This window comes from Marmota marmota, unplaced genomic scaffold, assembly GCF_001458135.2.
Source record: "Marmota marmota marmota unplaced genomic scaffold, marMar, whole genome shotgun sequence".
Taxonomy (NCBI): domain Eukaryota; kingdom Metazoa; phylum Chordata; class Mammalia; order Rodentia; family Sciuridae; genus Marmota; species Marmota marmota.
This window is the reverse complement of record NW_026000164.1, coordinates 15614144-15685426: the sequence shown is the minus strand read 5'-3', so window position 1 is coordinate 15685426 and position 71283 is coordinate 15614144. Positions and strand designations below refer to the sequence as shown.

Below are 71283 nucleotides of genomic sequence, written 5' to 3'. Positions count from 1 at the left end.
TGCCAGATTAAGAAGTCCATTGGTTCTAAAATCAGCCTCACAGAAAGTCTTTGGACACGGGCAAAATGAAGACAACTTCTCAGCCAGAACATAGCACTAATGGTCTCTACTGCAAGTTCCAATAGAGTCATCCTCTGAACCCTCTTGAGCCCTGTCTTCATTGTCCCTGGTTCTGTTGGCATTCTGGTCTTTTGAGCTCCCACCAGAACTGGCCATTAAGTTTTGCATATAACAATCTAAAGCATTTCCAGCTTGCACTTTTAAACATCTCAAAATTCCTCCCACTAATTCCAAAAAGCTCAAAAATCTTCTGAACCACATGGTCAGGTTAGGCACAGCAATGACCCCACTTCTCAGTATCAATTTCTGTTTTAGTCATCTTTTTCACTGCTGTGAATAAATGACCCAACCAGTGCAACTGTAGAGGAGGAAGAATTTATTTGAGGGCTCATAGTTTCAGAGATCTCAATCCACAGATAGTGGCTCCATTCTTCAGGGCTCCAGGTGAGATAGGAACATAATGGCGATAGAGTGTGGCAGAGGCTTACATGGTGATCAGAAAGCAGAAAGTTCACTCACCAGATATAAATATATATCCAAAGCCATGCCCCAATCCCCACCTCCTCCAGCCACACCCTACCACTTTAGTGGTAAATCACTTATTGGGTTAAGACTCTCACAACACAATCATTTCTCCTCTGAACCTTCTTGCACTGTCTCACCAGGAGCTTTGGGGGGGGGATATGTTAGATTTTTCTAAGATTTTTTTAAAGTCATGATAAAAATGGTTTAACATACACAGTTGAAACAAATGGGAAAAAAATTAAGAATATTAGCAGAATAGAGATGGAGAGAAAAGGATAAAGAGAATATTAAAAAGAACCAAATTTCAAAATTTTAACTGAAAAGTACAATAACTGAAATAAAAAGTTAGTAGATGAGCACAATAGCATAAGTGAGGTGGTGGAGTAAAGGAAAGAGTCAGTGAACAAAGAAAGAGAAAAATAGAAATTATCTAATATCAGAGATAAAATAGAGTAAAAATAAAATGATCAGAGCCTAGGAGGCTATAAAATAAAATTTTTTATTCATATTATCCGAGTTTCAGAAGGAGAGGTGAAATAAGATAGGGACGCCAGTGAACTCAAAGAAATAATGCCTGAAAAGTTTGTAAATTTGGCAAGAGACATAAACCTGCAATCAAAAGCTGAGCAATAATTCAAAGGACCAAGGCATTAGACCAGAGACACTGTGCCTACTAGAAGAAAATGTAGGCCCAAATCTCCATTATGTCAGATTAGGAACTGACTTCCTCAACAAGACTCCAAAAGCACAACAAATAAAATCAAGAATCATTAAATGGGATGATATCAAACAAAAAAGCTTCTTCGCAGCAAAGGAAACAATCAAGAACTTGAAGAGAGAGCCTACAGAGTGGGAGAAAATCTTTGCCACATGCACCTCAGATAGAGCATTAATCTCCAGGATATATAAAGAACTCAAAAACAAACTTAACACCATAAAAAAAACCAAGTAACCCAGTCAATAATGGGCAAAGGAACTGGACAGACACTTCACAGAAGAAGAGATACAAATGGTGAACAAATATATGAAAAAAAAATGTTCATCTCTGTCAATTAGAAAAATGCAAATTAAAGCTATATTGAGATTTCATCTTACTCTAGTCAGAATAGCAATTATCAAGAATACAAGTAACAATAAATGTTGGTGAGGATGTGGGGGAAAAAGTACATTTATACATTGCTGGTGGGACTAAAATTGGTGCAACTACTAGGAAAAGCAGTATTGAGATTCTTCAGAAAACTTGGAATGGAATCACTGTTTGGCCTAGTTATTCCACTCCTTGATCTATATCCAAAGGGCTTAAGAATCAGCATACTACAGTGATGCAACCATATCAATGTTTATGGCAGCTCAATTCACAATAGCTAAGCTATGGAACCAAACTAGGTGCCCTTCAACAGATGAATGGTTAAATAAAATGTGATGTGTGTAGATACACAATGGAATATTACTCAGCCTTTTAAGGCTGCTTCTTTAGAAGAATGAAATTATGGCATTTGCTGGTAAATGAATGGAACTGGAGACTATCATTCTCAATGAAATAAGCCAATCCCCCCCCGCAAAAAACAAAGGCTGAATGTTCTCCCTGATATGTGGAAGCTAACACACACTAAGATGGGGTAGGTGAAAGGAAAGTGGTGCAGGACTAATCACACACACACCTGGGATAAGAAGTGGGTTTATTATCAGGAGCCTGACAAGGCTGCTTGGCACAGAGAGGGACAGAAGCAGCAAGTGAGGGAGAACAGCAGCAACTCCCCCTCAAATGATACCTTTTGTAGGCTAGAATCATGGCTGGGCACTAGGGGCAGGTTTAGTCTTGACTGACACAGTAAGTATCTCCTGATCTTTGTGGAAGGCAAGCTTGTTTCTTGGGAACAGAGATAGGCAGTTTTCCTCTCAGAGGGGGAACAGGGAAACCTGCATGTCCCTTTATCTTCTCAAGGAGAGAACAGGGAAACCAGTATGTCCCCATCTCAGGAGCCGGTAAGTTGTCTTCTATCTCTCAATGAGAGAACAGGGCAAGACCAGCACATCTCCAGGACGGTAAGTTTATCTCGGGCTACTTTCTATTTCTTGGGAATAAAAACAGTATTCATAAAGTGGAGGTGAAGGAAAGGAATATGGCTGCAATTATGCTAACATCAGGGAAGATTAGAAGTTCATTGGATTAAATAAAGGGGAATGGAGGGAAGAGTGGGGCCGGGAATGGGAAAGACAGCAGAATGTTTTGGACATAACTTTACCATGTTAACATATGAATACATGACCAATGTAACTCCCCATCATGTACAAACACAAGAATGGGATCCTAATTAGAATACGTTATACTCAATGTGTGTATAATATATCAAAATACACTTTACTGTCATGTATATCTAAAAGAACACATTTTTAAAAGTGAAAAAAAATGTTTTTCTGCATCTGTTGATGTGATCGTGTGCTTTTGTCTTTTACTTGATTAACCTGATGAATTACATTCGAAATAAACATAGTCATGATGTTTCCAAAAAATCATCAACTGAAACTGCCAAAGACACATTAAGTGCCCAGCGAAAAAAGCAATCTTTAGCATTTGACCTACAATTTCATACTCAGTGAGACTATTTCCCAAGAATGATAATAAAATAAAAACATTTTCAGGTAAAATGAGTTTTCATGAAAACATATTAAGACAAAATCTAAAGCATGTAATTCATAGTAAGAAAATCAACCCATAAGTAAGTTCTGATAAATAAAAGAGAATTGTGAATAAATAAAATAGTAAACATGTGAATTAATTTAAATAATTATCAATACAAATAATTGATAATAACAAACATGAAAAAAAAAGCTAAGCAAGCAACTAACAGGACACACCCAAAGAAATTCATACCAATTTACCAAAATTTAACTTCTGAAAACTAAATAAAAAGACAAAATCTTGAAAGGCATCAGAGAAGAATAACACCTTTCCTACAGGGAAAAATAACTTGAATGACAGTGGAGGCCAGAAGAAGTGCACAATAGTTGAAAGGAAATATTGAACTAAAATTCTATACCCAGTGAAAATAAAGGTGGACCCATGAGATGTTCACATGAAGTAAAACTTAAGAGAGTCTTTGACCAATATTAATTAATATTCTAAAAGAATGGCTAAAGGTTTTCTCTAAACAAAAAGAAAACAACAAAAGAAAGACTACCAGGAAAAAAATATGGTAAGCAAAAATACAGGTCAGAATAATGGGTTTTCTAAATTATGTTTGTTGAAGTAAAAGTTATAACACTAATATTGTTCTACATGTATGTAAATGAAATATTAAGGCAATTATAAATGTGAGAAGGTAAAGACACACAAAGGAAGGTAGTTTCCATGTCCAAACTAGTAACACAACACCACCTTTAGATTTTGATGTTGTGCATATGTAATATAATGTGTAGAGCAGTCTCTCAAAAAGCTATTTGAAGTGATACACTCAAAAGCACTACAAATAAATCAAAGTGGAATTCTCAGTTCACATCATCCATAGTAAGGCAGAAAAAAGATAGAAACAAAAAACAGTGAACACACAGAAACAATGTCAATGCTTGAAATAAAACCAGCAAAGATAGATGGGCAGAATAGATCTAAAAACATTACTCAATGATACATAGTTCACTTGAAACTCATTTCAAGTATGACAATGTAGACAAAATTTTAAAAAGATGGAAAAAGACATATCATGCAAACATTAATAAATGAAAGGAGTGACTATATTCAATAAAGCAGATCTCAAAAGAAAATTATCAGAGACAGGCACATTATATAATGAGTAACAATTCACTAAGAACACACAGCAATCTTAAATGTGTTTGCTTAAAACTACAAAACTGATTACAAAATATGTAAAGCAAAAACTGGAAGGAGACATAGGCAAATCCACTATTTATTCAACAAGTAAATGGCAAATAAGGATATTAAGGAATTCAACAAAAAAAATACTTAATTGGTAATTAGCATTCCACCCAACAACAGCATAATACACATTCTTTTCAAGTGTACATACAGATTATACCAAGATAGACCAAAACTGGTCATAAAACAAATTTCAAAAAATTGAAGATAATTTAAACAATACAAAGTATAATCTGTGACCACAATGGAATCAAACTAGAAATCAATATCAAACAGAACACAGACAAGACACCCAAATATTTGAAAAATGAACAACACACTTCTGAATAATTCATGATATGAAGACAGCCTCAAAAGGAATAAAAGTATATATTGAAATGCATGAAAATGAAACCTCAATATATCAAAACTTGTGGGATATAACTAAAGCAGTACTGAAATGGAAATTTATAGAAATAAATGCATATGCAAAATAGAAGAAAAATTTCAAATCAATAATCTAAGCTCCCCACCTCAAGAACTTTTTTTTTTAAAAAAAGATCAAATAAAAAGAAAGGTAATAATAAAAATAAGAGCAAAAATCAAAAACAGAAAAATGACAGAATATCAGTGAAATAACTAGTTCTTTAAAAGATAGGTAAAATTAACAACCTTCTATCAAGACTGTCAAATAAGGAAAAAACAAATTACTAAGTAAGAATGAAACAAGGGATATCACTAAAGATCAAAAGATAGTTGAAAACAATACAGATACAAATTTAACAATTTACAGAAAATAGATCAACTCCTTAATACACTCTTTCCCTCCCTTCCTCTCTCCCCCACCTCACAACTCACTCAATATGGAATAGAATATTTGAATGCCTTTTAACTATTACAGAAATTGAATTCATAATTTTAAACTCCTAAAAATAAGAATCTCCTGGCCCATATGGTTTCACAAGAAAATTTCATCAAGTACTTAAAGAAGAATTAATACCAATTTTACAAAAATTTTTTCCAGAAAATAGAGAAGTAAGTCTCTGTTCATTTCATGAAGCTACCCAATGGCCTGATACCAAAACCAAAGACAGTAAAAATAAAGAAAGATATTGAATGAGGTCACTCATAGATGTATATTAGAAAATATTTAACAAAAAAATCAGTAAATAGAATACAGTGTTAAATTTAAAAAAGAATTATACACACCTTGGTAGTGTGATCCACTTCAGGAATTCAAGGATGGTTCAATATTTTTAAAAATCAAGTACACATCTGTAATGCCAATTACTCAGGAAGCTGAGATAAAGTGATTGCAAGTTCAAGGCCAGCCTGGGAAACTAAGCAAGATCATGTCTCAAAATAAAATTAAAAGGGCTGGGGATATAGCTCAGTAGTGAAATGCTTGCCTAGCAGACGAAAGGGCCTCAGTACCAACCACACACACACACACACACACACACACACACACAATCAAGGTAATCTTCCATATTAGCAGGCTGACGATCAAAACCCACATGATCATGTTAATTGGCACAGAAAAAAATTGACAAAATGACAAAAAAAAGATAAAAATTCTCAGGAAAAAAATAGGAATAGAGAACTTGTCATAGTCCATTTTCACCATTCTTATCCAACAATGTACTAGATGTTCTATCCATTGTAAAAGAAACAAAGCATACAGATCAAAATAAAAGGAAGAACATGGTCCCTTTTTAATTATGTTATTCTCTAAAAACAAGTCTCAAGAAGTCTATTGCAAAACAAAACTCCTGGAACTAATAAAAAGCAAGTTCTTCTAGACTTCAGAATATAAGATAAACATACAAAACATGTATTTCTATATGTAAGAAATGAACTTGTGTACATCAAAATTACAAATATTATACAATTTTCAATATCTCATAAAAATGAAATACATAGTTGAAAATTTACTAAATAAGTGTAAGACTTGTATGTTGAAAACTACACAACATGAATAGGAGAAATCAAAGATCTAAGAGAATGGGGAAAAAAAAAACAGCATGTTCCTGGATTGAATGTCTCAATGAGTAAAGATGTCAGCTCTTCCCACATTGATATCCATGTTTTACACAATTCTTTTCAAAATCCCAACATGACTTTTTCACAAAGGCATTAAAATAGCAAAAACGATTTTGACAAAGGGTAAGTGGGAGGAATCAGTCTGATTTCAAGATCTTTTATATAGCTACAGTAATACAATGTACTATTGGAGGATGAATAGATATATACATCAATAGAACAGGGTAGAGAACCTAGAAATAAGCCTATAACCGATTTTATAAAAATGCCAAAGTCAGAAGGCTGAGACAGAAGGATCACAAGTTCAAAGCCAGCCTCAGCAAAAGCAAGGCCCTGAAGCAACTCAGCAAGACCCTCTTTCTAAATAAAATATAAAAAGGGATGGGAATGTGACTCAGTGATTAAGTGCCCCTGGGTTCAATCCCTGGTACCAAAAAAAAAGAAAGAAAGAAAAAACAATTCAACAGAGGCAGAAGGTCTTTTCAAAAAACAATATTGAGATAATTGGACTTCAATAGGTCAAAAAGTGAAACTTAAGTTCATAGTGTATACAAAGATTAATTCAAAATAGATTATGACCTTAAGTGTACAACATAGGACTACAAAACTTTTAGGAAAAAAATAGAAAATCTTCAGGAACTAAGGTTGAGCAGAGTTCTTAGACTTGACACCAAAAACATGATTCATAAAATGAAATATCAGTAAATTGGGCTTTATCAAAATAAAATGTTCTGTAAAAGACCATGTTGAAAGTATAAAAAGACAGGCTATAAAGATATGGCAAACCATGTGATCAAAATACTTCTCTCTGGATTAAAGAATTTTCAAAATTTCAAAATTAAAGCATTTTCTAAGTATTAAAATAAACTTTTCATTTAGAAAAAGGAAAAAGACATGAATAGACATTTCACCATACAAAATATACAGGTGACACGTAACCACATGAAAAGATGTTCAACTAGCCATTAAAAATGCAAATTAAATACATAATGAGCTAGCACTGCACATCTTTGAAATAAACAAAAACAACAGGGCAGGGAATGCTCAGTGTCACAGCGCTTGCCTAACATGTATGAGGCCGAGGCCCTGTATGGGTTCACTCCCCAGCACCCCTGCTCCTGCCCCCCCAAAAAGCACCATACCAAATGCAGAGAAATTGGATTACTCATATATTGCTGGTGGGAACATAAAATGGGCAACCACTCTGGAAAACAGTTTGGCAGTTTCTTTAAAAATTAAATATATAACTACCATTTTACCCAGCAATTACTCTCCTGGAAATTAACCCCAGTGAAACAAAGACTTAAATTCACACAAAAACCTGTACACAAATGTTTATGCAGCTTTATTTGTAACAGCCATAAATTGGAAATAATCCACATGTTCTTCAATGATGAATCATTAAGCTGTAGTACATCTGTGCCATGGACAACTACTCAGTAGTAACAAGGAATAAACTAATGATGTGCAGGGTAACCTGGATGGATAACCAAAGAGAACTACACAAACTAAAGCTAATTCCAGAAGGTTGCATACATTGTGATTCCATTTATATAACATTCTTGAAATAAGACTAGATAATTGGGATGATAGATTAACGGCTGCCAGGAGTTAAGGAGGGGATGGGCAAGGAGGGAAGTCAGCACTAAACACAGCAATGTGAGGCCACAGTTTTGTATCTTGACCACAACAATGTCAATATCCAGGCTATGGTATTGTACTATGGTTTTGCAAAATGTTACGTTTAGAGGAAACTGGGTGAAGAGTACGTGGAATCTTTATTATTTCTCCCAAATGCATATTAGTATACAATTACTCAAAATTAAAAAGTTTAGGAGCTGAGATTATAGCTCAGTGGTAGAGTGCTTACCTACCATGTATAAGGCCCTGGGTTCAATCCCCGGCACTACCAAAACAAATTAGAAAGTTTAAGTAAAATGTAGTTAAAAGTTTGTGGTTAGAAAACCTGAGAGAAATGACATGGCTACCATGAATAATTTACAAGATCTCCCTCTCTCGAAAAAAAATTTCCCTCTTGCAATATGAGGATCTCTACCTTGATTTTGTAGTCTATAAAGTGGGTACATGTCCAGCAAAAATTCACATATTTAATTTCTTTTCTAGACCAAAGCCAGCTACTTGCATAAATATAAAGAAATACAACTCATCTTGGACACCACCCAGAAACCCTCCTTTTGTAACTCAAAGGAATCTTAGGACAGATGCCTCAGAATGGTTCCAGTCTGTGCCCCAAAGGTCACTTGAAAGTTTGACACCTCTCAAAGGCACCAAGAAGAGGAAAAAACATGTTCTCTGGGCCACAAAGACTGAAGACATGAACCTTCTAAGCAGCAAATGGGAGACTGCTCCCTCAAGCTTTGAAGTGGTTGCAAACATAAAAGATAAGAGTCTTCAAGATGAAGAGTCCAAACTGCAGAGCTCTAAGCAGATAGTTCCTCATCTCCCCAAAACCAAGAAGGAGCAACCACATCAGAATGACAGACAACTCACCTTCCACCTGAGGTTCCAAAGGGACAATTAATCTCGCTGTTTTCTTGCTCTGAAAACTGGATGAAAGATGACATTGCTGACATAGTAAAAAGAAAACAAGACAAGCCTTCCTTCACTATACCTCCCTCTTTACAGGCATATGCAGATGCTAAACTACAAATTCAAGATATCCCATATTATTTAATGGAAACATCTACCAGATATTTAAAAAAATCTAGAGAAAATATAGAAAATTTAAAAACACTAAAGATATTTATATTTAATTTTTGTCAGCATGAAAAAACAAAATTCTGAACTTTTGATTTCTTCCAGAATTACTTATGCATACAGCACCAAATAACTAAGAATTCAAGGGAGAAATGACATGTGCTATCACTAATTTTAACCTCCCTATTAGGCACTTTAATGAACCAGTCAACATCATTTCCTGAATTTATTTTTTTTTTATTTTTTATTTTTTTAATTTTTTATTGTTGGTTGTTCAAAACATTACAAATTTCTTNTCTATTTCTACAAGAAATGCCTTTGGGATTTTGATTGGCATTGCATTAAACCTATAGAAAACTTTTGGTAATATCGCCATTTTGATGATGTTAGTTCTGCCTATCCATGAACAGGGTATATTTTTCCATCTTCTAAGATCTTCTTCTATTTCTCTCTTTAGGGTTCTGTAGTTTTCATTGTATAAGTCTTTTACCTCTTTTGTTAGGTTGATTCTCAAGTATTTTATTTTTTTTGAAGATATTGTGAATGGAGTGGTTGTCCTCATTTCCATCTGAATTTATTTCTGTTATGTGATTGGTATACTTGGAATCACTGATGACATAAAAGACATTTCTCCCCACCAGAAGAATATCATATAATTGTCCACATAAGACATACATGACTTAAAATGATTACAGATAAGTGCATATATTATATGTTGCTATGTCATAAAGAAAATACCAGGTATTACAAGGTGATAGAGTGGCACAAAATGGCACTGAAATGTATATATTATAGTTTAAAAGACATTTTACTTATCAAAGTTAAGCAAAGATGTAAAATATTAAAAGCACAATTTTTCTTATAACTGATGAGTACATCCATTCTAGAGCTGTACATCTCTAGCTATTTATTCATATGGACACTGTGGAACAAATTCAGCACCTCACATTCTGTTATGCATAAGGCAGCAAGCACTGGGAGAGATTCCTTTAAGACAATGCAGAGAAACAGATCAAGCAGGTAAGTCAGGATGGATGTAGCAAATGAGAAAAGAGTCGATTAGTCCTGGGTCAACAATGGCATCCCGTACAGGATGAGACTAAGTGGAATGAAAGTTAAATAAATTAGGTACATGAAAGGTGAAGGCCACAAGCCTAATTAGGGTTGAGTATAACCAGGAAGATCCAAAGTTGGTGATCTGTTCTCAACAATATTTCCAGTAGCTGAAGAAGATTTTAAGAGTCTGTTATAATATTTAGAGTAAATATTGTGTTTTAAAAGAGTCTTGACAATAGATTTCTTGAGATTTCTTCGACGAACGATCCAGTTATCTTCTGGATAAAATAGATTGTTGGGGCTGGGGATGTGGCTCAAGCAGTAGCGCGCTCGCCTGGCATGCGTGCGGCCCAGGTTCGATCCTCAGCACCACATCCAAACAAAGATGTTGTGTCCGCCGAAAACTGAAAAATAAATATTTTTTAAAAATTCTCTCTCTCTCTCTCTCTCTCTCTCTCTAAAAAAAAAATTTTTAAAAAGATAAAATAGATTGTGCTTTGGGGGTAAGTATTCTATCCCCCAGGGGCCCCTACTTTTCACCCCAAAATTCTTATTCTTACTGACTGGGGTAAGAGCAGAGGTCTGCTCCTCCAAGATGCCTTCTGCAAGGTAAGTGCTCCAGCTTGGTAAAGTGAGGATAATGTTCTGAACCATAGCATTTATTGTAGCTGACATCAGGATGAGTAAGAGCTCTCAAAATTCAATTTTGCTCTTATTCTCAAAGATGGGGTGGGTGGTAAGTAAGCTATGGGAAAATCTTGATTTATTTTTTTATTCAGTGAAATATCTATCACTTGAACCTTCAATTGTCTTCAGGGTTTAAGATTATAAATTATGGAGTTGAGTACCTTTGTGAATAATACAATAATAAACCAGTTTCTCAGAACATAGAAGTATACGGATATTTCCTTAACAATTTTACCGTGGTCCTCACCCATAATTGTTCTTCTAATAATCTTATTATTTTATACAAATACTTGATATGATGCTCTCCCTAGGAGAATATGTAGGTTCACTTTTCCACTCTGCCCTTTAACTTTCAGTTTTCTGAGTATGCCACTCTCTTTCTTAAAGGCTATTCATTTTCTCTGCTTGGTATACTCTTCACCCTAGTAGTTTACTGGAAAACCTCTACTTCTTTAAGATTAAATTTAATCACTATAAACCTCAGATACCCCCAGGAATTTTAAACAGATATAATTAATAGGCTGAGAGTTCTAATTGGATTCATAGATAGCATGCAAGAACAGATGGGTAATATAAGAAGAGAGATGTAAACTCTAAAAAATAAAAAGAGATGTAGAAATTTTAAAAAAAACAGTAGTAGAATGAATGAATTTTCCATAAATAATGACAACAAACCATGGATCCAGAAAACTTACAGAACCCAAATGCCAAAAATTCTACATGTTATACTCAAACTCAAGAAAATCAAAGACCTAGTAAAATCTTGAAAGAAGACAGAGGAAAAAATAACACCTATCATATATAGATGAGAAAGATGATAATTACTTTAGAGTTTTCTTCAGAATCTGTGTAAGCAAGTGAAATATTTATAGTGTTAAAGAATAACTCCTTAGTTCAGGCTTCTGTAACAAAACACCATGGAGTGAATTGCTTAAATAGCAGGAACTTATCTCTCACAGTTCCAAGGTGGGAGTTCTAAGATCAAGATGCTAAGAGATTCAGTGTCTGGCAAGGGTGCAGGCAGTGGCCATCTTGTGGCCATCATGACTTTTTTTTATAACAGCACTAATTTATGAGGATTCCATCCTCATGACCTAATTACAATTATCTTCCAGAGGCCCCACCTCCTAACACCATCACATTGGGGGTGAGCTTTTCAACATATATATCATGGGAGACACATAACAACCATCAACCTAGAAATCTCTATCCAGTGAAATTGTCTTTGGAAAGTGTAGAAAGATGCTTTCTTAGGTAGAAATCAAGGGAATTTTTCACCACTAGACTTAAGAGAAAATGTTGAAAGTTCTTCAGAGGAAGGAAAATTATACAACTCAGAAACTCTGATATACATAAAGGAAGAGCAATAGAGAGAAAATAAAAGTAAACTATTTTTTCTTAATTGATAAAAGATAACAGTGTTTTAAAGATAATGAGAGTGGGCTGGGTATGTGGTTCATCAGTAGGACACTTGCCTAGCATGCATTAGCCCCAGATTCAATCACCATGACCAGAAAAAAAAAACATGAAAATAGTAACAATAAGTTCAGAAATTATAGCTTGTATATAAATGAAACAAATACCAGCAATTGAGTAGGAACGAGAGTACTCTGCTAAAAAGAACTTGCATTATCCAGGAAGTGATTGGAATAGTATTATTTGAAAGAGGATTTGGTTTTGATGTAAATTTGATGCACTGTACAAAGGTGAAAAAACTATACTTGATATAATAAAAGGAAAAAAAGTGATGAAAACAAGAAGAGGTACAAAAAGAATGGAAGACAAGAAGCAACAAAAGCAGCAGATAGAAAACAGTAACAAATATGGTAGATACTAATCCAATCACTTTTTAAAGGCAATGGCCTAAATATAGCAATTATAAGATAGGACACTGTCAGAGTGAATAAAAAGAGAAGTATTTTCTTGATATATCACTTTAATATAAAGATTCACTTTAATAGAAAGACACGGGTTTAAAGGGATGAAGAAAGATATGCCCTGTTAACCCTAACTGAAAGAAAGTTGGAGTAGCTATGTTAATTTTTGGCAATGAGTTCTCAAGAAATTTTGTTAAATACTCCAAACCACATGAAAATGGAAACATAACAATAAAATGGAATACAATGAAAGCAAAGCTTTTACTGGGAAATTTATAGCCTGTAATGCATTTATAAGAATAGATTGTCTAATGAATCTAGGCTTCTACCTTGGAAAATTATTAAAAAGAAAAATTAAGCCCGAAGTATGAAGAAAAATAAAAATTAGAGCAGAAATTAATGAAATTGAAAATAGGAAGTTAACTGAGAAAATTAATGAAATGCCAACATTTTCTTTGAAAAGATCAAAAAATATGTAAGCCTCTAGGAATATTCTTTAATAAGAAAAAGGAGAAAACCACAAATTACTAAGGTCAGAAATGAAGAGACTGCTAGTCCCCTGGACATTAAAAGGATATAATATTATGAAAAATTCCTTGCCCACAAATTTGATAATCTAGATGAAATGGCTTAGTTCCTCAAAAGATGTAACCTGCCAAAACACACACAAAGAGAAAGACAATCTGAATAGGGAGGGCTATTAAAGAAATTGAAATAATAAAACCTTCTAAAAGAGATGACACCAGGCCTCCATGAATTCACTAATGAATTCTAACTAACAAGAAAGAAATTATACCTTTTCTCTACAATATCTTTCGGAAGATAGAAACTGAGGGAATACTCCCTAACTCATTCTATGGTATTGCCCTATTACCAAAACCAAAGATATTGCAAAAAATGAAAACTAGAATATCTCTCATAAATAATAGATGCAAATTCTCAAAAAATATTAGAAATAGGATTCAATAATGTATAAAAATAATTATACACCATAACTAAGATTTATTCAAGTTATGCAAAGTTAGCTCAACATTTATATCAATATAATATCAATATAATCCATCACATCAACAGAATAAAGAAGAAATATCATATGATCATATCAATAATGCAGAAACAATATTTGGGAAACTCCTATCCCATTCGTAAGAAAACAAACTCTCAGCAAACTAGGAATGGAGAGAAACTTTCTCAAGTTGATAAAGAACATCTTTAAAAAAAAAAAAAAAACAGATGCTTTCTTGCTAAGATAAGGGAATGCCCATTTTAAGACTAGAAATCTTAATTCAGCAAGACAAGGAAATAAAAGATATACAGCTGGAAAGGAAAATAAAAAAAAAACCTGTATTTGTTCACAGATGATATGACTGTAGAAAAGCCCAAAGAATCAATAAAAATAAAACATCCTGGAATTAATGTGATAATAGCAAGTGTAAGATACAAAGCTATGTTTAGATCTTAAATATCCCCCAAAAGCCATATGTTAAAAAAGTTTGATCCCAGGGTGGTGTCAATGGGGTCTGATGGAAAGCTTAGGAAGTGGAGTTGTGCAGGAGGAAGTTAGATCAGTGAGGAGCCTGGTCTTGAAAGGGATAATTGGAACTTCAGCCCATTCCTCTCTTTTGCTTCCTAGCAGTCTTAAGGTAAGAAGTTTTGCTCTACCACGCACTCTCTGCCATAACATCAGCTTTGCCACAGTCCCAAAGGTAAAAAGGCTAAACAATCATGGACTAAAGTCTCTGAAATCATGAGCTAACAAATCTTTCCTCCTTATGTGTTGATTTTCTCAGGCATTTCATCACAGCACCAGAAAGCTGATGAATAGTTGAAATACCAAAGTAAATTGCTGTCTTACATATAAGCAAAGAACAATTAGAGTTTGAAATTAAAAACACAAGACTACTGACGTTAGCACCAAAAACTAAAATACTGAGGCATAAATCTAACAAAATATGTCAAGATCTATATGAAGAAAACTATAAAACTCTGCTGAAAGACACTAAAGAACCACATAAAATTAGACATATTTCATGTTCATGGATAAGAGGGTTCAATATTGTCAAGATGTCAGCTCTTCCCAACTTGATCTATAGATAAATTCCAATCCAAATCCCAGCAAATTACTTTGTAGATATCAAAAAAGTGATTTTAAAGTGTATATGGAAAGGCAACATGCTCAGAATAGGCAATACAATATTGAAAAAGAAGAACAAAGTTGGAGAACTGACACTACCCAACTTTAAGACTTACTATATAAAGTTACAGTAATATAGTGTGATGTTGGCAAAAGAATAGAGAAATTGATCAACAAAACAGAAGAGAGCACCCAGAAAAAGAATCACATAAATAAAATCAACAGATCCCTGACAATGCAGCAAAGAGAGGCCCTTCAACAAATGGTGCTGAAACAAGTGACATCCATATACAAAAGAACAAGAATCCAGATAAAGAACTTGTACACTTCACAGAAATTGCCTCAGAATGGATCATAGACCTAAATGTAAAGTACAAAACTATAAAATTCCTAGAAGATAAACATAGGAGAAAACCTAGATGACCCTGAGTATGGGTAGGGGTCGTATGGAAAAATCTCTGGACTTTTCTCTTCATTTCACGGTGAAACTAAAACTGCTCTAAAACATGAAGTCTTTAATTTTAAATATATTTTTTAAAATATCAGGAAGATGGGGCTGGAGGTGTAGCTCAGTGGTAGAACACTTGCCTAGCATGTGTGAGGCCCTAGGTTTGTTCCCCAGCACCACATAAAACTAAACAAATAAAATAAAGGTATTGTGTCCATCTGCAACTAAAAATATTTGAAGAAAAAAAATAAAATAATGGGAAGAGATCCAATTCTAGAATGGAAGCTTGAGGAGATCCTCACCCACTCCCCCATGAAAAATACAAAACTAGGCTGGGGATACAGCTCAGTTGGTGGAGTGCTTGCCTTGCATGTACAAGGCCCTGGGTTCAATCCCTAATCCCCACAGCACCACAAAAAAAAAAAAAAGGTAAACATATTTTTTAGAAAAAAATATTTAAATTAGGAAGTTTTCCTAAAATCATACCAAATGAAGAGACATTCACTCAAAAAAAATAAAATAAAATAAAATGGCTAAATACCTGCAAGAACAGTGAGGGTTTGTGACATTTTGCCATGACTCACTCCTTTTTTTTACTCCAGCTCAACAGGAGGGGGAAGCTCCACTCTCAGAGTGACCAGGAACACTAGGACAGCACTCTCCCCAGCTCCCAGTCAGGGCCAATGGTGTCTCCCTGGGAAGGGCAGGTTACTAGCATTTCTCACCCTCTGGTGTGGTAGAGGCTGAATTCCAAGCAAGAACAACCAAGAGGTCAGGAATATCCTTCCTCCACCCAGCCATAGGCTGTCCCTCAGGTCAGCAGGCTGGGATTACTGGAGCCTGGTCACCTTTGCCCCAGCTCCTTCATAGAATGGAGGTTCCCTGTGGAATCTAAAAAGACCAAAGGCTACTTACTGTCCCACCCAGCACACTACTCAAAAAGCAGACTTGTCATTCTAAAAGAAGTAAGCCACTGTCACCAATCTCACCTCTAGAGCAGTAGCTCAGATATTTTGCCTGGGGAGGGAGAAGTGTGCCCTAAGAGCAGAGAACTCTGAGGCCCTCCCCAATAGATTTGTTTGGAATAGAGTGTGGGAAAGTTCAAGGATAAAGGTATCTTCCAAACAATGGAGATTTGGTTGGTAAGTAAATAAGAGGAGTTTAGTGATTTGATAAAAGCAACAAGCCCAACCAGAGACCAGCTACATTGCCAGAGATAACCAGTGTGAGTGTGTGGGGTGGGGGAATCCAAAAAGAACCCTCCTGGGGTGGAAACACAGGAGGAAGAAAAGGAAAGATAAAGAATAAGAAAGAAATATTTTACATTTTCAATTAAAAATGGCAAATTGAATACACATTTAGTTTTGTTTCCTCCCAAAACCTCACTTGAATAACTTCTTTTTTTTTTAAGCAAAAACTGAAGGGATACAATAGGAGAGGAGGCCATCTTGGAAGCAGAATGACTTTAAACTTTTCAACAGTAACAAGAAAGCTAGATGGAATGGAACAAAATCTTCAAAATTATTTTTTTTAGTTATATTTAACCCCAAATGCTCTATATATCAGTCCAACTTTGATCAAGTTTGAGAGTAGAATAAAAATAGTGTCAGTTTTGCAAGTTCTCAAAAAAATGTTTGGTGCACCCATTTCTCAGGAAGTTACTGGAGACTTCCTCCACCCAAACTGAATAAATCAAGAAAGAGAAAAAACTTTGATGCAGGAAATAGGAGATCAACACAGCATAAAGGCAAAGAGAGTCTGTAAGATGTACCAGTTGGACATAGCGTGTGAAGGGAACAGGAAGAGGAGCCCTAAGGAGTCAGCAGTACTGGGTCAGTCTACTGACTTAACCCAGCATAACCCCCATTTGAAAGTTCCATAGTGTTGTGAGCAGCAGAAGCAATCTTTAAACTCTGGCCAGGAGTTCCTGTGGTTTCAAAAATAAAAGCTTTGTTCTGCTCTTATTTTGAAATCAAATAGATGTTCCTAACTGCTTCAACATGGGCCTAAACATACCCAGTGAGAACACAAAGTTTTGTGTCCAGAGAAGTCAATCATTATAAAGCTGATTTCTGAAAAGGGGACCAGATGACACACCAATATCCAAAGGAATGAGTAGGAGATGACCTGGGCCCCAACAAGCTGAGAGCTTGCACTAGGTCATCTTGAAGGCCCTTCTAGGTTGTTTATCTTGGAGTTTAAATCACAGAGTTCTAAGAGTCATGATCGCCTTTCCCTGCTGGACTTTCTGTGTGACACAGTCAAGACCCTTACCTGGCTCTTTAAATAGGATGGCTTACTGGCTCCAGTGTGGTAGTGAGTTCCAGTGAACAAGTTGTTTACATTTCTTAATTCTGGAAAGTCACCGGGCCACTGCAAGTTAAAAACCGAAAGTGAAATCAGCTGATAGTGACATCAGTCAGCACAAATGTACCAAAGTTCAGAGAGCTGTTTACTTCGGGACAACTGCGAATGGCAACAGGACCTCAGCTCAGGGCTGCATCTGTCTGCCATTTCTCTACGTCTGACCTCGTTTCTGGAACCTGACATTAGAAAGCCAGCAGGAGGGAGAATCCAACCAACCGAACCTGATTTCCTGTTCCATCTTTTCATGAGTGTTCCTGGGGGCGCTGCACCTTCTGGTTGTAAGTACCTCCTCACAAGCACCACAGCTGGCCCAGATGCCCACCACCTCCCAAGACAGTACTTCTTCTCAGATATTTCACATTCTAGAAAGTGCCTCGGGAAAGCATTGGCTGCTAGGTGTCTGTGTCCTTCCTTCCTCTCTCCTTGGTACATCTACCCCTTTATTCTCTGATCTCCTTCCATCTACTCTCTTTAGCATTACCTGTGTATCACTGGCCACAAAAATGATGCCACTAAAGCTGGCAGAACCAGTTGGGCCTACACAGACTAACTGTGAGCAGCCAGGTCTGTACAAGTAACTGTGTGTGGCTTTTGGAACACATTGTTCATCAAAACAGGCAGCCAAAACCCATGCAGGTCACTGATCAGCAGCAGCTAAACTGTTGCTCAAAGGTGATTATGAAAACACCATGAGCCCTTCGAATACACACTGAAGATTAAAATTTCCAGAGAGATCTGTGCTCTTGACTTGGAGAATATAATAGGATCTAAGAGATTTTTAGACCCTACGTTATTAGAGTAGATTGCTTCTCATGCCCCAGTGGAAATTCATGGTAGAATTTTAGTTTTCTCGGGGCAGATGGTGAGACCTTTCATTTTTGTAAGTGGGCTATTTTGTTCATAACTCTTATTATACTGCTTCACCTGTAAATTCAAAGCATTCATTGAGTAAGGGAGAAAAGTACATATTTCCTTCTTACCTCATGACACTAAAGTGCATTTTCAGTATCATCTTCCTATTATATACCCCTTTCAAAATCTTGTTTCTGAGATTTAGTGCGTGTGATTTTCTTCTTTCAATTTTAAACATGTTTTCTTTTATGAACTTTCTTTCCATCTTGGCTCTCACCTTATCTAATTACTGGAAGTTATGATTATTTTATAAATTTTATTTTTTCTGAAAAATAGCTCATAATTCTGGTATTTTATTTTAATGCAAAAAGAAAGGAACAATTGCCAATAATTCAACTACCCAGAAAAACAGCTAATATTAATTAACTAATAATTAATTAGTTAAATAATTCCTTAGTCTGTTTCTCTTGTACATCTTTATATAGAGGCATTCATACTAGTGGGATTTTATATAGGCTTTTCTTAAAAGTTGTGTAGTGTTTCATCATTCTGATATTTCCTAATTTATTTCTAATACTTGCAATTCAAGTTGCTTCCCACTTTTTGCCAAAGTGACACTGTAATAAACATTCCTATCATTGATTGCATTTCTGTTTCCTGCCTTAGAATAAATTCATAAAAATGGAGTGACAAAGAGATTTGACTGTTTGGAGGTTTTTAAATGCATGTTGGCCAATTACCTCCCAGAGAAATTTTCCAAATTTTTACACCTGCCATCATGTGTGAGAAAGCCAGTTTTACCACTCTTGGTATCAGCAAGTATTTCTCTTTTATTTTAATGTTTATTTTTTTAGTGGTAGTTGGACATAATGCCCTTATTTATTTTTATGTGGTGCTGAGGATCGAACCCAGGAACTCGTGTGTGCAAGGCCAGTGTTCTATCACTGAGCCACAACCCCAGCCCCTCAGCAAGTGTTTTTATCTACAGTTTTGATAGGGAAACACATAGGTTATGTTACTTGGCATAACCTTTGATGACATTAGGATAGAGATTGTTTTTTCATGTTAGTTAATCACTTTTCATCCTTTCTTTTGTGAATTATCTCTTAATATTCCCTTGTCCATTTTTATGGAGTTTAATATTTTCCTTAACTATTCACATGAACATTTTAGGCATTAGGCATATTCATCATTTAATATTTGTTCTACATATTTTCCAAGCTCATTGACTTTGTGTGTGTATGTGTGTGTGTGTGTGTTTTAGTGTTGTATGCTTTTGTATATAGAAATCTATATTTTTTTAAGTAGCTAAATCTGTACAATTTTTATAGCTTTGATTTGCTTTTAAGTTCAGAATGTCCTTTCTCATTCATGAATCAGATTTTTATACTTTTTTCTGTTTGTTTTTGAATCTGTGTGCAATTTATTTGGTTTGTGGAATGCAAAGAGGACCTAAAATAGTTTGGGTTTTCTTTTTTTCTCTCTTTTCCAGCTAGCTTGTCAACTGCTCCAGTTACTTAATAAGAAACCCTTTATAGGCTCAAACCAAATGTCTCCTCTACAGAGCGGTCTTCCCTGACTCTCAGATCTAGAATCAGCACTTTTTCCTGCCACTTTCTCCCCCTGACTTCCCCCTGTTTCTTTTCCAAAGCTTTTCAAACATGTAATTATCTTTCTTAATTATGTTTGGTGTCTGTCTTCCCAAGTAGAGTGCAAGCTAATAGGGAGATATCTAGTTGTTCCCTAGCACCTCTGATTCTCCAGGATCCTCACTCCAGAATCACCCAAAATGCATCATGAGTAGTGTCCTAAGACAAAACCATGGCCAGAGGGTGGGGAGATTTCTTCAGAATTGCAGGAGAGAGTGCTGGGGCCAGAGAACCCACGCTAGCCTCTAGTGCTATTTTGGGCCCTGTGAATCTCAGCCTCCCATAAACTGGATGGGGGGAGATCTGCCCCCAAAAAAACAAAGGAGGATGGGTTTCCCAATTTATAGTCATTTGTTCATTTTTAAGGATTTTTTTTCCCTACCTCTAAATATTTTGTAACCTTTATTCCCAGCTGGGTCATCTGCTAGTAAAAGCTAATCAGCAACAAAACAATCAAACAAATAGCAAGTTAATATTAATAGACTCATTTAAACAGTTATTCCAATGGCTTATCGTGTCATGCCTGGCCTCATGCCTCTGAGTTTAAATTGCCATTTCATGGTGTATCCCCATTTCTTCTGGGAAAGCTGTTTTTATTTACATATAAGAATTAAGCAAATCTGAACATTGCAGTGTTCCATGACAAGCTCAGTGGTGCAGACGACCATCCACAGAGAACACTGTGAACCCCAGGAGCTGCCACTGGCCAAACACATCCAAGAGACACCCAGTTGTGAAAAACTAGAGCTTAGACGCTTATTTCTGCCAAAGGAAATATGACACGTTTCCCTTTCTTCTTCCCTTTTTATTTTTATGAGAACCCCACCCAAACCAGGAACATGCTAATCTTGAATGTGTTCCGCCAGCAAGTTTTTAGCCAGGGCTGGTGGCCTCCTGTGACGAACACACACCCTTGCCCTGCACCCTGTCAGGTTTGGTGGTTCTGGCTTTCTTCTGCTTGGATTTTCTTTCCTGGACTTCTCACTCCATTCATGCCATGCACTGACCTGCCATCTCTATGTTACTCCCCCAGCTTCCATTCCCTTTTGCTCCCTGGAATCATTTCTTCATTGCCATCACAGCAGACACGTGGTACTTAGCACGTGCTGGGCACTGATCCATTTATGCTGCTGTGAACTCATTTCAGCCTCACAACAGCCCCATGGGGAATGTGACGGCCAATGCATGACAGAGCAGCATGTGATGGAACTTGCCCAAGGCCACATGACTAGTGAGGAACAGGACAAAGACAACCCAGGTGGTGGTGGTCACCACTGCCTGTTGCTACCCAGGCCTCATTCTGGAGTCATCACCTACACATATCCAAGAGGACAGCTTCCTGGAGTTGAGCTCTGTAAAGTAACTCCAGTGCTCTGTCCCCCTAGGATCTCACCCAGGCTGTGTGGTCCTGGGCTCAACCTCTCTGAGCTTCAGTTTCCTCTCTTAATAAGAATAATTTGAGCAACACTTACTAGGTCAGGTTCCAAGTGTTGTGCATGAATCACCTCATTTAATTTCCATAACGTCTATAAAATAAATTCTGTAATTATACCAATTTTACAGATCAGAAAACTAGGCACAGAGATGGCATGTAACTGAGATCACAACAGCTGGTAAATGGAAGAGCTGGGATTTGAACCCAGAAAACAAAACTTCAAAGCATGTGTTGTGAACCATTATTCCACACTGTCTCCCCTATATCAAGTGAGAACAAGAAGAATAGCAGCTACATTTGGTTGCTCTGAAGATTAAATAGATAATGCTGGTGAAGGGCCAGGCCTTAAATAGGCAGATGCTCAGGAAGAAGCAGGCTCTTATTCTTATAGTGAAGACAACTAGGCAGCCTGATAGGCTCCAATATTCATCAACGGTATGAGCATGGGCTGGTTACTGACCCTCACTAGGCCTACTTACTCCTCAAGAAAATGGAGATGAAAACAGGCAATCTACCTTCCAACCTTGTTGCAAGAAATTAAGAATACCTGCTAAGTGCTTGGTGCAGAGCCCGGCACATAATAAATGCTCAAGAAATGTTGAGGTCTGTTTTAACAAGAAAAAACAAAATTGGATTCCTTCTCAGTTCCTTCCCACTGGCTGAAGAGACTCTCAAAGCAAGCTCTCTCCTCTGCTTCCCTGTGGCTTCTGAAATTGTTCACAAAATGAAAAGCCAAATGGGGACTTTATAACTGACAAGACCCTAAGGACTCCCCTGTTGTTTTTTCTTTTGAGCCTCCTTGCTTTCAAGCAACAAAATACAAATTCCAGGTTGGACTCCGAGGCCTTGGTAGCAACTCCCTGGGTGGTGCCAGGGCAGGGGAAGAGGCTGCTGCTCACACCTCAGCCATCACCATATCTAGTGTCAAATGGTCCCAGAGTACCCAACTCCTGAAGCCACAGGCTTGGATGAAGTACCTGAGGGAGAGAGGACCTTGTAGAAAATTTACATTTAGCAAGGCACAGTGGCATATGCCTGTAATCCCAGTGGCTTGGGAGGCTGAGGCAGGAGGATCATGAGTTCAAAGCCAGCTTGAGAAATTTAGTGAGGCCCTAACACAACTTAGAGAGACTGTGTCTCTAAATTATATATATAAAAGGGTTGGGGATGTGGCTCGGTGGTTAAGCTCAACTGGGCTCAATCCCAGGCACAAAAAAGAAAACTTGCATTTAGAAACTGAGAAAGAAAAAAATAAAAAATAACCCAGAGGCAAAGAATCAAGACAGAGAAGTACATACAGAGGCCCTGGCGCAGCAAAAGAATTGTACTTTACTATGACAATTATGGTGGCAAAATGTTAATAGCCTTTACATAGAAAGGGCTCAGACTGACAAATGAAAACTAAAACTGGAAATAATTTTTTTTCTTTTTTTTTTTTAGTGGTGCTCTGGATCAAATCCAGGGCCACACATACTCAAAATGATTTTTTAAAGCAAAAGAACTAATAGCACTTCACAAAAGAAGAAATATAGATGATCATTTCTTGAAAATATTGAACTTTACTAATTCTGAAAGAAAATAATAACAATGAATCATCATCTGTCGCTATCTAAGACTAAAGATATGCAATTCTAGGGAGCAAGCATTCTTGGGCACAGTAGTTGCAGTTCTCAGGAGGCTGAGGCAGGAGGATGATTTGAGCCCAAGAGTTCAAAGCCAGCCTGGGGCAACACAGTGACACCCTGTCTAGGGGGCGGGGATGTGGACCTGGACGGGACAGGACGGAACTGGGAGAAAAAAGCATTCTCTTACACCACTGATAGAAGGATAAACTGATTCACATACATACTTACTATAACTTTATTTATAATATATAAAATAATGTTACAAAATACGATTTAGAAACACTTTAAGCTCTGAAATGGCTATATGAAGCCCTTAAAGGTATCACATAGGAAACGTTTCTAGTGATATAGGGAAACGTTTATTCTACAATGATGTTCACAAAGTGGAACGTGAACATATGTTTATGTGATCCTAGCGTATAAAACAACATTACAGAGCGCTAAGAGTGAGTATTTCTATGACCTGGAGTCATAGAAATTGATTTTTCGTCTTTTCTCTACACTTTCATTTATTTTATAGTTTTCTGCAATTGGCACGCACTACTTTCTTATAAACAGGAAAAAGCTCATCTAAAAATGGCCACAGTGACTCAGCAGTCTACCCTTTTGCCCTTTGAAGGAAGCACTGGCTGGTCATTAAAAAGCTCATTGTCGTGAGAACATGATTACCAGGATTGTTATAAAACGAAAAGAACAGGGCAGACTTTGGGGCTGGCAGAACAGTGTCACGGGTTTCCAACCACATATCCAGACGCTGTCATGTGAAACGTTTAGGAAAAGCCAGGACTAGACTCCAACCTCTCTGTCCCAGCTTCCTAAAGTCTGTACGTGTTTCCAACAGGAAGCACAATCGGACATCTTGGCACTGTGCTGGGAATGTGCGGAACATGAAGATGGCCCCTCACTCAAGAAGCTCCACTGTGTGGTTACGATGTGGACATAACACAAGTAAGTGAAATAACCCAAAGACACCAAGCACATTTTCATTCATTAATTAAAAAAAAAAAGAAATTCTCTGTATGCTGACATCAGTCCAGGAAAGCTCAGGAATCACTGAAGGTTTTAATCAGGTAGAAAGTCAGAAAGTCAGGTGGGATGTTGGGGGTTGGAGAGTGGCTGAGCATGGGCTAAGAATGGACACAGCCTGAGCAGATGCTGGACCATGCAAAGCTAGAGTGAAGGAAAAAGGAGCTGGGCCTCAGTGGAACACTGAAAGTTCAAGTCCTAAGTGGAGTCAGATGGTGGAGAGCCTCAAGCACTGGACACGGGAGGTGGGCCTGACTGTATATATGAAGAGTTGAGGAGGAGAAGGAAACCATCTCCTCCACAGGCCTGGGCCTGCACTTCTGGGCTCCAGTTTTGTTTTGTTCCACTCTCCATCAAAAACCTCTAAGTGTCAGTTGAAAAAAAAAAAAAAATGAGGAAGTTAAAAACAAAGGCTCCAGGCTCTGTCTTCAAGTCAAAAATGTTTAATAGTAATGATTTTTGGAAGCCAGTTGAATCAGGATTCAAACAGGAGAAATGGGAGGGAGCATTCAAACACAGTATCCTCTCTCCCATGCTGCTTCGTTCCAGGGCAGTGCAGGCAATTTTCTGTAGCATGGTAGTGTAAATCAAGGTCCCCACCCTCGAAATCCATCCCACTTCCCAAAATACCAAATCCCATTAGAAACATAGGCTTTTACTAAAGTTGTCAAATATTCAAAACCATGCAAAATACATTGGGAATTTTCTCAAACCATGGGCTAGACTGGTTAAACTTTTCATCATACCATCAGAGAACAGTTGGATTCAGTCACCTTTTAGAGTATTGATGAACAAGCAGCAATGCTCCAAGAATCTCCAACGACATTCAAAGGGGGCCTTCTGCCCCTTGAGTTTCCAGAGACTTTAAACAATAAGGTGCTGCAGAGGGGCAGCTGCTGAGGCTTGAGCTGAGATGGTCCCTCACACTTTGTTTCCGAGTGTCACTGCCATCTCTGTCTGGAGGGAAGAAAAGCACAAGCAGGAGCAGAGCAGGCTACTCAGTATTGCCAGGGGCCTGGTGGAGGCAGCACAGATTCAGGAGCTCAGTGTCCTAACAAGGGCTTGCTCAGCACCAGGTCTCTGTCAAAGGATCTCTGATGAATCCCTGTTCTCATTTCTGGCCTTCATTTGGGTCCTTTGAATGGAGCTGCCTTCTCTCCAAGCCTGACCCATGCTCTTTGTTCCACTTGGTCCCTTTCTGTTTTTGCAGAACAAATGCGGCATATAGAATCAGACAGCTGTGGGAAAGGAGGGCTGCTCCCCAGGGGGTCCCCTGAGGAGCTGAGCCCCAGGGTCTCTGGGTTCCTCCCCAGGTCACCAATGGCTGCCACACACTTCACAGCTGGATCCCACCTGGCACTGCTGGCCAAGGCTCACAGGGCACCACTTGGTACTCTGGCTCCAGTGCGTGCATCTCACAAAGTTTGCAGCTAGGCGTCCCTCATAACCCCTGATGTAAATGGCTGGTTTATTCACATGGAAAATGCACACAGATGAAGCCCCAGTGTGCAGACTACTGTTTTACAGGCCATTTTGAAAACACTCTTCTGAGTAAAAAAAAGTAGTAAATTTTTAAAAATAATGAGGAGTGTAATGAAATGGGCATTTACATACATCTAGAAGGACCACAATTAGCAAGTTTTCTATAGGTCAGTTTGGCAAGATGCCCTAGGATCGCTATGATAAGCTATCTTGACCCTGTGACGGCTCTTCTAGATATCTAATCCAGGGAAAAGTCAGATTCCAAGCAAGATTCCTATAAGCTTCTTCACTATCACAAAGGTGAAAAATGGAAACGACTTGTCAATTGCTAGTGTAAAGGATAAATCTACGACATGGACTATTCAGTGAAAAGAGTGTCATGTGCAACACAATGGTTACTGTAAAATACATCAGCATATGGGAAATGTTAGTGAAATATTAACAGTGGTTCTATGTATATGGTGGGATAAAAGGGCTTTTTAAAAAATATTTTCTAAATTTCCTAGAACTAGTATATATTACTGTTGTTTTCAGGAAATTTAAAAAAAAAAAAACTATAGATGTTTTAAAAGTAATGAGTGCTGGAATGGGATTTCATCACCAGGTGACATCATGTATGTCCCAATAATGAGTTCCCAAAGCAGGGCAGATGACATTACAGAGAGAGTCTGACAGTGATCCTCAGCCCAGGCTCATATCCTAGGAATCTGCAGAGCTTTGAAGACACACCAGTGCCCACCTCAAACCCAGAAGTCTAGATTCAATTGAGGTGTGGCTTTTATAGCTCTCCAGGTGGGTGTTTCTGTAGCTGTGGTGAGATCCATGGCTCCACGGGTCTTCCATACCTTCCTTCACCTTCAGGACCCTGCTGACAGTGAGCCTTGTCCTCCACCTTGTCGATACCCACCCTCTATAAGGATGTGAGAAATTCCCCCAAGAATGCTTCCTATGGCTTCTGGCATTTAGGCTGAGCAAATCCTTTAACCCAAAAGCACTTCAGTGGGGACTCTTCAGGCCTTCACAGCTGCCTAGGAGAGACTCTTCCTCCTGACCTCAAATCCAAGGGGCAGCTGATGTCTTGTGAGTGGGTCCTGGCTGTAGGTTACCTGGGACTTCCTGTCCTGGTAGGGTGGGTTAGAATAAGTTTGCCAGGGGGAGGTCAGGAGCTTGAGAAGATGCAGGGCATGAGCAGAGAGGGAGAGCTGGACATTCACTGGTGTGACTTTCCCTCAGGTCCCCTGAAAAGGGCAGGAGAGATGGCCATCCCCAGGCCACTGTGGGGCAACCATCTATCCTTCGTGGGCATCATGATCCTGACAGCTGTGGTCATCTCCCTGCTGTTCTACGCTCTCCTCTGGAAGGCTGGCAACCTCGCTGACTTGCCCGACCTGAGAATTGGCTTCTACAACTTCTGCCTGTGGAACGAGGACACTGGCTCTCTCCAGTGTCACCACTTCCCTGAGCTAGAGGCCTGGGGTATGTCTCAGATTGGCCTGGCGCTGGCCAGGCTTGGCGTATACGGTGCCCTGGTCCTCACACTCTTTGTCCCCCTGCCTCTCCTCCTCGCCTGGTGCAATGGTGACAAGGGAGAGTGGCAGCTGGCAGTGGGCTTCTTGGCAATGTCCTCTGTGCTGCTAGCCGGAGGCTTGGGCCTCTTCCTCTCCTATGTGTGGAAGTGGGTCAGCCTTTCTGTCCTGGGGCCTGGCTTCCTGGCACTGGGCCTGGCCCAGGTTTTACTCATCCTGTTACTTATGGCCACGGTTGTGTTCCCTCCAAGGGCCAAGAAGGACAAGTGCCAGCTGTTAGACCTATCTAAAGGCTTAAGTGATTGTGAGGGTTAGTTCTAACTACAGAGAAGGTGCCAGAGAACCCAGGGGTTGGCACATCTTCTCAGCCATTTTGTTTCATAGCTAATGCCGTTCTCAAACCCCAGCAGATAGAACTCTGCAAAGCAGGTGGGTCCCCAGTGTCAAGGAGACCAAGGTAGTAAGGGCGGCCAGGCCAGCTGCGGCTTCTTAGTGTAGGATTGCCTGTACTTCAGGACTTCTGCGGACACCCTAAAAGCACATGGCTCACTGCCACATGATTTCCTGCTTTATTTAACCCATCTGGGCAATTCTTCCTCTAGCTTTAGGAGGTAAAGATTCCTGTTATGGGGTCAGATTTGCAGGCTGATTTAAGAGAGCCAAACTGGAATCAGTGAAGGTTTATGGGAACAAACAGGACCACTATGAAAGGGCACCTAGTAGCAAGCCTTCGCTCAATGAGGAGTGGCGTGCTGCAATAAGCCCCTCACCAGGACTCCACTCCCATGGCCCAGGAACGGCTGAGGGATCCAACAGACAGAACACACATGGCACAAAGAAAACTAGGTTTGGAAGGTCCCTCCACAAAGGACGAAGCAGGAATCAGCTGGCAAGCATTCCTATCATTGTGACCCTGGAGGGAGGGGCAGGATGCTCCTGATCCTTGGGCAGGAGAAGGTGGACTGGACCAAATGGATCCACACACAGGTGCTACATCCCCTCACTTCTCCACCCATAACTGGAAAGGACAGAAGCACAACAACTTGTGCACTGGAGAACTCTGTATTTTTTGTCACCTGTATGTTGGGAAACCTGTATGGCAACAGTTTACTCCTTCTGTGCCTTTCCAAAGCCACACTGAATACAGAGGCAGAAACATGGACTCTGGTGTCATCTTTTATCCTTAGTGTATGGTCTCCCAACCCACTCGCACTTTAAACCTGCCCAGGAATCAAGGTAGAGGCTTCCAGGTGGAAGAGAGGCAGCAGCTCAAGGCGGCCTGTCTGGCTTACCAGTCTCTGGTTGGAAAGTCTCACCCTCCCAGGTGGAGCAGGAACTATGGGCAGCTCGTGTCTTCAAAGCTGGAGGGCGAGGGCCTCTGATGGGGAGGGATCATGCTACAAAAGCCTGGGAATCACAGTTATTCAGTAGCCATACTTTTCCTTGAAAATTATTGTCTCTTGGGTTCTTAAAAGTTGGACCCCATGACCTCATTTTCTCTAGAATAAGACAGACAATTGGGATTCTATCCCCCTGTGCCAGGCGGGATGCAGTGCGAGGAGAAACTAATGGGAATTTGGTTTGGGTCCTCACTGTCACACTGAAAATAGTAGCCCCCAGGAGGCCCAGGGCACCTGGAGCTTCTGATCTAGGATGAATCTGCCAGGCCCAGGGAGGTGCAAAGCTGGGCACACAGGCAGCCACATCTGCACCCTAGGGGTGGGGGTGAGGGGCAACAGCACCAGCAGCAGCCTCTTCCTGCTGCTCTCCGCAGAGAGTCCAGCGAGCTGTTTATCCTCAGCTGAAAAATATCTCCCTGACATATTTCAACACATCTTCCTCCTCCGCTTCCTTGGGGCTTCTGCTTGTAGAGCTGGAAGTCCCCTGCCCCTGGGAAGGGCGGAGGCCCCAGGCAGCCTTGTCTTTCCCACCGTCCTCTTCCTCGCTGCTGCTCCCAGGAGAACTTGTGTGAGGAGACACAGAGCAGATGGGGGAGAGCTCCAGCTTATCAGCATCCACCAGAGGTGACTGCTCCTGGGGCTTTTCCTGTTTACGGCACTGTGGAGCAGAAGAAATGGCAGGCTCAACGTCCATCAGTGAGGCAGGACATATCCAGAAGCAACTGCAAAGCCAGTGTGCGACCAGGCCAGGCCCCGCTCCCACCCCACTCCTCCCCAAACTCCTCAGGTTCTTAAGTAACCAGAACCCACTTGGGAGACAAGCCAGCAGGGGTGTGGGGAACAGCTGAGCAGAAAGAAGAAACCAATAGGAAAATGTGGCGGGAATGAAGGGTGAGAGCATGGAAGGGGCCCAGGCTATGTCACAGAACCAGTGAAACCCCCGAGTCCCAGCTTCTTCAGGGTAACAGTATCTGAATTAGTAGATAGGACACTGTGTAAAAAGGCACATGATAAACACAAGGTGATGTCCAACTGCAAGGTGGTCCAATGATTACTTCAGGAAGACAGTGACTTCCCCATGTTCTGCTAAGGAGAGGTGCCCACGTCCAGAAGGATCTTGGCCAACTGAAACCCTTTCTGAGAACACAGGCCAACATTTTGTGTCCTGCCACATACCAGCACAGAGTCACAGTGCAAGCTGTTCCTCACACACACCCAGCCCAGGTGTCTCACCCCACATCGGGGAAGCTGGGGCAACCTGGCTGAGGGACAAGGGAAGGAACAGACGGAAGAAGCCAGCTGACAGGAGCAGAATCCTGACAGTGACCAAGGGCTGTGGCTAGTTTCTGTCCATGGAGTCTGCGGTCACAAGAGTAAGAAGGGACACAGCTGACTGTACCTCAATCAGGATCCCCAGAGCCACATCCACCATTTCTGCTTCATTCATGCAGTACACAGTCTTCATGGCAGGAGTTCTGCAACACAGACACGAGTCACGAATGGGGAAGAGGGTCTCCAGGCTCACAGGGGCAAGGAAAGGACAGCAAGAGGGCTGCATCCCAGGCCTCCCCACCAGGGATGAGCACAACAGTGCCTCCGAGCTGAGGAACTTCCTTGAGGCAGGAATATGACTTCCTCCTCCCAGTAGCCCAGTGCTGACCTCAGGCCCTCCCACCCTCCACCAACTCCTGATAAGGAGCTGGGACTGGGGAGAAGGCTGGCTCCTGAGAGTCACACCTTGAAACACACACAGTGGATGTGAGCAGATGTGGGCCTTCGGGCCAAGACTTGACTGAAACAGACCCGAATGCATGAACACATTCAATCAAACACCCGGCTACAATCTCAAAGGGAGGCTGGCCAGAAACGGAAGAGCTAGGAAATAGAGTGCTGAGGGCCTGGGCCTAAGAGTGGCAGGGATGCCCCATCCTGCTTGATGCTGGCACCCTGAAGACCCCCCCCTTCCCCACATTACCGTCATTCAACTAACCCACGTATGGTTCCTGACTTCTTGCTATACATCTGCCTGTCCCCAGAGCTCTCTTCACAGGAAGAACAGGCACCGTTCAGGAAGCCCGGCGACTGGTCCACTGGACTTGTCCATGTGATGTTATAATTTTTGGTGTAAATGTAGAGAATAGTATTCTGACAACTGGCATTTTGGAGAGCTTGCTAGTATTCAAAAGCCACCTGTGTGTGTGCTGATGGTCCAGGCTCCAGCAGTGGAAACCTCAACGGCACAGGGCCAGAGGTGGGCACCTGACTGCAAGCTCACCTTCCTTTCTAAGAGTTCCAAAGTGTGGGAAGAAAAACCCACCCATCTCACTCTCAGCCAATTACAGCAGGCCCAAGGCCACTGAGAGGCCCTCCTCCCTCCTGAGCTTCCCCCAGGAGCATCCTGACCAGAGGTTGGCTTACCCTGCTGCTACTGCTGGCCCTGTCACCACTCTCCTCTGCTTGGGAGTCTTCACTGGCACCACCCTACTTTCAGACACCTGGGCTGTCATCCAGCAGGGAAGCACCCTGGTTTTGTTCTTAGATTTTAAGGTTTCCATCACTGTAATTTCCCCCAATAAGGAGTCAGGATCTGAGTGACTTGCTTGACTCAGGACAGGACAGCAAATCTTACTCCTGTCACATCAGGAATTAGAGGCCTCATTTTTCCAAAAGGGCACCAATCTTTAATGCCTACAAAGAAGAACAAAGTCTGGTAAGTTCTAAGCTAAAACACTTCCAGTCAGCCTGGGGCAGGCCAGAGGTGAGCCAGAGGGTCACCAGAGCCCAGGAGATGGGGCATTCTCAGCATGTCCAGCAGGTGTGGCAATCAAGATGATGGGTTGGGGAGACAAGCCCAGTGACTTGCCCCAGTGCCCCACAAGCAGACACCCCCCACCCCAATCACCTCCCTTGTAGCCTCTGCATTAATGGAACCAGCACTCCCAGAGGAAGGAAGGAGAGGAGGCAAAGCCAGGTGATTTCTCCTCCTCCACACTGCAGGTGCTACTGTCCTCAGAGCATCCAGCCAATCCAACTCCCAAAACATCTCCAATGATCTCTCTCAAATTTGCCCCAGGTCCCAGCTTCTCACTTCCTTTACAGTGAGAGGGCCTTAACAACCCCGAGGCAATTCTGATTCACAAAAAGGTTTCATTGGTCACCCTCCCTGCCTTAATCTGAAGCTTCTTCTGATTGGCCAAATTTTAACCTGCTAGAGGGGTCAGGAAGTTTTAACTGCTTGGCTCCCCGGATTTGCAGAAATCAAATCTCCCTGGCCCCCACCAAGCCTCTGATATAACTTGGCTTCCCTTTCCCTACCCCGAGTTGATTCCACCTGGGCCTTTCCATCCTTAAACATCATCAGTCCCCACCTAGAAAAATCTGTGACTCACAGACCAGGACATAACTTTCCACTTAGGAATCAACCTAAGTGTTCCTAAGAACATCTTAGGGGGCCGAAGTTTGCCTAGAAAGGGGTAGTCAGCGAAGAATAAAACCCCTCTCTGAATCATAACTTGAAAATTTATTGCTCATCCAAAATGGCCGTTTACAACTTAAGAAAAAACCAGCAGGCCAGCATCTTAATCTACAGCCCAGGGGACAGACCTTGGCCAATGTACTTTAATTTCTGTTTAAATTATTGGACGTTGATAGTCATTCCTACCGTCTACTGAGCACCCAGTGCTGCTTAGTAGAAATTTATTAGATCGGGAGATGCATATCATTCATTCCACTTTACAAACAAGGTACTGAAACCTAGTTCTCTTGCACAGGTCTCAAAAAGTTCAGCCATCCAGGATCTCAGCCTGGACCTGTAGACTGCCAATCCTGTGCCCGCCCTGCTTCAGGTTGGCAACGTCCCCTGAAAGCACGTTTGGTGCAGCTCAGTGCTCACTGGTGTTAGACCTGGTAGACTTCAGAAAATCTCAGCCAAAGCCCCTCACTCCTTGGGTGAAAACGAGACCCCGCAGGAACAGGATCTGACAGCATTTCTCATCCGTAACCTGCAGCTCGCTCTTGGGGACCTTCCCCTGACTTTGCCCCCACTGTACAGTGCCGACCCACAGGAAAGAACACGCAGGAACTCCTTGCACCTCGCGGACCGCGGCTGCCCAGTCATGAGAGCTGGCGCGCGGCCCCTTCCGTTCCGTAGACGGCGCTTGCACTGGAGGAGCGCGCCGCATCCCCTGCCCTTGCTGTGCTGCCAGGTCTTGGGCCTCCTTCTAGGGGTCGGGAGCGAGTCCCGGAGGCGGATTCCGGACGGTTGTGCCAGCCCAGCTCTGCCCGCCCCTTCCGGCTACCCGCTCTTCTGGCGCGCGCGCGGAGGCCGGCGGCGCCCCCTGCAGCCAGCGCAGCGCCAGTCTTCTTGCCTGCTGCAGCAGGAGAGGCTCTGTCCGGCTTTTGGAAAGTCAAAGTGTGGATTCCCAGGCCCCAGGGTCCGAAATTAGACGGAGGGAAGAGGGTTCTGTATTCAACAGCCCCGCCCGGGATCTCACGGGAACCAAGTTTAGTGCTCCCCACTGGCGACGCATCCCGGAGAAGTTGCAAGATGGTGCAGGGAGAGAAATCAAAAGCTCTATTCACGTCGAGAAATCAAATAACGTAGGAGTTACTAATATTTAATATTCAGATTGGCAGCCCAGGGCTTCCCTATGCAGAGACACGGGCAGCTCCACTTACCTGCCCAAGTGTGCTAGTTGCTTTCAGCTATGCTGAACGCTATAATTAACAAATGAAGGTAGCCTTGGTTCAAATCACACTTGTGACTTCAGATAGCCTAAAAGAGGACTGAGGTCAGAGACCGACTGAAAAGACCAAGGCAAGCAGTCACAGGGGAGGTCTTCCTCTGCATTTGGGGGTAAAATACGGTCTGCCCCCAAATGAGAAAAGACAGTTGTTGAACTGTGATTTCCAACTGGTCCGCTAATAACAGCACAGTTACTATTTAGAAAGGGGACAAAGTTTTGAGCCCCCTTTTTCTGGACCAGGAAGTGCTCTTTTCCCCTAGGGTGCCTTCAGTTTCTCCAGAGAACCTCCCAGGCTCTTCTGGAATGCTAATCAATGCTAGGGAAGTGGGCTGGGTGGAAATTTTAAATAAATCTAGGCCTAAAAAATAAACCAGTGGTCTCAAATCCCCTACCAGTCAGCCACTGTAGGGATCGACTTAGCTATGGTTGAACCAGGCCAGCCTCCAGGCTCTGCAGGACTGGCCACTGGGATATTGGTTTCTCTCTGGCCACCACTAAGGCATCAGTCACTGACCTCAAAGGTCCTGGCTTTCATAGGCCTTGAGTCAGCACAATTCTACAGGGCTGGAGTAGAATCACATCATTTCCTTTTGTGAATAAAGGAACAGAAAATACTTGCTCAGTAGAACTACTCCTGTACATTTCGTTCCTTAAAACCTCTCCACAGCCAGCTGGAAAATAGGCCTGTGTGTCTGCATAGTCTTGGTGTAGGGAGAGGCCCTGGATGGGCAACGAACCCAGCTGTGAGATCTATAAGCACTGGCAACACCTGAAGCACATGGGGTTTGTTGTTTTTGTATTTTTATTTTTAAATTGACAGATAAAATTGTATTTTTGTGTGTGAGCTAACATGTAATGTTAATTAACTGGATTTAGTCAGTCCACATTGTATACACACTGTACTCTCAAACATCACACTGAGCTTCCTGGGTATTTGAATATCACATGGGGGCTGGGTTTTGGCCTGAGGCTTGGGGTAGAGGCACAGGCAGATACCTGAGGAGAGGGCAGAAGGAAACCAGATGGGGAAATACACCTGAAGGGCCCTCAGCGCAGGTGAGGGGTTCATGACTTGAGGCCTGGCCTGCCTCCATGGTTTTCTTTTATTCTACCCTCATGGAAGATAACAGTAGGGAACCTTGGGTCCTTGGGTGGAAATACGCAGGTGTTTTGAAGGAGAGATTAGTGTGAGTTTCCAACAAGCTTTGAGGATGAGCACTCTTCCTGGAGGTGGGCTGGGACAGGAGCACCAGGGGTTTGAAGTGTTGTGTTGCTGTTTTCCTTAAACCATTTCAGCAAGCTGTGGGGACCACATTGAAAGGAAAGAAAGGGTCATAAGGCAGGAACTTTGAGATGAGAAGAAAAACTGGACCATGAACTCTCAGATGAAACTCAAGACCATTTAGACTGTCCCCCAGAATCCTGGGGTGAGACAGATTACTCAGATGTTTCAGTGCCAACGTGAAGACATGGCAGTGGAGAAGTCTTCACTTTCTTCATTTTAGAGATGGAAATAGGAGAAACTGGGTAACTACTTACCATGAAGTCTCTGGTATTTTCTTGTAACCAAGCCACATCCATATCTCTCTCTACTGTCCCTCAGTCCCAGCAGAAGACAGCCATTCCAGCCCTGCTCCAGAACTGGGTGGGAGCCCAAAGAAGCTATAAAATGACTATATTGAGTTGCTGGTGGCAGCAATTCCCCATACATAGGTGACAAGGTCACCCTGAAAAGCATGGGAGCCCCCCAGGACCAGGTCCACCAGTCTAATGTTGGCTCCTGCACTTGCCCAGCCTCAGCTGCCACTGTGGGAGAATCTTCCTCTTCAAGGTGCCCAGCTGGGGAGTAGCAGGCAGGCCTCAGGCGGGGGCATGGTCACCACTAGTCCAGGCTCAGCTCAGACTTAAGTGGTCAGACCTGAAACCCAGGGGTCCTTCTAGCCATATGGTCAGGGAGCTGGCCCTCTCACCACTTGCCAGCAGAGAGTAAAAGTGGCTGGCACTGTTCAACTTCAAGGGCTTCAAGTTGGAAGAATGAGAGAAGCCACCAAATGAAGTGCTAGGAACAGCAGCTTCCAGATAACACTGGGCCACCAGCAGCAGAGGCCTGTGTACCTGCCCTCGTCCAGACAGGCTTCTGTAACAAAAGCCACCACCTCTCAGGGAAGACAGAACACTCTGGCCTCAACTTGAGCCCAGACAAAACAGAAGAGCATGCTGTGGGCCCATGTCCCACTCCCATAAAGCCCAGGTGAACTGATGGCCAGCGAGGCAAGAAAGAAAGACCTGGTGTGGGGAAAGAAAGGCAGGGAGCCCACGGCTGACTATCATCAGGGCAAAGTGACACACGCATCCTAGAAAGAGACACCAGGTGACTGCAAGAGCATTCTCTTTTTTAAAAAAAAGAAGAAAAATAAGCAGAGATATATTTATAAAATACTGTCAATCTCTCCTGGGCCAACACAGCCCCCATCACTGTTTCTCCTTCCCGAGCTTTCCTCCCGCAGTCAGAGGATCCTTCTCAGCCCATGACTTTGTTCTGTGGGAAGAACATGCCACCTGCTCCTTAAGGCTCCTGTTCTAGTCACTGAAGCTGGACAGTCCCAAGCCCCCTGGACAGTCTTTGCCTGAAGATCTGTTGCACTGGCAGGAACCTGGAAGGGGTGTGTCTGTTCTCCCCCAACACTAGGACAATACTGTTTCTGTGGTGTCACTTGAGGCAGGTCCTTCAGAGCTTATGGGCCAGGAGGGTGGTCAGCTTGATCTTGCCATCCATGGAGGCCGTGAGGCAGGTCCCACAGTCCATGGCAGTGCTCCAGTCCACAGTGACCACAGGGGCCCGGTGGCCACCCAGGCTCAAGCAGCTCTCCAGAACCTTCTCATCACCACCCAGCTAAAAGAGAACAGGAGAGAAGATGAACCATCAGCAGACATCACTCATAAACACATCCATTTTATCCACTTCTGGAGGCCAAACTGCCTCAAGTCTGGGGCAGCCACCCAAACCCAAGGATGTGGGGAGGGCCACATAGTCACCTGTCCAGAAAGTGAACCAGGGAATGCCTCAGTTTCCTGACTACAGTCGGTCCACTTTATGTGGAAAACAAGTCCCTGCAAAGTTCCTTAAAAATGCCACTTTCTCTGTCTCCTTGACCGTGCTGTGGGCCAGTACCTCTGCACCCGCCTGGTGTTGCCTCACAGCGTCATCTGTCACTCGCTGACATCTGCTCATGACTCTGCTCATGTGTTTAAGGTTCGCTTCCCATTGCAGGGACATAAGCTGTAGGAGGGCAGGGTCTAGTTCTTTCCTGCAGTGTGGCCAGCCTACAGCACCCAGAATGGCCCTGGCACAGGAAGGCCTTGGATTAACGTGTAAATGAGGTCCTCTATCCCACCAGCACCACTATCCAGCAATTAGGCAGATGGGTGAAGGGTCAGCTACTAACAGAACAGGAAACGGAAGTAAGTGAAAGTACTCTACAGGGCTAAACAGAACAGGAGGTGTGAAGTGTTTGGCCTTCATGGAGAAACATTTGTAAAAGTGTCAATTAAATTGTTTATAGACTGTAAACTGGGACAGTTTTACAGTAGATTCTTTAAGCAATTGGAAGCCAGCATCAGTATTTTAAAAATTTCACAGGAAAATCTTTCAACTAATTAATTATAGAGTGAATGTGACTGCAAATCATATAAGTTGATCTGGGCAAATGAAAAGGCTGTGTGATCAAAAATAAAACACACACACACACACACACACACACACACACACAGATCTCCACTCAGAGCAAAGTCCAGTCCACTGAAAACCAACCAGAGCAAACCTTTGGAGAACGAAATTAGGCTTGGATATCTCCACTGAGAAATGCACAATTATGACAAATTGTGTAGCTAATTTGTAGGGACAGCAAGAAACAGCAGAACAACCATCCTCTGTAGAAAAGAGGAGCCTTGCTGACTGTGCACATGTCAGGTCAGCCTAGAAGCCTCCTCATTTCCCACCCTAGTACCTCCTCTGTTCCACATGTAGCATTCCTTACCTTGCCATGAACTCCTCGCTCACTTCTGCTATGTGGGGCCCAAGGCCCGCCTTCCTCTCTACCCAACTGCTCCTCCTCCTTCCAGGGCCTCCAACTCACAGCCTGCCACCTCCCGAGTCTTCCCTGAGGACTCACTCCCCACTCAGCTTCTTCCTCTTGGAACTGTTCAACACCACATCATCTTCCTTCACCCATGGTGTTTCTTTTTGAGTGTGACCCAAGAGAACAGAGATCATATTTTATATCTCCCTGGTACACTGCATAGTCCCGAGTCCATGGCCTGCCACACAGCTGCTGTCCTATCTGTGGCAACAAGAACACTGAGAATATTTTACCTCATATAACTTCTTAGGCCTACAGACCAAATGTCAGTGTCAGGTGGTTAAAGAATTAACACTGAGGCTAAGAATTGAATTCACTAGGTACCTGATGAGGCCAAACACAAATCCTCATCAGTAGGTCTAATGAATAATACTAGTAAAAAGGAAGGTACTTGTAATTTCATACACTTATACAAAGAAAGCACATGAAACAGAACAGCTCTGACTTGAGAATTAAAACAAATGTGTAAGCTGAAGAACACATACGACACGAAAAACTTGCATTGTCAACAACTTACATTGTTGTTATATATATGGTGTGTATGTGTGTGTGTATACCCCCTCAAATTTGTCTCAAATATGGACTGTGAAGTACTTCACTCATGGCCTGCCCATGGCCTGCCTATTTAGAGTAACTACAGTAAACCACTCAGCTTGTTTTCTGTGGGGGGGCATGTTTCCCTCTCCCACACTCCCCAACTCTTCTTGCTACTCCTCAGTGTTTTCTATAATAGGTTATTATCCCCAAGGAATGGGGTAAGGAGAAGGTCAGATGCTTGTCAAGGGCAGGACAACAGGTGCCTTATATTCTGTCCCAATCCCACCTCCTTTACCAGCACTAAGGTCCAGGCCCAGCACCAGTCTAGCCTGCAGCTAGAAGACTTCAGGTGCTGCCTTGTGTCCAGGACTTCTTCACTGCCACACAGGGTGGGACAAAGGGCCATGCTCAGCTTGGCCAGGTCCAGACCGCCAAGAAGCAGCTCCCTTGCCCACCAGGACTCCACCACCCAGTTACCTTGTAGATGACTCCCCCTGTGGCAGAGCATGTCAACATATAATTGCCCTCTGAGTCAAAAGCGAAGAGTCGGCCTCTGGGCACTTGAACCTGCTTGTAGCCGCTGTAACCAGACAGTACAAAGGGACCGGTGGCATCCGAGGGGAGGCTGTACTCAGATACTTTCAAGCCACTCTTGTGGATGTTCCATTGGATGAACTGCAGATAAAATGCACAACCAGAGTGCTCTTCAGTGGGGTGCCGGCCAGGCCCTATCCTGGATGGAAGCCCAGGGCCTGCCCAGAGCAAAGGCTGTTGGGGCAAACTGCCTCCTTCCACCAACAGTTCTGACAGCTTTAGCAAGCCCTTTCAAGTTACAGAGGCAGAACAGGGGTGGAGGTCCACAGGCCTCCCCAAATCCCACCTCTTACCAACCCACGTTATTTTAAAGGATGAAAATCTAGAAAAACAGCAACTTCATTTCAAAGTCTAACTCTTCTCTTTGCTTTGGCCTGAGCCCAGGAGAGGAAAAGGGACAGCAAGTGGCTTTGCATGGATTTCTGGTCTCTCAAGCAGGTCAATGACTACTGTCTTTATTATTATTAGAATTAGAACCTGACTAGATTTTTCTGATTTAGGATTAAAAGCACAGAGGACAAATTCCAAATCTATTTTCAGTTTCTCAGCAGTGCAACAATTGGACACTGCATGGTGTAGTTACAAAGCTAGCTTTGTTTATTGTGGTGCATATAATTCCCCAACCCACTTTATGAACAGGCTACTTGACTGTGACCACTTCTTTATTGGGAATCCTACCCAGATACATAGGAAGTTAAGCTTTATCTTAAAAATCCCTTCCTAGAGTTTTCCAATGAAGAACTGAAGCTGGGGCACAGTAGTGCACATCTCTACACCTATTTACTTGGGAGGCTGAAGTGGGAAGATCACTTGAGCCCAGAAGTTTGAGGTCAGCCTGGGCAACACAGCAAGACCCTGTCTCAAAAATAAAAAGAACTGACCTTATAGTTACTGTTTTCAATGACAGCACAGGTCATTAGCATGAAATCCCAAAGGCACAGGAAGGCAGAGCACAGCCAAGTCTCTCTCCTACCTCTGCCCACCCTGGCTCCCTTTCTACCATTTTTACTGTTCCCACTTCCAATCATGCCCTTCCACAAGGGGAATCTACATGGGGCACTTCCTTATAGTTTTTGAGGGGGAGGGGTGGCTTCTTTTTAACTTCTTTGGACTCTGCTCAGGCCTGCTTGCCTCTGGGAAGCTGTCACTAGGCCCTCAGCAAGCTCCATGCATCCACGGCTGGTCATAAGGCCACCAATTACCAAGCTCACCAAAACACATCTTAGCTCCAAATATAGATCTGTCAGGGTGAGATGAGTCACTTTGCCATGAGGAGGACGGCTGTGGTACTCCCTTTTCCACCGCACTCATTAAACCCCACAAAGAGCCCGGGAGATAGATTACTATTTATCCCTATTTTACAGATGACAAAACTGAGGCAGAAAGAGGTCATGGCAATAGCAGAAAGAGTTCTGGATCCGCTGCCAGCCTGTCATGGTGTCCCAGCACTCGCTGATCCTGAGGGCACCTACCTTGCCATCCTCGCCGATGCTGTACACAGCATTCTCATCACAGCTGAACTCCACGGAGCAGACCTCCCCGCAGTGGGCCCGCCAGCTCATGGCACACTCGTGCTGCTGCATGTCTGAGGCCATCAGATGCCATTAAGACTCCGCACCTTGGAAGGCACCCTCCCACAGCAGGGGATCCTCTTGCCTTTACTCAGGGGGCACAGCTGTTCTGGGGGCCATGGGACTCCCAAACCCCACAGGGTAACCCCTCCACAGAAGCCGGGCTACCTCTGAGCTGCAGAAGTAGCTTCTTTCACTAGGTTAAAAGTGAGGTTCAGGACACCTAGCGGGAGCAGCATGGGGAGAGGAGGAGCTGGACATAGGCATCCTTCCTATTGAGGCCTCTATAATGTCCCCCAGGGCGCCCAGAGATCCACCAAAGATAAGATTGCCTTGTCCCATCCCAGACCCTGGGGAGGTCTCCCTGGGAACAGAGGGGAATGAGCCACCTACAGCTGAACAGGAAAGTGTTACTCTTGTGTCCTGTATCCTAAAGAGGCAACAATAAGTCAGATCAAACAGCTCAAAACCAAACTACCATTGAGCTGCGCCCCCCATGCCTACTGACATTAACCAAGTGGACTGTGCTGAGTGTTTTAAAAACTCTGACCAAGGTTAAGCTTTCTTGATTTGAAATCAGGGTTTTGCAATAGCCTCTATTGCAGCTAGGTCTCACAAAGTGGGGACCAGGATTGCCATGAGCACACTTGCATACCAAACAGCCGGATGACACCGTCAGCTGCTCCTGTGACCAGTAGGTTCCCATTGTGATTGAAGGCTGTACAGTTGACAGCAATGGGTTCTGGGTCCAGAGAGAACTGAAGCTGTTAAAGCCAAATAAAATCACAATTAGTAGATTATTCCAACTCAGATACAAGCATAGGAACCCAATGGATAATCTGCCAGCTCCTCCCTTCAAATACCTTTTTCTGGAAAAATTCCTAAGCATTTTCCCTAGTGCTGGGCTGTGACCTCCTATGCTGTACTGTATTGAGAGGCAAAATCCACTGAGCCCATAAAGATCTGTTTTCCATACATGCTGGCTCACTTATAAAATGAGTCATCTATATCTTAGTAATATACACAACATTTAAGTACATTCTAGCTAGGTCTAATTGCAAGATCACAATGCCTGCAGGGAAGAACACCTCATCGATTGACTTTCATCACTGGCAGCTCTAAGCAACAGAGGACCCACCATGCAAAGGTCATGCAGCTTCTCCATTCCCTGAAACATCTCCCCATGGCAACACTTAGAAATACAGGAGCTAACAAAACTACCTTATAGAACTCAGATTATATATAGAACTAGTGATTAATGAAGATTATCATTCCAAACAACATGGAACCCAGGAGCCCTAAATTACCCTCCTGAGACTAAAAATGCAAGACAGAATGCTATATGGTGTTATTTATACACACATGCACAGTGCTGAGCTGGCAAATAAAGAAATCCTCTGATGCCAGTAATGAGGGGAAAGCCAGACTCCAAAGGATGAGGGAAGTCTGAAACTGACCTTCACTATGGGGCATTAATCAAATATACATGACCCTAGTTCTCTTTCTGATTGCCAAGAAGCACTCAGAAGCCCCCAATGTCAAGACCTGTTCAAGGTCAGGTAGGAAGAAATCTCTGTGCACAGCTGGGACTCCAAAGAGCTATATTCTCAGTGCAAGAATAAACCAGAAAAAAACTTACTTTGCAAAACAGAATAAGGAAACTTACCTCTCTGCAAATCATAACCACAAACTTGCCCTGATAGGGATTTATAATCCAAATCCATAAATCCCTAAATAGTCCAAGAAAACCCTAGCAGAGAATTTATTTTTAAATTGTCAGGAGTTGGTAGTGCCCCCAGGAAGTGAATGCACCTCCCCCCAAGTCTCAAAATATTCTCAAGGATAAAGGTCCCAGAAACATAAGCCCACAATGGAAAAAAATCACAAGACACAGGAAAATAAGGCAAAAGGGGCAAACACCCATAGAAATAGCAGAGAAGAATGAGATCCACAAAGACTTCAGATATGGGAATTACCAGAGGTACAATGAATACACTGAGGATTTTTAACAAAATAAAAGAAGGAAACAAAATAAAGGGCAAAAATAGGAGACTCTAAGCCTGACAAAGCAGGTTTTAAAAATGAAGTTATGTTTCTAAAAATGAGAAACAGAGAAACTGAAATTAACATCCTAGTAGATTGGTTAATTAAAAGATTAGGCACCACAGACTAGAGAATTAGCAAACTGACAAAGCTGAAAAACTCTCATCATGAATGCAGCAAAGAGAAGTGTTAATGCATACCTGACTGGAGTTCCAGAAGGGAAGAGATAAGCAGAGATCTACCTCTAAGACTGAAAAAACAATGACTAAGAATTTTCCAGAGTTAACAAAACATAAATCCTTGGATTCAGAAAACCTAAAAAATCCTAAGCAGGAGTTTAAGGAAAGAAGAAGAAGAAGAAAAAAAAAAAAACTTCAAATTTAAAAATCCACACCCAGAGACCAGGTAAGATATTAAAGGCAGTCCAAGAGAGAAGAGAGCCCACAAACGAAAGCCCATTCCACTGACAACAAGCTTCGGTTTAGGCAAAGGAAGTGAGAAGATAAGACTAAGCCACAGAGTTAGGAGAATCAGTTTTCAACTTACAATATAAAGTTTGAGAAAAAATGATTATGACTCCATTCATAAAAGTTAGAAAACATGCAACACAAAACTATATTGTTTATGAATGTATATTTGTGTTATAGACTAATTTTTTAAATATAAGGAAATAGCAAACCAAAATTCAAGACAGGTTTTCTCTGGAAGAGGAGGAGGTGGAGACTGGAAAAAGGCAAAGAGTAATACTAATGTTCTACTTTTAAATTAGGCACTCATTTTACTGCATTTCTTCTCATTAGATCATCTACCTATGATTCAATATTCTTTTATATGTAGTCAATATTTAATTTAAAAATCTGAAAATCACAAGTGAATATAAGATTAAAAATCATGCTAACAGGAGGATGGTAAGTTCAAGGCTAGCCTCAACAACTTAGGAAGACTCTGTCTCAAAATAAAAAATAAAAGGACTGGGAGTCTAGTTGTGTGTTACAAACCTCACCTAGCACGCGTGATCCCTGAGTTCAGTCCCTAGCACTACAAAAAAATAAAAAGAGAGAGAGAACACATTACTTCTAAGTACTGAAACCACTAATTTTAATAAAAAACACCACGCTTTCTAAGCAAGTGAGTTCAACATCGTCTCTCTCTAGGGCCCCAGTGACAGTGCAGGTATCTATTAACAGACAGCCAGAGACCTATCCACCACAGGTCTATTAACAGAGAGCCAGAGACCTGTGGAGGACAGGTCTCTGGCTCCAGGAAGGCAGGCCAGTGCCCAGGAGCTGGCTGTCAGCTGTCACTTCTTAGGGGCATGCACCTGTCCTCACTGCTGCCAGCTGCTGTTGTAATTCTCACACAGTTCTACCAGGAAGTCAGATGAAATAGAAGTTCTCTCCTAAGGTCACAAGGCCTCCTAGTAGGTTCTGGGTGACTTCTGTGTCTGTGGCACAATTCTGATGACTTTAGTCACTAACAATCCGCCCAAACAGAGTAACTTAATTTTCAAAACTTAAAGCTTAGAAATTTTTTCACAAATCAAAAATATGAGGAGACCAAAGCAAAGAGAGGGGAAGAGCCTCACCAGCACCACAGGGGAGCAACAGGCAGGGTGCCTCCACGTGGTGTGCGCACCCATGGGGGACCGGCCCCACAGCAGGTCCGTACCTGCTGCTTCATGCTCTTCGTGTCCCACAGTAGCAGCTTGCCAGGAACCTGGTTCATGCCCTTGCTGCCAATGTCCGGTGCCAAGGAGTCCACCTGGGAAGTGAGACTCGGAGCTGCAGCCGAACAGACGAAAGAGGCCCCATTGGGGCTGCACGCGAGAGACAGGATTCTGTAATACATGTGGGCGAGGGTCAGACAATCGCCTGCCCAAGGGGAGGACAAGCCTCAGCTCTGGATCCTGTTCCAGGAGATGGGACACTGGGCTCAGGAAAGACCTGGCCCTACAGAGAACCTGCAGCGAGCTGAGACCTTGACAAGTGAGGAGGAAGGGGCCTGGCTCACCTGGGCATATCATCATTAATGTTGATTTCACAGAGATTCTTCTTGGCTTCTGTGTCATAAAGACGCACTGTTCCCACACCACTGCCCAACAAGAGCTGGAATGAGAAGGGGTGGGTGTTGAAGGACAGTATGTGAGTCAGGGAAGACCACCAGAGGGGGCCCATTCCTGTGAGGTGCTGGACTGGGCAGGCTGCAGGGTGAGCCCCTTGTCCTCTTATCCAGGCAGTCAGAGGAAACCTGCCTATACTGGACCACGCTTCAAAATTAAAAATTAAATTAAGATGACAAAGCCAACCTCAGACAGAAGCAAAACCACAAAATTTATCTGCTATGGTTTGAATCTGGCCTGAATGTGTCCTTCAAGGCTCACATGTTGGGAGCTTGGTCCAGTTGTGGCAGTTGAGGGTGGAGGCACTCTTAAGAGGTGGGGCCTAGGGTAAGGTGATGAGGTCATTAGGGCACTGCTCTCAGAAGCGATTAACTCACAAAATGAGCTAGATGTCCCTCTGGAGAGTCATTATAAAAGAGAAATTGTGATCCCTGAACCAGCACTGGCTTTCTGCCTTGCCATGTATTTTCTTCCTCTAGCACACACTCCTATCATGATGCCATCTGCCATGTTGTGAGGCAGCTAACCCTGACTAGAGGAAATGCAGGCACCTTTACAAAGGATCCAGCCTTGGGGGAAGGGGGGTTGCTATAGCACCAAAAAAAAAAAAAAAAAAAAAAAAAAAAAAAAAAAACCACACACAAAAAACAGAATAATGCAGCATCTGTGGAATGGGAAAGATGTGTCTCCTAAGATTCACCTGGAAAAGTTCTGTCTGGTTACATATGACCCCCTGATCTTCTTTTACTCTGGTTGTAATCCCAGCTGTTCCAATCCCTTCTTCTCACTCCCAGACTACGTGCCACCTCTCTCTATACTGGTCTAGTCAGTCATGGGGCCTGGGTGACTTTCCATTTGCCTTTTCAGGGGGGAGCTCTGATTCTGGATCTGTAGCAGCCTCTAGAAAACGTAACAGGCTATCCTTGCCTCCAGGAACTTGTGACTTATTTGGTGAAAATCTCGAAAGCCCTAGAAACAGCCAAAGTCTGAGGCTATCCCAAGGAATACTAGCTAGATTGTGACCTCAACATTCACTTGGCAAACATTTTAATGGTAAACATTTAAATGGTATTTTAAATGGTAAATATTTTCCTAAAAACACCAATAGAAAGCAAATTATAATTAAAGAGACTTGGGGGCTAAAATAAAGAGTAATTTGTTCTTAGGAGCTCTGAGACCCTAGGCCCATGAGAATAATTCCTTCAGAGGTCAAAAATTACACAAACTCAGCATGGGCCTCTGACCCCTGCAGTGTATGATCCCTGAGAAATGGAATGAAAGGAAAAACAATAAATCAATTTGCCCCTTAACTACAAACCCCATCTCATATATATTAATGTACAGAAAGAAAAAGCTACTATTCCTGGGGCCCTTCTTTGGATGACACAATACAGAACACCATCTCCTCACCAGCATAAACTGCTGCCCTGGGGGCCTAGTCAGGAGGGTTCTCAGCAGCAGGAGGGAGCACACTGAGAGTGGGGTTAAAAACAAGGACAGGTGGAAGAGGACAGAAAGCTGGGTCATCTCTTGGGACAGACTGGTAAACACAGGAGGAAGCCTTCTACCACCTCCAGGTCCCCTCATTTCAATTCTTAACCCAGTAATTTCTCTGCTATAGCAAACAGAAGCCTGTCAGGCCAGTTGTGGATGTGAGGTCTCTGCTTGCCCAGGGATGGAGAGAAGGGAAGGATCTGGCTTGGCTACCTCAACTCAGTCTTGTCAAGAGCCCTGGGTAATCCTTCAACTTGGACTGCAGAGCAGATGCTGTTAGCCAAGTGTCACTCACCAGCCTGTCCCGTTTGGTGGCCCATTCTAGAGAGAGCAGCGGTGACTTGGAAATGGAAGATGCTTTGGTCTGCATGATGGGGTTGAAGGACCACACTTTGATGACCCCGTCTACATCTAAGCTGGCAACCCTCCTCCCCGAGCAATCCACTCTGAGCAAGAGAGAAAGGGCGATGTTAGCATCCTAGCCTCATTCTCTTCAAGGGCCCCAGAATACATCAGGGCTGTCAAAACAAGAAGCCCCTCTTCACTCTAAAACTTACATTCCTTGAGAGTATTTCTTTTCTTGAAAAGTCATGTTTTTTTTAACCATATTTAAATAAAAATGTATAAATGGTAAATATTTTCCTAAAAACGCCAATATAAAGCAAATTATAATTGAAGAGACTTGGGGGCTAAAATGAAGAGTAATTTGTTCCTAAAACTCAGAGAAACATTATTAGGAAGGGTGGATAGACTGACTATTACAATGGCAGCTCTAAGAAGATTCCCAGAAGGCAGTGGTCCAGCCCTTCTCTGAGCCTGCAGAACATGGTCCTTCAGGGGCCACCTGCCATCCCACCATCCACCCGACCCTCCTGTCGCCACACCTTCACATGCACTGCCTGAAAATCCAGGCTTCACAGCGTTTCCTGGTGGGCCCGGCCCCCCTTACCTACAGTGCATGATGGAAGAGTGGTGCTCCCCATACTCCTCCTGCCCCAGCACGATGAAGGGCTGCTCTGGGCGGCCTCCTCCCTCGGGGCCTGCTGTAGACACCCGTGTCAGTGGCTCCACTGGTTCCATGTGGAGATCTGGGCAGGGCTCAGCCTCAGGGCCACTGGCTTCCAGTTTCTTCTCTGCACACTGTGGTTAGCAAGTGGGGATTCATCAAATGGGAAGGGGTCTCCCATACTCAGGAGCACAACAGGGGACACAGTGGTCACACAGTCCCGAGGAAAGTTCTGAGCTTTGAGGGTAGAGTTCAGCTTGCCCCAGGAAAATGGGGCTCCCATCCCCTAGACAGCCCCTTCCTCGGGACTTTACTCACCTCATACCCTCTGCTGAGGGAGAGGGGCCCTGAGCCCTTCTCTCCCTGTCACAGCTGACAGGACTCAGGACACAGGCCTGACGTGACACAGGCCAGGCCAAGGATAATGAACATTGTTTCATGAGAGCCCACTGTGTGCTAGGCACTATAATGTGTGGTTTTCAGATTTCTATCATTTAACCTCCCTAAAACCATGTTGTTCACTCCACTGACAGCTCTGGAAACTGACCAAGGTCATAGGCTGGCAAAGGGTAGAAGTAGTTCCAGGCCCACTGGACTGGCCCTCACAGTGCACCCCACTCCTCTTCTTTTGGGAAGTGGGTACTGAGCGACTGAGAAAATGAGGCAACTGTAAGGCATGAAGATAGAGAGATCCAAAGACAGTGGGGCTCTGTAGCAGCCTGGTATCTGCCGCCTCATGGTGCCAAGTGTCAGCCACTATGATTACTACGTGTTCACTAGACACACCCCAGGCGTAAGGGCACTGGCCACTCCCTGGGGGTCCTAATATCCTCCATGTGCCCCACAGGGTGGCAGGAAGAATTCAATAGCCAAAGAATGTCAGAAAGATCTCAGACCTTATGGAGCTGTGCCTGTGGCCTTCATCCTCAAGAACAGAACAATTTGAGATCTGAGCCTTCAAGGTCTATTGCTACCAAACTAAAACCTCTACTGTGCTGCTCACTGGCAAAAAAAAAAAAATGCCTCTAAAATGGTCAAGAAAGTCCAAATAGGAGATGCATGCTCATGGAGGTAAACCAGCAAATCCCTTTGACTTTTGCTTTTAGTCTGGAGTATTTGGTAGAAACAGAAGCAGCCAGGAAGAGTAGATCCTGACCCACATCCCCACAGGTGGGAGCCCCCAAGCCTAGGGGGCTCGGCATGGAAAGGGTCAGAGTCACAGCATCCCACCACATGACTCTCAGCACAACAACCTGGCAGCTGGGCCTCGGGTAGAGCAGGGGAAATAGATCCTGCCAGCAAGCAAGTCAGGGCAACTCAGGGTTAAATGAAGGGGACCAAACCTCAGGGATGGTGATATGCGGACCTGCACAGTTAATCTAAGGGAAGGACTAGTAGGCCAGGGTGCCCAGCCAACCACATGCAGAACTCATCTTAAGAAGCACTTCCAGAGCTTGCATTTTCTGGTCCTCTGAAATACTATAAGGGGAAAGCCAGGCAAAATACAAACCCAGACAACCAAAGTGCAAGCAATTAGAACAGCTGGGCAGGACCATGCCTCGCACAGCAGAACTCAGAAGAGAGGTAAGGAACCCCTTCCACAGCCACCATGTGGGCATCAGGATGCCCCATACCTGGGAGGAGGTGGTAGAGAAAAGCTCCTTCCTCTCCTTGCCATGGTCCTGCAGGCGCCGCTGCCGCTGCTGTACCCAGCTGGACTCTCCCGAGGCTGGCCCGCCCAGGAGGCTCTTCCCATCCTTGGCCCCTGGCACCAGGTCCTTACCCTTGGAGGCCTAGAGGATGAGAAGCTAGCTTTGAAAGTTCCCTTTTTGGCAGCCCAGGTAGTGACAACCAGGAGGGAAGCAAGAATAGGGGACAGCCTCTCTGCCCACCAGCTCTGGGGAAAGGCCCTCCCTGGCAAGCTGGGACAGGTAGTTAGAGTGGCACTGGCTAGGCCAGGGGGGCCTGCAGCCTGGGACTCCTCCTTTCCCTCTTCACTCCCTGTTAAGGGTGGGACCCACAGGTGCCGAGCCCCATTACCCAAGTCCAGTAATGCCTCCCCATATTTACTGATGCTGAGGGCAGAGTGTTGACTGAGGAATTCTAAAACATGTCTCCAAAAGCTCTATCATGTTGACAGAATCCAAAAGATGGTTATGGGAACTCCAAAGCTAGCTGCATATAGTACTAAGAAGGAAGATCTGTTTCCTGAGTTGATGGCAGTTTCCAGAAAAGTTGGTTGGCAAGTGAGGACATTGCAAAAGTCAGGGAAAATTATAAAGCACATTTGACAGACCTGTCAACCTGACTAAGAGATCTTTAAGCTGGATTTTTGAGAAAAGGAAAAAGAACCCATAAAATGAGCTAACTAGATTCTGTGAAGGGTATTATGAGAACAAAAGGAATCACAGAGTGGAGGTTCAGTGGGAAACTAAGCCTCATGAACTAAACTAGGTAACTTGCTAAAACTTAGTCTCACTGTACAAAAAGGCAGCCATCCTCAACTCTAATGGATCTCGGAATCATCTGGGAAGCCTGTGGTGTGCTGACTTTTTTGCAGACTTTTATGCAAACCTCGCTGAAATAAACAATCTTTTTTTGTTTGTTGAGCATCTTTATAGGTTTATTGGTCCATTATTTTAAGTTAATTGAGGTAAAGAAACTGTTTTAAGTTTATAAGCTAATAGTTTATCTAGCAATACAAATTCTTTGTTTACTTCAAAACATCAAATACTAATCCTATGGTAAATAACAGGTTTTTTAATACACAGATACATGAAAAAGAAAAGCATGCAAAAATTTCATGCCAACATCAAATATTAAACAAGATTTTGTTTCCCATTTTATAATCTCTGAGTTCCATGACAAAGAAAAAAAGGTGTCATGCTTTTCAACATTTGGTAGCTTAATGAACTAGACTTGCAGTCTGTAAATAAAGCACTTTGTTATCAATACACATTCTCTCAAGGACTTTTTATTTTCACACTTTTGCTTTGGCTTAATGGCAGCAGGGAGAGAAGAAGATATTTACACAAAGGACTTTATCAATACCTCAGAAGGATTTTACATTTTCTCTTACAATTTTAAACAAAAAGAATGATTTCTAAAATTAAGAAAACACAATCTATAATTTAGAAATGTCCTAGTAAAATTTTAATCTCTTCTTTAACAGTTAAAATACAAGTTAGAAAGTTTACTGGCAGCTGATTTTATGGGAGAATATCAGACATAGGTCACCTCAATGCATTTCCAACTCACAGAGATGATGGGAACAGGCACATACAAGTGAAACAAACCAGGGATCATGGGGACTGGGGTCCCCTGGGGTGTCCAGATGGACAGTGTTGATTCTTAAAGAGATGCTGGCTTGTTCCCCAATGAAGGTCCAGCTGACAGAGCCACTGCTTTATCATATGGATTCACATTCTGGTTTGCAATCTATTTCCCCCCTCCCCATGAAATGAACAATTTCTAAGGAAAACTCAGTTTACCAGTAGTCATGAAAAACTTCAACAGATCATCTTCCATAAGGAAAAAAATGAAAAAGTTGTAAAACTTATCAAAAACTATTATACCAAAAAAGTACCAGGCCCAACTGGTTTCTCAGGTGAATTCTATCAAACCCACAGGAACCATATAGTCCCAATACTATAAAAATCATTTCAGTGTACAGAGAAAGAAAAACCTCAAATTCAAATTCTTTTTTATGAAGTATAATATTTTTCTGTACCTGATAAAGATAGCAGATAAGAAATCATAGATATCAATATGAGTACTAATGCAAAACTTCTATATAAAACATTACTGAATAGTCTAGGATGTGTATGTGTGTGTATATGTGTGTTACCCCTTGTTTCCTTCATCCTTAAGTCAGCACCATACTTAACGGGAAACATGTGAAGGAGTCCTGCTAGGGAACAAGGCAGGATGACCCATCTCCACTTCTGTTAAACTCTTTACTGGTAGTATTAACACAATTGTGTAAGAGAAGCAACAAAAAGACTGAAGAATTGGAAAAGTAGAAAAACTTTCTCTTTCTTGAAGATGGCAGGCCAGTATACCTGAAAAAATTATTGAAAATAAATGCTAAAACTAACTTAAAAGAACAAGATAGCAAAATGTAAAAACAAAATGCAGAATCAGTAGCCTTCATATACACAAATGATAACCAGGAGGAGAATATAATGTAACAGAATCCTAGTTAATATAGCAACAACAAATATAAAATATCTAAGGATAAACTTGACAAAAGTATATGAAAGCTACATAAAGAAAATTGTAAAACATCCCTAAAAAACATGAAAGTAGTTTGGAATAAAAGAAAGCCATCCCTTCTTGCACAGGATATCTCAAATCATCAAATTGCCAGATCCCTCTAATTCATAAATTTCAAAGAACAGCTAGAAAAACATCAAAAACAAAGAGCACTGAGAGGAAGCTAAACCTTTCAGGTTCTTTAACATACAGCAAAGCCTCTAGAATTAAAACAGCATGGTAGTGGAACATGAATGGATAGAAAAATCAACAGAGCAGGAAGTCCAGACACATCCAATTATACATGGTATTTTACTGTACAGTGGATTTTCAAATTACTGGAGCAAAGAAAATTTTGAATCAATGGTATTGGAACAATTAGCAAGTCATTTTTTTAAAAAAGGAGAAATTAGACCCATTATTCATATTATACACAAGAATAAACTCCAAACAAATCAGATATATAATTTATAAAAATGCAACAGTACCATTACTAAAGGAAACCATGGGTGTATTCCTCTGGTTATAGGGAAAAGCTAATTATGACTTAAAATCCAAGTGCAGTAAAAATAGGAAACTGATAAATTTCACTGAATTAAAAAAAATAAACTTTTGGTGTACCAAAAATATCTCAAGAAAAGTCAAAAGATAAAGGACATATTGAGAGACAATATTTGCAACAAATGTCATAAATAAAAGCCTAATATCCTCCTTCACAAATGAAAATTTTCAAACTTGAGGAAAATACCAAGATTTATATAGAGAAATGGGAAAAGACATGAACAAAATTTATAAGAAATATACAATGGACTTTAAACACATGAAAAGATGCTCTATTTCACTCAGAAGAGAACTATAAATAAACTACACTGAAATACCATTTCTTACCCATCATATTAGCAAAAGTTCCAGAGCTGCACAAGAGATTCTGTTGGAGAGGCTGTGTGTGGGGAACCAGGAATTCTCATACACTCCTGATGGAAATGTGAAATGGTAAAATAGATGGGGGGTGGTGGTGGGGGTTGAGAGTGTCTTTATTCTTGCAACTGTCCTGTTACCTTGAAAGTATATAATAATAAAAAGCTACAAAAGTAAGAAAGAAGAAAGAAAAGGTAAAGTAACATGCAATGTAATTACCTTTAAACAAATCCATAACACTTACTGAGAACTTCTGCATGGATAAAAAGCTGGAGAGAGGAAAAGATGTTGGTAGAGCTATGTACTCACTAGATGATACCAGCATACCAAGAGGCTCAGCCCTACTGTGAGGCTGCACTAGCCCTACTGTGAACTACTCCCAGTGACCTTGCCTTACACGTTTGTAGCCATAGCACCCAGTACCCTGCCTGGCGGACTGGGCCCTCATTACTATCTGACTACACATGAGTAGAGACAGTGATGGACAAGTGAAGTTATAGTAGCAATATGTACTACACTGACAATCCTGGCATCTCCCACACTTATTCTATTACAGGCTGAGTATCCCTTATTCAAAATGCTTGGGACCAGCAATGTTTCAGATTTTGGAATATTTGCACATACATAGCAAGATATCACAGGGATAGGACCTAAGTCTAAACATGAAATTTGTTTATACTTTATATATACCTTATACCATAGGCTGAAGATAATTTTGTATATTTTTAATAATTTTGCACATGAAACAAAAGTTTCACAGTGTAGAATTTGCCACTTGGCATCCTGTAGGTGCTCAAAAAGTTTTAGACTTTGGAGCATTTCAGATTTTTGGATTAGAGATGCTCAACTTATATAAGTACAATATCTGGTGAATTATTTTATCAACAATTTCATCCAATAGTAAGTAAAGGAAGAGATACAGAGATCTACCACACTGGCTTTGTTTTTATTTACATGAAAAGCTGGATGGCTATGCTCATATGACAAAAAAAATCTTAAGAAAAAGTACCCTATTAGGATGTATAAAGAAAAGGGAACTGTGGCATAAACACATTCTTCAACTTTTAGGAACTTAGAACATCCAGAAAAAGGAAGAAATTTTAAAGGGAATTAGTGCATGAGTGAGGATGACAGATTCTGAAGTATAAATTTTATGCCATATTATACCCCATGAATAAAGAAAGAAAATATTTAAAGGAATGTGTGGCAAGTTCAAACCATAAAGAGTAATGCTAACCTACCAGAAAGTTCTAGAAAAGCTAAAGCACAAACTGAGCAGAAGCCCTGACACAGACAAACTAATCAGTGATAAGGACTCTGATGTCAAAAGAACAAGGAAAGAAGTGGTCCACTATCTAAGAAAATGGCACAGTGCTATCAGATCATCCAAAGAATGCAGAAACACTTCTGTGGCTTCTTCCTCCTGTCTTCTCCCATGGTGAACTTCCTATTAAATATTTTCATGATAGTTCCTACTGAGATAAAAAGAAAAGACATGTATTGGCCTGTTTTTAAACTTTAAGTCCTTCATGAAGAGAGCAAAAATTATAAACCCGAGCTGATCAAACACAGCACATTTCCATTCCAAATGTTAGAACTGTGTCAATAACAACTGTATTTGGGTTCCAAGAGGACAGGGGCCAATGCAAGATTAAGTGTCTGGTCCTAAGGAGATGGAATGAGCAGGGGGCCTGCTCAATCTGGGAGCACTTACAAGGCCACGGTCTGGAGGCAGCAGGCAGGCTACTGCCATCATGTAACTGCTTCTACTGATTATGTTCTGAAACCCTCATAAAAATAGTCACTGAAAATGCAGACACCAAGCAAACATATTATGGTCCAGGAGATGCTATGTTTACCACATTCACTGCCTGGCACATGATTTCCAGGCAGTAGAACACTGTGGACTACATGGGTATCCTGCCCTGGACCAAAAGTAGAAAATGCTACAGAGGGAAACAAGCACCTTGGCACCCCTTATACCTAATAAATAGAACCCTTTCCTTTTTCAATGCTTGATGTTGAGTGCTCAATTAAGCTAGTCCATATTGATGGTACAGAGAGCCTTCAAATTCTCCAGCATAATTAAATGTACACCTGACATGAAGAAATTCAAAGGTAATGTTCCCCTGAAAGTTAAGATGACAAAGAAGTTGCCCAGTGCTGTCAGGCTGGGGTTGGACAGCTTATATTTTATAAAACAAAAATACAAACAGGTATTAACAAAATGATTTGCATTCAATAAGAAACAAAAGAACCATAGACCCAAGAACATGACCTCTCAGAACCTGCTTAAAGAGAGGGGAGCTTCTCCTTAAACTGTACCTACGTCACCAAAGAAGGGTGAGCAACAAGGAAAGATAATAATATATTAAAAGCTGATAAAGGGCTGGGGGTATGGCTCAGTGGTAAAGCCCTTGCCTTGCATGCTTGGGGCACTGGGTTTGATCCTCAGTACCACATAAATAAATAAAATAAAGGCATTGTGTCCATCTACAACTAAAAATTTAAAAAAGAAAAAAGAAAAAGCTGTTGAAGTCAGGTGTGGTGGCACACATCTGTAATCCCAGCAGCTCAGGAATCTGAGACAGGAGGATTATGAATTCAAAGCCAGCCTCAGCAACTTACAGAGGCACTAAGCAACTCATAGAGAAAGGGTAGGGATGTGGTTCAGTGGTTATGCACCCCTGGTTCAATTCCCAATACCAGGAAAAAAAAAAAAAAACAAAACTGATAAATGCAGCTGTCCACAAAACACTTTAATAAGTAGGTTAAGATAAATTTGTTTCTAGCTACAAATATGCACAACTTAAACAAATGTTTACTGTGACATAATCAGTAATTGGAGGTTTTATTTTGTTTTAAAGGCAAACCTCATAAAAATTTTAACTACCGTATTCATATAACTTAATGCCCCCAAGGTTTAGACTGTACCCATCATAAATCTACCTGACTCCTTCAGTTTAGGAAAGGTACTGTAACCTGCTTTATCATTTGACTTTCTCCCTCTGGAGATGGCATAGGTTGATACCTGTTCATTTTCAGTGACCTGAATAAATCAAGAGAGAATCAAAAGCCTCACAGATCTTGCCAGGAAGCTATCCAAACAAGGCAGGGAGCAAGTTCCAGAAATTTGGTCTCACCTGAAGTAAAACAAAGCCACCCAAAAGTCAGGACTGAAGGACTGGGAAGAGTGTGCCCTTCCCCATCCTGCCAAGCTCCATGGGAACAGGCCCCACTGCAGCTGTTGTTACCACTGATGTCTCAACAGCTAGGAGGTAATTTGATACTAATAAGAATTAGAAGTACATAAGTTTGTGGATGCTTTGCTTTCTTTACATTACAGCCAATTAAAGGTTATCTCTATAATAAGGCAATTCCCACTTGTTGTCCCATAGCTCACTAAGTGGGTGTGAAAGACACAGAATCACCGCTGCGGGGGAAGGATGTGGGCAGCGCAGCAGCCCAGGCCTGACTGCTAATGATGCTCCCTCCCCTGGCTACCATTCTGAGATCCCAAAAGAGTTTGGGAACCTCGGTTTTGCAGTTAGTCCTCTCTTCCTTTTTTTTCTATTGAAAGTCCAGAGAAAGTATGTTGCCATCTATTTTGCAAGAATCATGCTATAGACATCTCAGTAATAGTGACAAGAGTTTTAGTGACCCATCACAAGCAGGAAAAATACTGAAGTAAGTAAAATTTACAATGCTCTGCATATATGATTTGGAAAATAGAAAAGTTTAATCATTTTATGTATTGCTAATTTAACAACAAAATTCAGGGTGGGTTTTTTTTTTTTTTTTTTTTTTTTGATCTCTATATGTGTGCTTATTCTTTAATAGTAAGAAACCAAAGAAGGGGTGGTAGTGGTGAGAAAAAAAGACTGCATGCCTGATTTGCACTGACAAAGCAATATAGCTTATTTAGAAATCGTTTCCATTTCACATTGAGTTCAAAGGAGTTTTATCAAAATCACAGGAAGTGATACTACCACATACTGCATTTGGCATTGGTGAGAAAACATCTAAAATGGACATTGAATTTGGGCATCAATTTAATAGAGGAATTGATACATTAGAATGGCCCCTCTAAGAGGAAGTGGCAGAATGGTGAAGAATCTAGAAATTATGCCATGGGAGAAAACAGTTGGGGAAAGGGAGGCACAGACAGTGCTTAACATGGAAAAGATAGAAAGGGTTGTCCTATGCAAGCAGCTTATTTAACATAGCTCCAGAGAGCTAAGACTGGTGAGTAAAAGTTATAAAGGGGTTTCTACTAGTAGCTTTCTAATAAGTACACATTCCCACTTTACAAGCATTAGCTCCACATCATAGAAGGCAATCAATCCCACAGAATGCATTCCTATGCTCAGCAGGAAAATGGGCCAGATGACCTTTAAGCCTCCTTCCAACTCTAAAATTCTGTCATTTTCTTAAACCTCAAATCTGCTAGTTATTTTTAAGAGTTAAAATGTCCATGCTGGGTCTAAATAGTCTGCCATCAAATTTAAAAAAAAAAAGTGACTTGGCCAGTGGGTTTTTAGAATGTAGCTATCTGAGGTCTCCATTCAAGATCTAGAGAACTGCTCTGTTAAGACACTTTACTATTTCTCAACCTTTTCCCAATTATATTTGAGATACATGCATTTTTACCTTCACTTCTTGGCAGTAAACTTCACAAAGATTTCCCATGCCATTTCAACCTTATAATGTGACACACAGTTCCTAAACACATAAGAGCACAGCCCACAGGCTTACTTCCGAAGAAGCTCTCTGATTTCATTTTGAGTTAGAAAAATTGAATTCCACAATGGCAAGCCCATACCATCTACCAAAATTATAAAATGTTGCTCAGTAAGAGATCTGGAAAGTAAACAGTAAAACTTACTTGTCCATATTCTAAGAAACTGAAATTTTACTTTCAAAGTTTGAATTTCAGAAAAAAGAGTTGTAGAAATAATTGTGACTGATTTTTAACTGCTTCTACTTTTTTGGATGATGAGATTACAGTCAATCTCATTCTGCACTAACTAGTAAAAATACATTTAAAAGAGAGTGTCCCTACCAAGGCAAGGTGGCACCTGAGATCTCAGACTTGACTTGGGAACCCAACTAGGCCAGAATCTTCAAGAATACAACTTCTACTAAACTTAACTGCATGCTTATCATTTGCCAGCCACTGCAGATACCAAGAGCTCTTCTAGCCACTCAATTATTCCTTCCCTAGGGAGTCAATACTATTATTATCCCCCCAAAATTGGGGTGAGTTTAAGCAATTTGAGCTTCGATGCTAAACAAGGAGCCCAAGCTAAAAGTAAAGCTGCATCAGCTTTATGACTGACTGAGTCCACACTATCTTATCCAACACCCTACTTGGAGTTTGCAGCTCAACAATACTGAACCCCACATTCCAAAGGCAGCCTAGGGCAGACCGCTGCCTCCCTGAGTACAGGGAGCCACCCCAAACTGTCACATCACTTGCAACTCCAGTCCTGGGTAGTAGAAAAGGAAGGCACAGACTACGACAACTTACTTTATTGTTAACTAGTAAAAATACATTCAAATAGAGTGCCCCTACCATAGCAAGTCTAAGTTGGAGTCTGTGAGACTTTCACTCTGGCAGGCATTTCTGAAAGCAATTATTCTGACAAGCTAAGCTAAAAAAACAATTCAGTGGGACTCTTGGTTGTTTTGGACATAAGCTGGCATGGAAAAAAACATCTCTTGCAATATAATATTAAAGTAAAAAATAATGAAAATCCTTTGTAGATTCAGCAAAGATAAACTTGTAGATGTTTATCTACAAATACATAGATTCAGGAAACTCTTAATTAACTCTTACTCAGACAATAATTTATATCACCAAAAACTCAATTGAACTCACACTTGAACCACTCAAACAGTCATAAGTCCTTGTGGGTTCCCAGGAAGATTAGGAAGAAAGGGGAGAGACCCCGCAAAGCCCACTTCCTGTCATTGACTGTCCACCACTTTGCCTGTGGAGTGTGGCAGACTTCTGAGTTGAGACAGGAGTGCAGGGGTGGTCAGAAGCCCTGGGCCTGAAGTCCAGCACAGCACTTCATCAGCACACGCACATCTGCCACTGTCTCAGTGCCACACCCTGCAGTGCCAGCCAGAGGCAAAAATGCAGCATGCATTGGGGGGATTTTCCTCCTTGTTCTCCCAATTCCCTCACTGGTCTTATCTCTATGCTCATCCTGCAGAATTATCACTGATCTGTGACAACAAAGGTAGGAAAAGAAATAGAAAGGAATTAGAAGTGAATTTAGGATTTCACAGTTCATCTAAGAACTTGGTCCTAAATGGAGGGCACACAAGTCTACACTTGATAAGAAAACCTAGAAGCAGACCTGATAGTCAGATGTCAGAGGCTTCTTGGAAAGTTAGAAAGGCAAGACCAGCACTTACCTGACTGCTGAAGGACTCTTTCTTGACTGAGCTCTGAGTCTGCAGAGGTCCCTGGGCAGGCGACAACCTTGAGGGGCTCTTCTTACTCTGAGGCAGCAACGAGGACAGGAATCCTACTCGAGGCGACTGGGAGAGGGAGGTGGTCCTCTGGCTGCATACCATGGCTCTGGTCAAAGACACACCACAGGGTCAAAGGACTGGAAGGGGATGAGGGAGATCCAAGAACTCAAAGAGCTTCTGGGATATGGGTGAGGTTAATGACAGGGGCCTTAGCCAGGCTCCCCAGCCTGGGCTTGACAGTGGCATTATCCAAGGTACCATTTCCTCTACAGAGGGAGCCAGCAGCTTAGTGAAGACTATGGCTCTTCTTTGAGGGCCCCAGTAAAACTCAGAGCTGCCTTGTCCAACAGCCACTGTCCACACATGCCTCTGAGCATCTGAACTGTGGTTAGTCCAAATTGAGATGTACTGGAGTGTAAGACATGCTGGAATCCAAAGACTCAGCAAGAAAAAAAGTGTAAAGTACCTCATTAACATTCTGCTTACATTCATTACACGATGAAATAATTTGGATATATTAGGCTAAATAAAATATATCACAAAAATTAACTTTGCTTGTTTCATTTTATTTTTTAAACACAGCTACTAAAACCTTTAAATTACATCTTTGGCTGGCATTTTATTCTCCTCAGTGATGTTGACTGGAAAGCTAGAGCAGTTTATTTGGTGCAGCACTTGGCTATCACCTGGGTTTGCACCCTGATGCACTGTGTCACCTGTCGGTGTCTCTGTGTTTTCAATTATCATCTGAGGCTTCTGCTATAAATGGCTATTTCTTAAGGTCACCCAAATACCTCTATCCCAATCTGCCCACCTTTCTAAACCCCAATAGCATGCTTCCCCTAAGAAATGTGTCCCTCCCATGGAAGGCCAGTCCTCCTCACTGCACTCCTTCCAATGCACAAAAACTTCCTGAGACTTTACCACAGTGGCTGTTGTACTGATCCAGGCTATGCACATCTGGATGTTTGTGTCCCTGGCAGAGCTGTGCCCCCTCTCTCCACGCAGAGCCAAAGGCTTGGAGGTTCAGAACAACTTCCAAAGGACCTTAGAGGCCATGAGAACCTTATTTATCAATTCTGAAGCAAGGGCAGATGTGCCAAGGAGCTCTTTGGCAATTCTCCCTCAATGGGCACAGGGGACCAAGGGCAAGGCAGGATCAGATTGAAGCTCAGGTCAGAGAGAGCATAGAGTACAGAGGACAGGAAGCAGCAGCCACCTTTCCCATGATCCCTGGTGTACACTTACAGCTCTGAGTCCCCCAGGCGGTCCATATTGGAGACATAAGGAGGCAATTTGTGTTGGACCAAGGCCGCCTCCTCTTCAGGTTGCTGCTCCTCCTTCTTTAGTCGGTGGATTTCAGCTTGCAAGGCAAAAAGCTATGTAGGGGTAGAGCTGAGTTAGCCAATGACCTCACCTGACTTTCCCTCTTCTGAGGGAGATTTTTAGGCATCTCAAATCCAAATCCAACCTCACTGGCTCAAAATGCCACTTGACCTCAGCCTCAGGGTGCCCTTCACATTTTGGTCATTGAGCACTGGAAAACTGAAAGAATAACTTGCTGCTACTAGCCTAGACCAGTGAGGTAAGAAAATCAAAACCGGTTAAACATCCAAAACCACTTCTTTTTTCATTTATCATTTGACTTGCTTCCTTTTTACCACTTGACTTGCTTCTTCCTGAATTTACTATGAAAAATAACTCCACCTGATCCTGCTTTGTTCTTTGACATCTACAAAATCAAGCTTTGGAACTCACATGGAAAAAAGTTCTTAATGAATTATATCATCCTTAACCTCTCACCTGAGCCGGGCATGGTGGCATTGCCTATAATCCTATCAATTTGGGAGGTTGAGGTAGGAGGACAACAAGTTCAAGGCCAGCCTTAGCAAGACCCTGTCTCAAATATAAAAAATTAAAAGGGCTCAGTGGTTAAGCACCCCCAAATTCAATCCCCAGTACCAAAAAAAAAAAAAAAAAAAAAAAAAGGTCTTTCACCTGAAACAACTGTATACACACACAAAACACAATAAACTCTGAAATCTTTGTATGTGTGCATGTGGGGGAGTATAAGTGGGGGATTTAACTCAGAGGTATTGAGCACAGGGCTATTACCCCACCGCAACCCTATTTTGAAACAGGATCTTGCTAAATTACTGAGACTGCCCTCCAAAAAGTAATCCTCCTGCCTCAGCCTCCCAAATTGCTGGGATTACAGACATTAAAACCCTGAACCTAACAGTTTTTAAGCTTCCTTTTCCTTCCTTTTCACTGACAGAGCTCTTTATTTCAGGACAAAGAAATGCCTCCAGCAAAAAGTAAAGGCAAATGTGGGTTCCCCAAATTTGTTATTTTATCCAACAAGAGAAACATGTAGTTGAGTGGGAAGAATTAAATTAAATCTGGATTTGAAACAATGTATACATGGCTACATGTGGAAAAAGACAGGAAAAATAAAATAGACATAAGAAATCAGGTGAGGTGCAAGGTATGTTATGAAGGCACACAGTGTTTTTCTTCTTGAAAGTCCATTCCTGTTATACATTACTTTTGCTGCACACATAATTTGAAACATGAATTTCACCTCTGGTTACCAGAGGCTGGTATAGCCCCAAAGCCCCAACATTGACTGATAGTGACTCACTTTCATCTGAGAATAATTCTGCTTTTCTATATTTAATCAACCTTCCATTGCCACTACCCAATTTCACACTCAAAAAGCAGAAGTCCTTCCCAAAGAGCCAGCCTGTTTAAAACAAACCTTCTGACGCAGAACTTCATTTTCTTCTTGAATCTGGTTTGTCCTCTGGCACTCTGCATCAAAGTTCAGGATCACTGGAACTGGTGCCCAAAGTTAAAGAATAAGCCTGCATGAGAACATTTAAAAGTTCTTCCTGGCTGAGCATGGTGGCACATGCCTATAATCCCAATGATTTAGAAGGCTAAAACAGGAGGGTCACAAGTTAGAGGCTAGCCTTAGCAACTTAGTGAAACCCTGTCTCAAAATTAAAAACAAAACAAAACAAAAAAAAATTTTTCTTAAATTAAAGTTCTTCCCAACTGACATAGTAGCCAAACACTTGAACACAAAACAGAGGAACATAGGTGCAATGGGCTCATCCCAGCTTTATGAAATAAAAAGCTGCATTTATGAAATATTCTCTACCTATTCTCTGGGCCTGTTACTCCAGGTCAGCCTGACTTCCTTTAGGCCCATAGACACATGACAATCTGCTAGCCAATCTCGAAGAGGACATTCAAACTTTGGCATTTCCCCCCAAACAATGACAGTAAAGAGTTAGCATTTGTCAGGCTTCACCATCTAAGCTTTAGCAAAAGATGAATGCAGACAGAAGGTAACCTTAGAAGTAGGATCAGCCACTAGGTTTTCCCTCCCCAGATTAAACCTCTCCCTGGCAAAGTTTAGACTGAAAAGAGAAAGCTTCCTGCAGATTGCATGGCCACACACCACCCCACAAACACCCTGCTCTAGCTATGGTACTGGTCTTTCCCAACTGCTCACACAGCTTCAGTCAGGAGTCACAGAGCAGACCAGGCCTCAGTCCTTTCCTGGCGAAGCAAACTGTAGCTCAGATGTGTGTGACCTAGTTTGCAGAGTTCTGCTTGAAAAGATCTTGAGTGACCATTTCAGTTGCCCTGAAGGGCCCACACAGTCATATGGCAACCACCTTGTGATTTTCTTTGGAAAGCCCTCAGGATGAAAAGGCAGCAGGAGAGTCAGATCTGTGAGGATGGAAATCATGCTAATTCACATGAGGAAAGGAAACATCAAAGGCAGGAACCTCCACCAGAAAATGTTCTTCCCAGAGGCCAGAATGGCCACCAGTGGGTGGGCCTCTACAACACCCAAATTTATCAGGGCCTTACCAGACAGCACTGCTGAAACCACACTCCCTTCCTCCCCACCCCACCCCCACCCCCCAGATTTCCAGCCTGGAGGACTTGAACAATGACGCATTCCTGGGTCTCAGGATCTCTGGCTTTCCATAACAAATGGTATATTTGACAGGCTGTTTTGCATGTATCATCATTCTCTCTCTCAAATACTCACATATATTTGACTTAAAACTACCCTGTTTTCTGACAAATAGAGCAACACTGAGACCACTGACAGAAATAATCCAAACACTAACTCAGGAAGGAAACCCCAACCCAAGTGTTCTGCTACGAAATCCCCACAAAGGCAATCCACAGGGACACATCATGCACAGAGAGGGTGCTTCAAATCTGACTGGTTTCACCAAGAAATAGCTGCCTTCCAACCCTTTTGCCTGCTGCTAACACTATCCCCACACATGCGTGTCAGCTATTTCTTTAGCAGCACAGTGTCAGAACTAAGATTTATGACTCCCTGGCCTCCTGACAAAAATAACCACAATTTGTCCAGCCCCCTCACATGACACATGTCAATGATCCTGGGCACACAGTCTGGCTGCCTCAGACTAAGCCCACAGCCCCAGGCAGCAAAAAGGATATGCATGCACTGAAACAGGACACTCAGGAAGTTGTGGAGGGACACAATAAAGGTGTCAGCCCACTGTCGAGAAAAGTAGGTAGCAAAGGTGGGGTTGGTGTCTGGGGATGGCAGGAAAGGCAGGACAAACCAATCCTTCCACTCAGCCTGGTTCTGAAGCTCTGTGGCCTGCTTTGCAAAGAATTCCTGAGCCTTGTCATTTCGGTTTGTCTGCCAAGACACAAAGGAGGTAGCAAGGAAGGGGAAGAGACACAAGTCCAGAGGTAAGATTCTTCACCACTACACAGCAGACAGCCTTTTGGATACCACCTGCCAAGTGAATGGCAAGATATTACCTCCACAATATGAACACAATCATCGCCCTTTTCTCAGGAACCTTATTTCAGAGATAGTTTAAACTGAAGTTCTAACGACAAATGCCACCCTGAAAACTAATCCCTTGTGATGTTCAAATAACCTAAGTGACTTATTCTTTCAAATCAGCTGTAGTCTTTATCACTCAAATTTTATATCTTTAAACCACTATCCAGGGTGATGTTCCTAAAACAAGAGGGGAAATAGGAATGGAAACAACAGGTAAGAGGACCTACAGATGATGAGAAGGAAAAAAGAAGTAGGAAAGCAGTCAAGAATAATATGCATTGTGGCTGTTCCACACTTTCCCATAGTAATGTTCATGTTTCTCCCTCCAGTTAGAAGAAAATCTATTTCTGGATCAAAGAGCTCTCCCACCTCAGAACCCCTGAATCAACAAACACCTGGATTGTGTAGACAAGATAAAAGCGGAAGAGGCTGGTTTTCAGCTTGTTGATGGTGGGTCTATATATATCCTCCAAGCGGCTAAAGAGCCTTCGTTCCAGGTAGCTCCAGTAATCCCGAAGGGCAGCTAAGTCATACACCTGCATTAACTGCTGTAGCTGGTCCACAATCTTGTCCACCTAGTGAGAAAAAGCAGTGCTGAAGAAGGCGGGGAAGGACAGAAGGGAATTCACCTTGCATTCCACAGAATACAGTTTTTCCTCTCACTGACTTCTAGGTGTACAAATAAGTTTAAGTTGGCAATTTATAATAAAACATACTAATGTAGTAGCTTTTAAGTTATTTTCTAATGCTAGATATATATCTTGTCTCTCCCATAAGCATGGAAACTTCAAGTATAAAAAGGCTTTGGAGATCTGGCTCCAGGTTTTGGATCTACTGAACCAAGTTGGCAATGTCACTTTAACTGCAGTCTCAGTTCCTCATATTTAAAAGGCAAAGAGGTAAGAAAGTATGAGACAATGTCTAAGGCCTCCTCCCAGTGCACAATTCCAAAATTCCAAGGATCATCAAGCGGTGCACTGACTTACTCCTACAAGTCAAAAAACTACCACAACCCTGGTAGCTGCTCAGAGTGTCAAAGAAAGAATTCAACTCCTTGTAAAGAACACCAGAATATACAATCTAGAAAAATTTTGTATATCCATATCAAAAATAGAAAAATAGAAATCTTAAGAGGTAAAATTATTTGCTTTTGCCACTAAGTAACTACTAACTTTGGCAAGGCAAAAAATCAAGTATTCTAATTCCCCTTCAACGCTCTCGGTGCTAGCTCACTGTCTCTCTCAATTCGCCAACACCAGAAAAACTGATTCAGCACATACAAATCGCACACAAATTCCAAGAACCTCCCAAGGAAAAATCATATCATAGTAGGAAGTCTTTATAATTTAAAATGTGCAATGAGTTCTCCCTCAACTACTCAAGCAAAATTGCCAATGAGTCCCTGACAAGGCCATTTTAAACGAACACCTCAGACGCCTGAACCCAGTTGGCGTTTGGGGCTGCAGACGCTTTTGCTCCCACTGCCATCAGAAGCCAAAACCTTGCGTCGTTCTCTTGCCAGAACTCAACCATCTACCCAGTCCTGGCTCCTAAAACCTCGTCCACCAGCACCCGCCGGGAGACTGGGATGGAGAACAGAGCCCTGGACCAGGAATCAGGGCACCTGGGCCCCGATGCAGATGCTCCTGACTCACTGAGCAACTTCAGGAAAGTCACGTCCGTCTCAAGGCCTGTTCCTCAACTGCCTAGCTAGGGCCAGACGCATAATGTCTACGGCCCCCCAAGCGCGGTGACAGCGCCGCTACAGCCCGGGAGGGCAGTGCTCGGGGGAAGGGGCCCGCTCTGGAGATCCCTCGGGCCGCCTCCGCCCGCGCGGCGCTCGCCGGCCCCTCACCCGGAACCCTTTCTCCTTGTCCGCCTTGATTTCGGCGTCCAGCTGCCGCAGTGTGTGCGTGAAGCCTCGAAAGAGCAGGTACTCCCGGACCAGCTCGTCTGTGCGCTCCACCGCCTCCGCCATCGCTGCGCCAGAGGCTTGAGGGTCCGCGGCAGCGGAGACGAAGGGGCGGGGCCTGAGAGGGACGGGGAGGAGCCGGGCGCGGGCGTCTAGTACGTCACGAAGAGGCCGGCCTACCAGCCCGCACGCCCTGCGCGCCAGGCGCCGAGGCCCCGCCCCTCGACCGTTGCCCCGCCCCTAAGCCTCGCCTCCGTACCCGCCCAGCCGACCTCTTTACGCTCTTACTCACTGAGGGGTGGCTGCTAGAGGCTCTTGTCTTTTGAGTTTTCTGGCAGCGCCAGCGGAGGCTTTGTCATCTGAGTTACTGCAAGTGGCGACTCCCGTCCAAATCAAGTAGGACTGGACCTTGTGAACGTCCCAGATAGTCACGAGGCCGCCAGGGGTTGAGGTGCCCTGCTTATTTGCATTACATCGCTGAATTTTTTGTCCCCTGCCCTCCTTTCATAAATGGGAGAAAGTGGAGTCCTAAGAGGTAAAGTGACCTGTGTGAAATCACACAACCGGATGTGTCATCAGAGAGCTCCAACTGCCCCCCCCAAACCCTGCTTTCATTAACTACATGGCAAGATGGCCAAGATGCACCGCTACTAGGAAAAACACAAGTCTCAGAAGAGTATGTATACTGTGGTCCCAGTTTAAAAACAAAGGTGAGGGGGTTGTGTGTGCATGTATTTTTTAGATTTCAGGATTATACGCCAGCTTCTTACAATTGCTTGAGAGGTGAGACTATGAGGGACTTTCAGTTTCTTTTTATTTTTTTTAAACATCAATGGACCTTTATTATATTTTATTTGTACATGGTGCTGAGAATCGAACCCAGTGCCTCACACATGCTAGGCAAGCGCTTTACCACTGAGCTACAAGCCCAGCCCCTCAGTTTCTTTTTTTAACATTTTAAAAATCATTCACAAGGTCTATTTTTATAAGACAGAAAACAGCTATTATCTTAGAAATGACAATAACTCCTACCTTGCAGAGTCATAAAGAAAAATTGATAACACATCAAAACAGCTTAGTGAACAGCCCATTGGTAAAACAAAATAAATGTTTGTTCCTTTCTGCTTCTCTCTAATAGTATGATCTTTTTGTTTATCAACTCTGAATCATTCCTACCATTCTACTTAAACTCTCTGATCCTACTATACAGAAATTCAGATCCAAAGGGGCCCTAATCTAGAAAAACCGGAAAAGATAACAAAGAGCAAGCCACAGCAAAAGAAGGGAGATGCTTATTCTGCCTTTTTGCCTGGTTTCCCAGTCTACACAGTTTAAGTATCTCCCAGGCAACCAACAGCCAGGAGAATCACCTCTGTGACTACTGAGAGAACCAGATCAAATCCTACTTTGGAATCTTGAGATCATCAAAAGTGAACTTAGGAAAGTTGAGCAAGTAGCCACCACCAAAACTCTGCCTAGAGGAAAGTCATGAATTTGATTTCCCTAGAGTACCCTAAGTCTGCAGCTACAACTTTCCCTCCCCCGCCTCCATCTGCCCTGGCACTTCCCAGACCAGAGCCTGTAAAACCAGCTAAGATTAGTTTTCTGATGAAGAAAAGGCAGTTAGTTCCTCAGAGTCCAGCACAAGTTTGCTCTACCTGGAATGTCTTCTCCTACATACCCAAGTGGATAACTACCTTTTCTCCTTCACATGTTTGCACAACTATCGTGTCGTGTCTTTTGAGGCTGCTATAATAAAATACCATAAATTGGGTGGTTTATAAACTTACTTGTAGTTCTGGAGACTGGAAAGTCAAAATCAAGGCAATAGCAGAAAAATCAGCACCTGGTCAGGACTTGTTCTCTGGTTCACAGATGGAAACTTCTACTTGTGTTGACATATGGTCCTTGAATGGTAAGGGCCTCTCTGACACCTCTTTTATAAGAATACTAATCCCATTTATTAGGGTTCTGCCTTCATGAGCTAATCATTTCCTAAAGACCCAACCTTCCAACACTACCACATTGGGGATTAAGTTTAAACATGTGAATTTGAGGGGACACAAGCATTTAGACCATAGCAGTATCTTCTCAGAGAATTCCCCTCTGACTGTCCTGTACAAAAACCATCCCTAGTGTTCTTATTTCCCTTGCCTCCTTCTATCTGCATAGCATTTATGACCATCTGACAAAATAAATATTTGTTTATTTAGTATGTTGTCTGCCCACCCCCAGTAAAATATAAACTGCATAAAAGCAGAGTATATTTGTCTGTATGGTTTGCTACTATATCTCCAGAGCACAAAATGGCAATTGGCTCATAGTAGATGCTCCATAAATACTCATTAAAAGTGAGGATTTCAGTTAGGGACCAGCCACCTCCAAGCAGGGTAGCCTTATTAGAGGGCAAATAAACTCTTGGATCACACCTATTCACAGGTTCTGTGGACTTGTGAATGGTTCCTTATCAAAGCATTTCTCTTCCCCTTCACACCATTTTACTTAATGTTTAAAGATTTCTGAAGACACTTAACTGGGTTATCTTTATGTAACCAGAGAAAGTACTAGATTCTCCAGCTCATTTATTAGCTCTAATTAGTTGATATTATTAATCCATCACTGGTGATGTTCTGGTGCCTGTAATGGAGGTAGAAAATGACAATGGAGTTCATTTAGGAAGGAGCTATCAGGGACCATAGCAGTTCCCTTATACTCAAAGAATTATGCACAACCCACAATGCAAATTGTGAACCAATTTTCTGATCTAACAATCTCTCCTTGCCTTTGAACTTTAGAACTAGAGAAAAGGAAGAACAAGGAACATGAGGACAGAAGAAAGAAACCTTTATGAGCACCTACTATGTGCCAGCTACTGTACTTGGTGTCAGTGACATAATAATCAGCAAGATTGGAGTCCCTTCCCTTGGATGAGCTTAGACTGGTTAAGGAAGCAAAATGCCTGAAACATATACTGAAACTCCGACTGCAGGGCTCAGGCAGGATTGGACCACAGCAGGGCCAGCTCCAGGGCAGAAGCCAGTCCATGCAAGAAACAAGGCTAAACTTGTGGCAGTGGGGATGAAGAACAAGGACTCGAGAAATGTTGAGAAGTGGAATTGATCATATGAGGTGACTGAGCTGATTTGAGTGAGGATCAGGGTAGTCAATGGAGGCAGGTTTCTGGCTGGTCATCTGGCCAGATGGCGATGCCATTCATAGTAGAAAGAACTGAGGAAGCAGAGACTGAGAAACATCCACACAAACTCTTTGAGGTAGAAACTCAGCTAAACAGGGCCAACCAGGCAACACTAGGACCTAGAGTGTGGCTTTCGTACCTCTGCCCCTCTTCAGCTATTACCTATACACTGGTGCTACCCAAATCTGACCTCCAGCCCAGACCTATCTCTGAGTCCTCATCAAATAGCCCAGGGACCTTCCAACTTGGATATCCTACAGGCATCTCACCCTAATCTGTACCATTTACTGAGATTATGAGTTCAAATGGTGATTGAGGCTTTATTTCTACTATATTGTACTGTAGAATTCAGCTCCCAATTCTCCAAAATATAAATTTGTCAATACCTGCATCTAAATTACCTGAGGGACTTGGTTAAATACAAAATTCTGGGACCAACCAAGACCACTTGATCAAATCACCTGGGATGGTGGCTGGGAATTTGCATTTAGAGCAAGCTTCAGGTGATTATTAGGAACACATGTTTGATAATCACTTTTTCATTGTAATAGGAGGTAAAAGAGGTTGACAGCTGGTTGACAGCTTTCAAGCATAAGTGATATTTGCAGTTTAATGATAATAACAATTATGTTTTAGTTCCCAAACAGTTTTACCTACTTTATTTCACTTAAGCCAAATGCAGCCCTATAGAGTTAATGTTTTCTAGTTCATCTTTAAGATAGAAAAACTGAGGTTCTGAAAGACTCAAAGATTTACTCACTCAAATTCACATTTCTGGCTCCAAGTCCACCAACAGTCTGCCAAGACCTTCCCAGCAGCAGTATTGAATTCATCAACTTGTGAGACAGGCCACTTGGGTGAATGAGGACAAATTATCCCTCCTGCTGAAGAGCACTAGAGCTCAGACTAGCCAAGCAGGTCTGTAATAGCCAGAGCATTCTGCCTGGAACAGGGATCAAATCAACTCTGGATATCCAAAAGTTTACAAGAAAATCTGGATCCATCCAAGATTCTGGGGTCACCTTCAATTTCTCCTACCAATTTACATTTTAGCTGGACTATTCTATCTTTAATCTTGATACTCTGAATATCCCTCTGTATACCTTATATATTTTGACACTTCTTTTCATGAAATCCTTTGCCTGGCTCTGCCCATAGTTGTTACTTGATTTTTCTACCATATTAAACTCAGCGTAATTATTTATGGTCTTTATGCCTCCAGTAATAGTGGGCTCCTCCTTTCTTTTCCTGTAACATAGCACCCTATAACTGCTTATTACATTTCTTTCCACCCCCACGGAGGAGACTATTTAATGGACTCTAGAGACAGTACAAAAGCTCAGAATTCCATTCTTTGGGAAAATAAGAAAAACAGGAAATCAGATGTACAAGGGGGTCAGATTTTCAGTTAGTTGGGGGAGGGGAAGGAATGTTCTGGCCTTCAGAGGGGAGAGGAGTCCTCAGTTTAGGGGGCATACAAGTTGGTGTGTGTATCCCAGGATTTGAGGGATGAACCCCAGGAGGCTGAGGGTGAACTCCAGGAGTTGTTGGATGGACCCCAGGAAGATGCGGGTAAACAACTGGTGCCTTCTAACTTATCCCAGGGGCTATGGGTGCACCTCCAAGACTTGGGGGTGAATGCCAGAGTAGGTGAATGTACTCCTGGGGCTGGGGAGGTGAACCTCAGCCATTGGGGGACGGTGGACACTTGTGAACCCCAGGGGCTAGAGAGTAAACGTCTGGAGTGGGGGGTGTGTGGACCCCTGGAGCATGGGGTACCCCAGATGTAGGTGGGTGAACCAATGGTGCTGGGAGCAATGGTGAACCCCAGGAGCTGGAGAGTGAACTTCGGATCTGGGGGTGGACCACTGGTGTTGGGGGAAGAACACCAAGAGCTGATGGGGCAGCTGGGGAGGCCCAGAGGGTCCCTGATGGTACAGGCTCGGTAGGGGGCATGCATGAAAGGGGCAGCCCTCCTGGTGGGGGTGGAGGAGGAGGCTATACTCCCACTCCTAGTCTTGCCCACAGGTCTGTGCTGAAAGTCTTTGATGAAGGCCTTGAGGCTATGGGGACAGGGGAGAAACCCAGGCTCTAAGGCCCTTCACCAAAGCCTTCTCCCTGGCCAAGACTTTGCTGTCTGCTTATTACGTTTCTGTCTGTCTGTATTTTCTTCTTGATTGTAAACTCCTGACAGCACAGCTTGATGATCCTAGTATCCCTGATGCTGTGCACAGTCCCTTGAAAGTAGAAGGTGCCCAATAGCTATTTGTTGAATGAATGAGTAAATGAAATCCATACCTCTGTACTGCCTGGAGCTCCAAGTTATATACCTAATGCAGAGCACCCATCGTCATAGGTTTACACAGATAAATCTGTTCTTACTGTAGTCAGTTCCATAAAACATTATCAGCACCTCTGAGAAATGGAAGGCGGTCATCCACTTTCTGGCTTTGTTTTCATACATTTTAATATTTTCAAATTCCCTACTAGGAACACATTCATAAATTCAGTGACAGCATGTTCATTGGTTATAAAAAACCATATGCCATATCAACAATAATTAGTGATGATTCATCACAAGCTCTTATTGACTAGCTCCCCCAAAATTCTAAATATAAATTGCTTCTTGGACCAGAAGGACCCTGAGC

General features: G+C 42.3%; 4 protein-coding genes across 10 annotated transcripts in view; 2 read left to right on the top strand and 2 right to left on the bottom strand.

Moving 5' to 3' along the window:
• Positions 1-9177, top strand: part of Agbl3 (AGBL carboxypeptidase 3) — a 67358-nt gene extending 58181 nt beyond the window's left edge. Inside the window, 1 exon segment of the mRNA XM_048786646.1 lies at positions 8606-9177. Coding sequence (XP_048642603.1) covers positions 8606-9023 — 418 coding nt within the window. The 3' untranslated portion in view covers positions 9024-9177.
• Positions 9178-17846: 8669 nt separating this feature from the next.
• Tmem140 (transmembrane protein 140) lies at positions 17847-28525 on the top strand. Its single transcript, XM_015493811.2, has 3 exons — positions 17847-18046; positions 24171-24277; positions 27071-28525. The coding sequence occupies exons 2-3, from the start codon at positions 24217-24219 to the stop codon at positions 27676-27678; spliced, it is 669 nt and encodes a 222-aa protein (XP_015349297.1). The 5' UTR covers positions 17847-18046; positions 24171-24216; the 3' UTR covers positions 27679-28525.
• Cyren (cell cycle regulator of NHEJ) lies at positions 27914-33064 on the bottom strand. Its single transcript, XM_015493813.2, has 4 exons — positions 32855-33064; positions 31182-31451; positions 30163-30238; positions 27914-29421 (listed from the first exon to the last, which is right to left on the bottom strand). Exons 2-4 carry the CDS (start codon positions 31316-31318, stop codon positions 29161-29163), a joined length of 474 nt encoding a protein of 157 aa, XP_015349299.1. The 5' UTR covers positions 31319-31451; positions 32855-33064; the 3' UTR covers positions 27914-29160.
• A 2816-nt stretch (positions 33065-35880) lies between these two features.
• Positions 35881-65567, bottom strand: Wdr91 (WD repeat domain 91). 7 transcript variants are annotated; one of them, XM_015493810.2, is made up of 15 exons: positions 65383-65567; positions 63923-64102; positions 63167-63374; positions 61431-61513; positions 59918-60048; positions 58610-58775; positions 48646-48804; positions 46955-47145; positions 46301-46451; positions 44403-44497; positions 44061-44229; positions 41005-41113; positions 40251-40363; positions 38662-38859; positions 35881-36401 (listed from the first exon to the last, which is right to left on the bottom strand). In XM_015493810.2, the coding sequence occupies exons 1-15, from the start codon at positions 65503-65505 to the stop codon at positions 36237-36239; spliced, it is 2241 nt and encodes a 746-aa protein (XP_015349296.1). In that variant the 5' UTR covers positions 65506-65567; the 3' UTR covers positions 35881-36236. The 7 variants fall into 7 exon arrangements, with proteins under 7 accessions (XP_015349296.1, XP_048642865.1, XP_048642864.1 ...); XM_048786908.1 differs by lacking the exon at positions 38662-38859; XM_048786907.1 differs by lacking the exon at positions 63923-64102.
• Positions 65568-71283: the final 5716 nt, after the last annotated feature.

Bases quoted from the DNA above. Each gene is read 5' to 3' on its own strand.
- Tmem140 (XM_015493811.2), top strand. From the start codon at position 24,217: ATGAAGATGGCCCCTCACTCAAGAAGCTCCACTGTGTGGTTACGATGT. The intron at 24,278-27,070 runs GTAAGTGAAATA...ACTTTCCCTCAG, and splicing joins ACGATGTGGACATAACACAA to GTCCCCTGAAAAGGGCAGGA.
- Wdr91 (XM_015493810.2), bottom strand. From the start codon at position 65,505: ATGGCGGAGGCGGTGGAGCGCACAGACGAGCTGGTCCGGGAGTACCTG. The intron at 48,805-58,609 runs GTAAGTGCTGGT...CTCATCCTCTAG, and splicing joins AAGAGTCCTTCAGCAGTCAG to GCCTCCAAGGGTAAGGACCT. The intron at 46,452-46,954 runs GTAAGGGGGGCC...TCTCTTGCTCAG, and splicing joins TCTTCCATCATGCACTGTAG to AGTGGATTGCTCGGGGAGGA.
- Cyren (XM_015493813.2), bottom strand. From the start codon at position 31,318: ATGGAAACCTTAAAATCTAAGAACAAAACCAGGGTGCTTCCCTGCTGG. The intron at 30,239-31,181 runs GTAAGCCAACCT...TCTGTGTTGCAG, and splicing joins GGGCCAGCAGTAGCAGCAGG to AACTCCTGCCATGAAGACTG. The intron at 29,422-30,162 runs GTACAGTCAGCT...TCTGCTCCACAG, and splicing joins CTCTGGGGATCCTGATTGAG to TGCCGTAAACAGGAAAAGCC.